At 42.3% G+C, this 72,089-nt stretch overlaps 2 protein-coding genes across 2 annotated transcripts; both read right to left on the bottom strand.

The window, feature by feature from the left end:
• Positions 1-23,029: 23,029 nt before the first annotated feature.
• LOC308380344 (uncharacterized protein) lies at positions 23,030-27,727 on the bottom strand. The gene is made up of 6 exons (XM_080857649.1): positions 27,588-27,727; positions 27,334-27,397; positions 25,906-26,250; positions 25,348-25,584; positions 24,651-24,747; positions 23,030-24,009 (listed from the first exon to the last, which is right to left on the bottom strand). The coding sequence occupies exons 2-6, from the start codon at positions 27,386-27,388 to the stop codon at positions 23,949-23,951; spliced, it is 795 nt and encodes a 264-aa protein (XP_080713775.1). The 5' UTR covers positions 27,389-27,397; positions 27,588-27,727; the 3' UTR covers positions 23,030-23,948.
• Positions 27,728-41,771: 14,044 nt separating this feature from the next.
• On the bottom strand, positions 41,772-45,290 carry LOC308380267 (uncharacterized protein). Its single transcript, XM_080857550.1, has 6 exons — positions 45,161-45,290; positions 43,865-43,940; positions 43,437-43,769; positions 42,722-42,952; positions 42,432-42,531; positions 41,772-42,333 (listed from the first exon to the last, which is right to left on the bottom strand). Exons 2-6 carry the CDS (start codon positions 43,932-43,934, stop codon positions 42,270-42,272), a joined length of 798 nt encoding a protein of 265 aa, XP_080713676.1. The 5' UTR covers positions 43,935-43,940; positions 45,161-45,290; the 3' UTR covers positions 41,772-42,269.
• Between the last annotated feature and the right edge of the window lie 26,799 nt (positions 45,291-72,089).

Here is a 72,089-nt window from a genome sequence, read left to right as displayed (position 1 = left end):
TCCCGTCTTTGTTCGTTCAATAATAAAGGGAATGTGTGAGGGGGGGTAGAAAGACCGCGAAAGACAGCAACAGGAGCTGTTTGGTCCGGTGCGGGGCGGGATTAAACCGCCACTCAGCGGGAGAACAAGGAAACCTAACCCAAACAAACATCCAAAGAGCGTGTGCTGATTAACTTGTTTTTACACCACCTCTTATGGAGAGCTGGATCTCTGAGGCGGATTAGGAGTCTTGTCACTGAAGTCGCTGGTTGACCTGAAACCCCTCCAGATCGGATCTCTTCCTGTGTCACCTGTTTATTTTTGAGACATGAAAGATAGAAATCTTGAAAGTTTGGATGAATGTTACTGACCTTTTTTAGAAGCCTTCACAGAGTCTCCTCAGTACCCCCCCTCCCCTCCTCTCTCCTCCTCTCCCCCTCCTCTCCCCTCCTCTCCCCTTCAGAAGCAAACTGTTGGCCAGGGACTCTTCCTGTCATTTCAGTGGTTGGCAAAGCAGGTCCACAGACGGTCATTGGAGGGGGCTAGTTTGGATAGGTGGGGGGTGGTCATGTGATCAGCAGTGCAGCCTTTGTGTCTGCAGCACCCTGCCTCTGTCTGAAAGTGTGCATGGGTGGCTGTCTGAGTGAGACAGCCTCCAGACATTACACCACCTCCTTCTCCTCCTCCTCCTCCTCTTCTTCCCACCCCACCCCACACACTCCCCACGAGCTTCAGACAGTTGCCCACCCCAGACACATCTCACTATAAGCCTGGTTGTATGGGGATTAGGTGACTGAATGTTTAAACACCACAGAAGCCTCACTAATGCTCTGCAGTGCTCTGTTAACAGCATCTTCCCAGTGAAGTCATTGAAAGCAGATCAGGTGCCCTGCGTTCTTATCAGGCACTGGCTTTTATTGTGCTTTTGGACCATACATTTAATTAAAAAAAACATTTAGTACTAGACTGGATCTGAACACTACTTTAGACACCACTGAATTGATCGTAAAGACAACCATAGGGCCTTAGAGGTTTGACAGGTCTAGGTCCGTTTTCTTAAAAGTTATACCCTATTGCTTCTGATTGTTTTGTTTGTTTGTTTTTGCCAGTTGCTATTAACTTTTAACATCTCATGCTGCCTTTAGACTGAATCCATCTGGTCATCAAAATCATGGCACCTGATTTCAAAATGGTGTATATGCAGTCTTTAAGGTCCTGCAGAGTGGCTGTGTGTGTGCGCGAGTAAATGCCTGCACAGGTGTGTGTGTGTGTGCCGTCGTGCTTTCCGCACATGCACACTGTCATTAGTTTGGCGACGGTAGGCTCTGACACGCGGCCAGGGGACGCAGTGTGCTTCCGGAACGTTCTCTTCTCCGGCTGACGCAAACAGCAGGCATATGGCCGCCGCTGCCGCCAACTCCAAAGACAGCAGGCTCTCATGTCCGGGCGCGCCATGCAGCAGCCTCTCGCATAAGAGCAGACAAGGGAGACGAGTGTCGCTGGGAGACTGATGTGGGGTTGGACAATAACAATGGATGGAAACACCACCCGGTCAGCAGGACCAGGGGGCACAGAAGGGACTATTTTGGTGCTCTTTGCTGACTTTGATTTTTGGTCATGATGTCATTTTCTACTTCTAAACCAAGCTGTTGAATATGCATCCTCCTGGAAGTGCTGATCAGATAGTTGTTGGTGTTTTTTGGTCTCATAGGCACTCATGTTCATAGTTTTGTGTTTTTACAGTGTCTGCCACGGCCTTCTACAAAGCACAGCCAGTGATCCAGTTCATGTGTGAGGTTCTGGACATCCACAACATCGACGAGCAGCCTCGTCCCCTCACAGACTCGCACAGGGTCAAATTCACCAAAGAAATCAAGGGTGAGTTAAGCGTGTGTGTGAGTGTGTGTGTGTGTGTGTGTGTGTGTGTGTGTGTGTGTGTGTGTGTGTGTGTGTGTGTGTGTGTGTGTGTGTGTGTGTGTATCTGTCATTGGTATGGGCATGTTTTTAAGAGATGACGTGGTAAGTCTGTGTGTGTGTGCATGTGCATTACTGTTGTTGTTATGAGCGTGTGTTCTTATGTGATTACGTGATCGGTGGGTGTGTTAACTCGTGTTTATGTTCGTGTGTGTGTGTCTGTTGTCCCTGTCCAGGTCTTAAGGTTGAGGTGACCCACTGTGGAACCATGCGGAGGAAGTACCGTGTGTGTAACGTAACCCGCCGGCCGGCCAGCCACCAGACGTGAGTCAGCCAGGGCCCTCGGGACGTGTGTGTGTGTGTGTGTGTGTGTGTGTGTGTGGGGAAAGAGAGTGAGTGCGTGTGTGTGTGTTTGTTCTGGATGTGTTTGGATGATTCATAGCCCTACCTCTTACCTTTTGCTTTGGAGCAGAATCATTATATGTTATTGATGGTGGGTATTGATTGATATGTTATTGATGACTCTGCTCTCCTCCCTATGACTCTGCTCTACCACATTCGATTGTCAGTGGGATTGCTCAGTCACACAGTTATTGCAAAGTTTTTAGATTTAATTTTTATCATTATCTAGTTTTTTATTTAAGTATCCTTTTGAGTTTGATTTATATTTATCTTAATTATTCCACCAGTGCTCCTAGTGATTTGGAGATATCGACACCACTCCAACTTTGACATGTCCGTCCTGATCCTGCTATGGCATGCTCCCTTTGTTATTGTTATTCATCATCCCTCTTTCTTCCTTTTGAAAAGAATGGTGATGACGATACTCCCTCTGCCAGTTGTAGGCTACAGTAGGTAGACCGATGGTAGTTGCCATCGCTGGCTACCAAAGATTATAGAACCAGGCATTAAGTTGACATATACGGCAGATTTTCCGGTGTATGATGTATTGTGGCGCTACGGTACTGGTGGTACAGTGGGTAGCATCGCTGCCGCCTAAGCCGTAGACCTGGGTTTGATTCCCAACCAAAGCAGGATGATTTGGACAAAAGCGTCTGCCAAATACCTGACCGTTACCTTTTTAATCGGACGGATTGTTTATGTTACGGTGTGAGCAGGAACCATCCAAACATACTACTGCTTGTCTGCCAAAGACACCACCACCAATTCTGAGTCATTAGCTGATGTTTTTGCTTGTGTTGATTCAAAGTGACAAGGTGACTTAATACCTAGCATAACTAAGTTAGCCACTCAACTAGCTCCAGCCAACAGCTATCGAGGTAGAATAACTTGGCCGATAGCAAAATGGGACACTTACACTCCGCTATTTCATTTCAAACCCGTCATGTCGACACAATAACAACTCTGAGTAATTCAAACTACAGTAATGAGTGAGGAAATTTGGACTCAAATTGTGTCTGAAAGGGTGGTTAGGGTTATTTAGGCCTCCCTAAAGTCTCCCAGAGTTTGACTTTACAAGTGAGCGAGATGTGTTGACAGCTATTTTGTCTGCTTTCTATAATGGTTTCAATGACATTGCATTATAAAAACTGGTTGGAGTTTGACCTGCAAGTGTACAGAAAAGACTCAGCGTCTCCTCAGCGTCTCCTCACATCGGTGCACACGTGTCGTCTGCAGGTTTCCCCTCCAGCTGGAGAATGGCCAGACGGTGGAGCGCACCGTGGCCCAGTACTTCAGAGAGAAGTACAACCTGCAGCTCAAGTACCCTCACCTGCCCTGCCTGCAGGTGGGACAGGAGCAGAAGCACACCTACCTGCCCCTGGAGGTGAGACACCCACACCCACACCCACACTCTCCAAAGGAGCTGGGTTTGAAATTGATTTTGGTTTAGATCTGTGGTTCTCAATTCTGCTGGAGTCCCACTGGTATTAGTGCTCTTGATTAGCTGAATCAGGTCTGGTGAACTAGCGCTAATGTAAACTGTTACAAATGACTTACCCATGAGTTGAACCAGGGACCTATTGAAAACATGCAGAGCAGAGCGACCCCTGGAGTTGGATTGGGAACCCCCTAATTTAGTGATCGGAGTTCACTTAGACTAGGTTTTTGGGTGTTGGTCAGAGTGGGTTTATGTTTACTTAGGATGATCTCAGCAAAGCGGAACCTCGAGCCATTAAAGGTGACGCGTGACAACATAAACTTGCCAGCGAGCTGATTGACCATGGTGATTTCAGTGTGGAATGTTCCATTTTCTAAGGGTTCTGTTCTTCTGCCTTCACAGGTTTGTAACATAGTAGCAGGCCAGCGCTGCATCAAGAAGCTGACGGATAATCAGACCTCCACCATGATCAAAGCCACGGCGCGCTCCGCACCAGACAGACAGGAGGAGATCAGCAGGCTGGTGAGGGCTGACACCTAGTGTTTGGAGGCTACATGACACCCTGTATTCACTTTAGCTTGAAAATTAGATTCTGCTATGGCACCATGCAAACATGCTTAACACTATAAATGTGTTAAATTACCGTAAATGTATTTACGTTTTGAGCTTCATTCTGGTAAGAGTCTGCTTTTACATAGACAGTGTTATGGGGTTTGCTGGGGCTTTTTTGGTCTGGGAATGGACTAGGAAAATTATGTTAAACATGAAAGAAAAAATGTTTTATGTCCTGTATGATTTTAAACCAGTTTGATAAAAATGTAATAAAAACAGTTCTTAAATAGTGAAGTGGACATTATAGCTGTCACATCCAGTTAGAAGAGAAGCAGCCAGACTGTCCTGCTGTTCTGTCAGTCTAGCCCAGATAACCTTCTCCACTGGAGCGTAATCTACTCCCAGGATCACCGGTGTCTGACTGATATCGAAAACAAATGTGTTTACTTGTCGTGTGTAATTTATTTATTTACCTTCTGAGTTGATTGCTCAGTCTCAGTGCTAAATAAAGCAGCATCCCGGTGTGAGTGTAGGTGTGACGGGGGTGGAACCATAGACATGTCTATGGGTGGAACAGCCTGAAGAACAGCAATGAGGCGTGACAAGGCAGCAGCACACTTATTCTGGAAAAAGATCTTCTAAAAATATATAGAGAAAGTTTTGCCTGTGGTTGTTCAAGTGCGTGGGAGGAAACAGACTGATGTACACAAGAGTACGAAAAGCTTTTTTTGTTGCCCTCCATACTTGTGTGGTTCATTGATGGGTCACAGTGATGGCTGTATTACGCACATTTTGTGTTTTTTTTTTTTTTTTTTTAGAGCCGCAAGGTGTGTAGACCTATTCAGTGTAGTGGTGATGCTTAAATGGTGCCATCACAAGTGTTGTGGTCATGGTAACCAACTGCCATCAGGAGTCTTAGTCCGGACGCTTCAAAATGATCTGCCATGCGTCATCATCTGAATCTCTTTGCTCCTCTGCCACAGGTCCGCAGTGCGAACTACGAGGCGGATCCGTTTGTGCAAGAGTTCCAGTTTAAGGTCCGGGACGAGATGGCCCACGTGACGGGCCGCGTGCTACCAGCCCCCATGCTGCAATATGGCGGCAGGGTGAGCTCCGAGCCCTTTATGGTACCTCCACCTTAAATCACACCTCACCACAGCTCCACCTTAAATCACATCTCACCACAGCTCCACCTTAAATCACATCTCACCACAGCTCCACCTTAAATCACACACACACATCTCACCACAGCGCCACCTTCAGTCACACACACATCTCACCACAGCTCCACCTTCAGTCACACACACATCTCACCACAGCTCCACCTTCAGTCACACACACATCTCACCACAGCTCCACCTTCAGTCACACACACATCTCACCACAGCTCCACCTTAAATCACAGCTCCACCTTGTCACACACACACATCCCACTTCAGCTCCACCTCAGACACCTCACCTCCTCACCTTGACCTTGACGTGTAGTCACTTCCCCTGAGTTTAATCCACACCACACTTCCACCAGAAATCAACAAAGTATTATTTGACCTCATCTGCCTTTTAAATCATTATATTCTTACCACTGCTTCGAAGCAATAAACCACACATCTCAAATGTCTATAGTTGTCTGCCAATTAGCGTCACACACATATAGACTTTCTATTTTAGATCGACATCTCACCAGTCATACACATCTTACCTGACTTACCTACGGTTCATTCTGTCACCTGCAGGCTGATGTTATAGTGTGCAGCCTCATTAATGCTGCACCGATTCTGATCATAGGAGGGGATTCTTACTATTATTCTTTATTAACGGGTTATAGATCATGTTTTGTTGGAGAGCTATGATGTAAACTGTTTAGAAATGGTATGTTAAGAGAAAGTGAAGGCTTAAATAAAATTATCAAAGCAACTATCATTTTTTTTTGAAAATTGTGAATGCATGTGTCTTTGCGAGTGTGTCTTAGTGGGAGTGTATGTTTGTGAGCTTGTGTTTGTGAGCGTGTGTGTATGTGTGTATGTGTGTATGTGTGTCTGTGTGTCTGTGTGTGTCTGTGTGTGTGTGTGCACGTCTGTGTGCACACACCCAGTGCAGCAGATAACCGGTGTGTTGTTTCTGCAGAACCGTACAGTGGCCACGCCCAGCCACGGCGTGTGGGACATGAGGGGGAAGCAGTTCCACACTGGAGTGGAGATCAAGATGTGGGCCATCGCCTGCTTCGCCACCCAGAGGCAGTGCCGGGAGGAGATCCTCAAGTAAGCATATATGCACCCACATATACATACCACACATACGTATACATACATACCCAATCAGCAAGGAGAGGGATTTGAGGAGATCATAAGATTGTTACAAACAGATGCGTGTATTTGAACGATTTCATACTTTAGTTACTCTTGCTCATAACTGCCCTGTTTCTATTCTATGGTATTTGTGAGGGTACCTCCCTGTGTTGTTAACGCCACCCTGACCCCTCACCCCTCACCTCTCACCCCTCACCACTCTCTCTCCTCTCAGGGGATTCACGGACCAGCTGCGCAAGATCTCTAAGGATGCTGGGATGCCCATCCAGGGCCAGCCGTGCTTCTGCAAGTACGCGCAGGGAGCCGACAGCGTGGAGCCCATGTTCAGACACCTGAAGAACACCTACTCTGGCCTGCAGCTCATCATCGTCATCCTGCCCGGCAAGACCCCAGTCTACGGTAGGAGGGAGCTAACATTTTGAGTGGCACATATTTTATATACAGTATGTTATATTGCAATATCTGATTGACATCATGACAGAGATGCTTTCCTTTTGCAAATTCACTTGTGATGATATATATACTTATGTCTGTTTTTCTTCTTATTTTCTCTCTCACTCACTCTCTCTCTCTTTCGTCACTCTCTTTTTTTCTTTCTTTTTTCTTTCTTTCTTTCTTTCTCTCATCCCCCCAGCTGAGGTGAAGCGGGTTGGAGACACCCTCTTAGGAATGGCCACTCAGTGTGTGCAGGTGAAGAACGTGGTGAAGACGTCTCCTCAGACCCTCTCCAACCTCTGCCTCAAGATCAACGTCAAGCTGGGCGGCATCAACAACATCCTTGTCCCACACCAACGGTGAGCCTGAGCCCCCCCTCCTGCTCTCTGATGTGACCTTTGCCCTCCTGCTCTCTGATGTGACCTTTGCCCTCCTGCTCTATGATGTGACCTTTGCCCTCCTGCTCTCTGATGTGACCTTTTCCCTCCTGCTCTATGATGTGACATTTGCCCTCCTGCTCTATGATGTGACCTTTGCCCTCCTGCTCTATGATGTGACCTTTGCCCTCCTGCTCTATGATGTGACCTTTGCACTCCTGCTCTCTGATGTGACCTTTGCACTCCTGCTCTCTGATGTGACCTTTGCACTCCTGCCCTCCTGATGTGACCTTTGCCCTCCTGCTCTATGATGTGACCTTTGCACTCCTGCTCTCTGATGTGACCTTTGCCTTTCTTCCGGTATATTTGTCCTTATGTGCAACAATCTGTATATTTGTGTTTGAATGGGGGGCTCTTCTCTCCATAGGCCGTCAGTGTTCCAGCAGCCTGTCATCTTCCTGGGGGCCGACGTCACACACCCACCAGCTGGGGACGGGAAGAAGCCTTCTATTGCAGCGGTAAACGCTTAACACATTCACACCTTTTAAAAACCAAAAAAAAATTATGTGACATTTATACCTATGTACTCTGCATTTCCTGTTTTTGGATCATTACTGATTAAGGAAAGCATAGTAATTATGAGCAGTGTTGCTGAGTACATAAGTACTGACCTAAAGGTTTCTCTCCCCACTTTGTTGATCTCCCATGTTCCGTCCACCTCTCCTATTTTCACTCTCTCTGTTTCTCTCTCTCTGTCTCTCTTTCTCTCTCTCTCTCTCTTTCTCTCTGTGTGTGTCTCTCTCTCTCTCTGTCCTTCTGTAGGTGGTGGGCAGTATGGACGCCCACCCCAGCAGGTACTGTGCCACGGTGCGGGTGCAGAGGCCCAGACAGGAGGTGATCCAGGATCTGGCTTCCATGGTGCGTGAGCTGCTCATCCAGTTCTACAAGTCCACGCGCTACAAGCCCACCCGCATCATCTTCTACAGGGACGGAGTGTCAGAGGGGCAATTCAGACAGGTCAGACCCTGCGGGCCTACACACACACCACACACACACACACACACACACACACACACACACACACACACACTTGTTTGCTTTTCTCTCTCTCTCTCCCCGTCTCTGACACACACACACACTCTTTACCAAACTGTACCAAACAAGGTATATATTACACACATCCTGTGTCTGTTAAAACTGTACATTTTGTCATATAAATACATGTTCTGATTTTGTTTTAGACACACACACATACACACACACACACACACACACACACACTCTCTGTAGCTCACATTCTGGTTTGTGTGTTGAAGGTGCTTTATTACGAGCTACTTGCCATCCGAGAGGCCTGTATCGCTCTGGAGAAGGAGTACCAGCCTGGCATCACCTACATCGTGGTGCAGAAACGCCACCACACACGCCTCTTCTGCGCCGACCGCAACGAGAGGGTGAGGCGTAACCTCATCTCGAAGGCAGTTTCTGCCATGAAGTTTCTTTTGTTTAGCGTGGCTTTATAGTTCACTCATGTCAGTGGATCCTTCAGACGTTCAGATGGGTTTCTCTGACTCTGTGCCAGATCATGGTCCATCATTATCTCCCCCCCCCTCCCCCCATCCCTTCTTTTTTTAACTCTAGGTTGGGCGAAGTGGAAACATTCCTGCTGGCACAACAGTAGATACAGACATCACGCACCCCTATGAGTTTGACTTTTACCTCTGCAGTCATGCGGGAATACAGGTACCACACACACACACACACACACACACACACACTTCAAGACCCTGTAATTGCTTGCTTTCATGCTTACGTTTGAGCACAAACACTCATCCCCTGCTGTGGAGCTGCAGTGATTGACTGCCTTCCTGTATGAAATGGGTTTGGGGAAATCCTCATTTAGCTGGTAATAGTCATTCTAGACAATGACTGATTTCCAGTGGCTCTATACCTCACCGTCATGGGCTTTTATTCAATGTTTTTAAGCAAATGTCACTGACAGAAATGCTGCTTATTATCCTGTGGAACCAGACTAAACCAGTTGAGCCCGTTATCTGTTATAAGCTGGCCAGGAGGGTGCCTTGCGCTTTGACTAAAGATGCAGCTTGTAGTTGTGTTGTTGTTGTTGACAAAAACCAAACTGCTGAATTGTAGGGGGGAAAACGTAATAAATCGTTACAAGAGATGAAGCTTTTGTTTTATGCTTTTTGTTTTTATATTTATGTTTTTATGTAATGTTTCATTTTTTAATAAATATATAAGGTCATTATGCTGTAGAGATTAAAATAGATGGCTCATGTCTGTTATATCACAGCTTATCTTGGTTTTGATTGGTCCACTACCATATCCACGTGCTTCATCTGTTTGGCACAGTCCATGTTTACTGTGATGGCTAATCTAATGGTTTTGATTGGCTACAGGGCACGAGCCGCCCCTCCCACTACCACGTCTTGTGGGACGACAACTGCTTCACCGCGGACGAGTTCCAGCTGCTCACCTACCAGCTGTGCCACACCTACGTGCGCTGCACCCGCTCCGTCTCCATCCCCGCGCCAGCCTACTACGCCCACCTGGTGGCCTTCCGTGCCCGCTACCACCTGGTGGACAAGGAGCACGACAGGTGAGCTCAAGAGCGCACGACCCCTGCAACCACAACCACACCCTCTGATGAATTAAAAACCACCATCTGAAATCTGACGCCAAGACAAATGACGTTTACACAATCTATTATTTAAACTCATAATTATGTCATGGCCACAGTGGTAAATGTCTAAAACATTTAGCAGATGCGTTTCTCCAGAGTAACTTGTGGTATATACAGTACCAGTCAAGAGTTTGGACACCTTCTCATTTTTTGAGAAGTTTTTTTCTTTACTTCCATTATTTTGCTACATGGTAGATGACACTTTTTTTGTTCAGTTCATCATATGCGTTCTTTCGTAGTTTAAATGTCTTCAGTATTAATCTACAATGTAGAAAATAATAAAAGTAAAGAAAACACAAATTAAAGGTGTGTCCAAACTTTTGACTTACTGTATTTTGACGTACTGTATATAGAAATACATTTATGTGTGGTCCCTGGGTATAAAACCCATTCTCCTGGTGGGCTTAGCACCTTGCTCTAAGAGTTCAAGTACAGAAACACTTTTTTTACAGAGGGTTCTGTTTTTAAATCGGTATTGATTGATTGTGTCTGGATTGATTGACTATTGATTGACTATTTATTTATTCTGGACTCTCCACTTATCACTATTGTATATACAGGTGCATCTCAATAAATTAGAATATCATCAAAAAGTTGATTTATTTCAGTAATTCTATTCAAAAAGTGAAACTCATTTTTTATATAGGTTTATTACACACAGACTGATATATTTCAAGTGATTATTTCTTTTAAATTTGATGATTATAACCGACAGCTAATGAAAACCCCAAATTCAGTATCTCAGAAAATTAGAATATTACTGAAGACCAATAGAAAAAAGGATTTTTAACACAGAAATGTTGGACTAGTGAAAAGTATGAACATGTACAGCACTCAATACTTGGTCTGGGCTCCCTTTGCATGAATTACTGCAGCAATGCGGCGTCGCATGAAGGCAATCAGTCTGTGGCACTACTGAGGTGTTATGGAAGACCAGGTTGCTCTGATAGTGGCCTTCAGCTCTTCTGCGTTGTTGGGTCTATTGTCTCGCATCTTCCTTTTCACAATACCCTATAGAATCTATGGGTTTTAGGTCAGGCGAGTTTGCTGGCCAATCAAGCACAGGGATACCATGGTCCTTAAACCAGGTACTGGGACCTTTGGAAGTGGGTGCAGGCGCCAAGTCCTGATGGAAAATGAAATCCGCATCTCCATAGGATGGTCAGCAGAGGGAAGCATGAAATGCTCTAAAACAGACGGCTGTGCTGACCTTGGACCTGAGAAAACACAATGGACTAACACCAGCAAATGACATGGCACCCCAAACCATCATTCACTGTGGAAACTTTACACTGGACCTCAAGCAACTTGGATCCTGTGCCTCTCCTCTCTTCCTCCAGACTCTGGGACCTTGATTTCCAAATGAAATGCAAAATTTACTTTCATCTGAAAAGAGAACTTTGGACCACTGACCAACTGTGCAGTCCTTTTTGTCCATAGCCCAGGTGAGACGCCTCTGACGTCTCCGGTTCAAGAGTGGCTTGACACAGGAATGCGACAGTTGAAGCCCATGTCCTGGATACGTCTGTGTGTGTAGGCTCTTGAAGCACTGACTCCAGCTGCAGTCCACTCCTTGTGAATCTCCCTTGAATGGGCTTTGTTTCACAATCCTCTCAAGGCTGCGGTTATCCCTGTTGCTTGTGCACCTTTTTCTACCACATTTTTACCTTCCATTCAACTTCCCATTAATGTGCTTAGATACAGCACTCTGTGAACAGCCAGCTTCTTTAGCAATGACCTTTTGTGTCTTACCCTCCTTGTGCAGGGTGTCAATGATCGTCTTCTGGACAACTGTCAAGTCAGCAGTCTTCCCCATGATTGTGTAGCCTACTGAACTAGACTGAGAGACCATTTAAAGGTTCAGGAAGCCTTTGCCGGTGCTTTGAGTTAATTAGATGATTAGAGTGTGACACCATGAGTCTTCAATATTGAACTTTTTCACAATATTCTAATTTTCTGAGATACTGAATTTGGGGTTTTCATTAGCTGTCGGTTATAATCATCAAATTTAAAGGAAATAATCACTTGAAATATATCAGTCTGTGTGTAATGAACCTATATAAAAAAATGAGTTTCACTTTTTGAATAGAATTACTGAAATAAATCAACTTTTTGATGATATTCTAATTTATTGAGATGCACCTGTATACTCCTTTATATACTTTTTTAGACTTCTTGGACTGTTGTCCATTGCACTGTTGTATTGTTTTGTGTTGTGATGTATATTTTGTGTAACTTGTGTACGCACACTGAGAGCCACTGCACCAAGACAAATTCCTTGTTCGGCAAACTTACTTGGCCAATAAAACCTGATTCTGATTCAGACTAGCACACTTTACCTCATAAGCGTCCGTCTGACTGACCTCCCCTCCTCCTCTTCTCCCCTCCAGTGCTGAGGGCAGCCATGTGTCGGGGCAGAGTAACGGACGGGACCCCCAGGCTCTGGCCAAGGCCGTGCAGATCCACCACGACACCCTGAGGACCATGTACTTTGCCTGAGCAAGTGCACTAGCACATACAGTACATACATGCATACATGCATACATAAATACATACATCCGTGTTCACGTTCATACATGCGTGTATACATACCACATTTGGAACACGCGCTACTTCAGACACACCACAACACACATTTTTTTCATAGACATCCCTGCACAAGCACACACACACACACACACACACCATACCAATTTGTGCATCCCAAAGGGTCCAATTCAAGAGCCAACCGATGGAGCCACCACTGTCTGGAAGTGAAGAAACAGAGAGACAGAAAGGAGAAGAAAAGACACACACGTGTGTGTGTGTGTGTGTGTGTGTGTCTGTGTGTATATATTTGTGTGTGTGAGAAGAGAACGATTGAGTAGGCCAGTGGTGAAGAGCCCCTCCCCAACCCCCCCCCACCATGTTCAGGCCTAAAACTACAGATCCCACTTAAAAGAAGAACAGAACTATATGCAATATCAAACCAGCCAACTGCTTTTATGACCATCTCCTCCCTCCATCCCTCCTTTCTCCTCTTATTTCCTTCCCACGGAAACACGTCTCCATCCCGCCCCACGAGGGGAAGTGTGTTTGCTGTGAAACGCCACTCCCTGCTCTTCTGTTTTCTAAGTGTCTTCATTCTGATGTCCCTTTGTCATGCCTCTTGTCTTACCTCAACTTTTGTCCACTGCAATTTGTTTTATCTGCTCTTTCCAAATGCAGTTTAGGGGAATTGATAAAAATAACGAAGGGTTAACACTTGGTGGTGTTGGATAGTTGGAGAGACTGTTTCTCTGATTGTGTGAATGCAGACAAGAGATTGTGTGTGTGTGTACATTTCTGCTTACTATAGTATTCAGTAACACTTTGTCCCTTCTCCTCTTTGTATGTAGCCAATGGTGACTTAACAAAGTGTTACTGTGTCAATTATGATGAACCAATTATGTGTCGAAAGAAAAATCAAAGTGTCCATAGAAAGCTCAATGCCACTTACTGACACAATATTACAGCTCCTAACATGGTGGTACCCATTTTTAAATGTAACCTCATCAAACTGAATGATTTCAAGCTTGGGCAGCCTGCGCCTTAGTAGAACCATCAGAAAGCTTTCATGTACAACACTGCAAAGACATCCTGTTCTAACGGTCTTTTCCCGTTTCTTTCTGAGTGATACAATTTTTTTTTTTCAACAATGTTTATTTAATTTTTAATTTTTCCCCCAACAGTAGCTTTTCTTTCCTCTAATTTTCTCAACGATTGTCTGTCATTTTTTTTTTGTTCAAACTATGGTGTGTCAGTGGCAAGATCATTTTTTTGGTCTGATCGATCATGTTGTTGCTATGTTTTAGGGCAATAATGCATTGGCAGAAAATGACCTCTTCCTGACTGGAAGGTTTAGTGCACGGAGCACTCATGGAGTGAGGGAAAGTGTAGCAGATATGTGAGCTGATTGTTTGGGTGGAATATTCTAGAAAACAGAAATGAGAGTTTTAATTGAAAGGGAATGTTAAACCTTACACTTTTTAATTATGGCTGAATTTGGCCCAAGGTATGTCTTGAAATTACAAATCTTTAATGATATAGAAGGAGCAGGATGGTTTTAAGAGATTGCTACCGTGCATGATTGGTATTGGGGTAGGGGTGTATTATTAAGTGCCTGGTTTTGGATACGATGGAATTTTTTGGGATGTTGGTTAGAGGGTATGAAGAGGTCTTGTGCAAACACAAATCGAAGCCTAGAAGTGTCAGTGCGCACATTTGAGAGACAGTTGAGACTGTGGCAATGATCATGTATGTATTTGTTATACCCGTTTTTGGAATTGATAACCTTGAATCAGCACTGATGCAGCAACCATTGGTTCTTTTTAAGGAGGCGTCTATAGTTCTGATGAAGCAACCATTGGTTCTTTTTAAGGAGGCGTCTATAGTTCTGATGAAGCAACCATTGGTTCTTTTTAAGGAGGCGTCTATAGTTCTGATGAAGCAACCATTGGTTCTTTTTAAGAACGTCTATAGTTCTGATGAAGCAACCATTGGTTCTTTTTAAGGAGGCGTCTATAGTTCTGATGAAGCAACCATTGGTTCTTTTTAAGGAGGCGTCTATAGTTCTGATGAAGCAACCATTGGTTCTTTTTAAACAGGCGTCTTTTTAAGGAGGCGTCTGTAGTTCTTGTTTGCAGTCACTTTTACCCATTGAGATGCTCTTAAGTCTGTCAGCCTCGTCGTCTCAACTGGGTCCTTGATCTCTCGTTGATTGCCAGCTGTATTTTAAACCTAGACAGGCATCCAGGAGACTGAGGAGAGCCTGGAGTTGGGTGAGAGGCCTCTAATATTCCTCAGGCAGTCCAGCTCAGCTGCTCCCTGTGTCTGACTTTACCATTGATTTCTAGTGTTTCTCAGTGCTCTGCATATCACATATTTTAGTTACTATCATTTTTTGTATTATTATTATTTAAAGCAAACAGGATTGAGCTGCTAATTGAGAAACATAAAGCTTCAGGGGGTCAAAAGTCTTTGACCCCGCGACCAGTCAGCCTAAATAAAATGTGATCGCGCCGTGAAGCTCTTGCAGTTCAGTGCTTTGGGCACTTGTTTTCACTTGTTGGTCAGTAGAGGGCAGTGTGGAGACTTACTTGAAGATGGGGCAGCACTATGGGTGACCATTTTAAGTTTTTTTCACCATACACGGTTATATTGTACAGTGAGTGCCTTGCTCTCTTGTGCCACGCCCCTGCCGAAGAAAAAGGCAAACCCAGTCTGGGGGGCAAAGAAGAATGACAATAAACTGCACTAATCGCCGTACATTGCAAATGTGTGTCGATCTGGACACAAGTCTGGTGCTATGAAGTGTAGCCTTGGCGCTACACCTTTACAAGAATAAGGCTGGAGTCTATTGAGGGGGGAGGTGCTGTCTACATCTTTGATCTCTCTCAACGTCACCTTTCCTCCTGTATACTGTCTGACAATAGGGGATGACATTAAAGATAATGCTGTGTATGCTGAGGCAGTTTCCAGTGGGCAAAGGTACGCATTTGACAGAATTATTTCTCTACAAAGTGGCCATTTCTCGTTGATAGTGAATGTGTAGCTACAGTGAAATTGCACAAGTGGAATTTTATTTCTTTTCAGAGTCTACTTGATGTTTTTTGCGGTGTTTCCTGGTACTCTTAATTTGGAAAGCCAACGTATTGATCATCATCCATTTTTTTTTTTTCCCCGCATGTTTTTGAGTCACAATATTTAGAATTATTAAAGTATGCAATGTACACTACTTTTTTTTTGCCAGTTAAATTCTTGGAAAGTAAGTATATAGAGGTCTAAGGTCTATTTAGTATGAAGTAACTGATTATGTTGAAGTCTTTAATGGATGTTGCAATAGACTGAGATTGACACGGTTGTCAAAGCATTGATTTAGGCTTTTAGTGTGCGTTCGGGAGCGTACAGAGACAGGAGTTGTGTCGTGTTGTGTTGTGTTGTGTGGATAGAGGACTGTTCAGACTGTAAGCATTTGGGGCTGTCTGTCACAGGCCACCCCTTCATCTCTCTCAATGTCCATTCTGTCTTGGCCAATAGGGAAGGACACGCCTCTCCTGTGGAGGATTGGGGGTCTTTGTTATGACATGAGTTTGCATCGTTGGCACTCTGCACAGAAATAAAGTATAAATACAATAAATGACCGGCATAACTAGCCACATGAAGCATAAGATTAAGTGTGATCCTTTAAAAAAAGCTGTTGTTCGTAACAACAAAAAGATAAAGTTGCTTCGAGCTGATTGCTAAAGCTGTGTGTTTTTCGGCTACTTTTGTCTAGTTTTCTAAAATGGGAGACATGATTTAACTTGGTAACTTTTAAGGGTCAGAGTCTAATGGTCACTTTAAGCCATCGCTACAAGCCAGATACAGGCTAGTTTAACATTGGGTTGTCTTATTGGGCAGTAAAATAAGCCAGTGAATACAAATATGGGTGTTTTGGAGATGGTTGTACTGGAACCACTATCTGCCTTGTTTTGTAGTAATGCCCTTTGGCCAAATCAACGCAAGAGATGGATCCTTGTGTTTCTCCAACAGTGGCTCCACACTGTGTTTTAACTGTAACTTCCAGGGGTGGGGGGGGTGGGTGGTGTTCTGTCAGCTAGCACGTCCACTTCATGCGACGACACTGTGTTTGTGTTTCTGAGTGAAACAATAGTGAACTTGCTGCCAAGTGAAACTTATTGGCTGTTTGTCTGTGTTAGTATACTCTACAACCTCCATCCTTAAACGGTAGCTCAAACTCAGCTAACTTTGGCCAAAACAGCGCTAACCATAGCCTGTGTTGTAGTGGAACGCTTCTGATGACTGGTTTTAAAGTAAAGAAAGTGTGTGTGTGTGTGTGTGTGTGTGTGTGTGTGTGTGTGTGTGTGTGTGGCGGTCTGTGACTGGGTGGAAGTCTTACTGTTTAATCTGTATAAAGATTGTCTCTCACTTAGTTTAAGTCAGGGAAAGAATGAGTCACATTTATGTATGTATGTATGTATGTATGAATGAATGCATCTCTTTAGTGGTTGTTTATCTTCTTGAGCTGTTTTTAAGTGTTGTTATGCAGATGAAGCTAAAGAATTACGTTGTTGTTTTTTTTGGCATTGAAAGAACAAAGAGTATGTAGCCAGTTTAAAACAGGCTCGTTCCCAACTCCTGTAATCCTTTGTTTTGTGCAAAGAAAGTCGAGTGAATTGTGTTCACAGAAAGTGCCTTTCTTAATGATGGTGCTGAATAATACTATACGAGAAATTTAGAAGAGGTATTTATCCAATGTTGACATTGCACTGCAAGGATTAATTAACAGGTGTAGAGTTACACAACTACCCTCAAACCCTTTTATACCCAGAGGGGGAACATTGTACCATTCTCTCTCCCTCCCTCTCTGTCTCCCACTCTCTATATACTGTATATATTAATATATTTAGACTTTTACCATGAGAATAAATGCCAAGTATATTACCACGCGGTTGATCTCTTCATTGTAGTCCGATAAGAGTCTGGACCGATACTTGTGTTGACACGCAGTGGGCAAGGCGGGCGTAGTGGGCAGGCGTGTGTCACCTCTTGGGCTCGCAGAGGGTGAAGCCTAGCACAGCACTTTATAGACTGCCGACCACACAGGAGACTAAGCCACAGCACTTTTGCCTTCAACTCTCTCAATATATACCCCACAAGCCCCTTAGTCCCCTCAATATATACCCCACAAGTCCCTCAGACCCCTCAATATATATACCCCACAAGTCCCTCAGACCCCAGCATTCAGACAGACCCTCAGTCTGAGAAAAAAATTACTTTAGACAGCTGACAGTGAGAGGGAAGAAAGAGAAAAATATTAACAAAACAAAAAAAAAACCTGAAAGTGTTGCACCTAAGCCGGGAATCGTGTCGCGAGCTCTGTTCGATGTTGCTCGTCACTTGACATATGCTGAGCCTCTCGCGGTGTCCATGGGAACCTACTCTGCCTTCATGTTCTTTAGCATTGTTCGTTTGTTTTTTCGTTTCGTTTTTGTCTCCCCCCCCAACGGTTCCTCATGACTTGTGCAATGCCACCACATGCGTACCCTGAGAATCGGAGCAGTATGCGGGGAAGGTGCATAATACAAGAGCGCAACCCCCCCCCCCCTCATAGCCTGTTTTGAGTCACATAGCTGCCTGTTGGTCCAGGAGAACATACCTCAATGAGAGCTCTCCAAAAACGCCGCACCTCACGTACCTTGGTATGCTGCAAAAAAAAGAAAAGAGAAAAAAAAATGAAAAAAAAAATTATACTAAAAATGAGACAAACTGCAAATACTGCTTTGATTATTATATAGTGCTTGATTGCCTGACGACAATATCCTTGTTATTTTAGAGTAAGAAGTATAATTGTTAAGCTATTCTTTTTTGTCTTAACACTTATCTGACCTTTTATTGTTGTTCATTGAGCCAACATTTTATTTTTGTTGTCCTATTTAAATGTGTGGTATTTTTTCTTTCCTTTTTTAATATATTATGAAATATACATATGGGAAATATTTTATGGTGTATTTATTAAGATTGGATATGAGTAGCTGGAGCCTCCATATAAGCAGACAGCATTATGGGGACACGTCAGGCTGCTGTCACTCAAACTGGTTGTCTAGGTCACAGACCCTGAGCCTCCCCTAATCTGAACACAAGCACAACACCATGATGGGGTGGGTAGCAAACAGGAAACAGTGAGAGGGCGGAAAACGGTTGTGGAAACAGATGGAGGTGGTGTAGGCACAAGGAGCCAAACACCTGGCCCAGTATACCAAAATATTGTGTTTTCTGTGACTGTCAACTGGTCAACTTCTAGCCAATACCCATCTGTTTGTCCTACATATCCCACAATTCCATCTTCCTTCCTCTACTGCTGCCAGAGAGATCTGCACACCCCACATGTTGCATTTCATCTCTTTTAGGGTAAGGAGAACCACACTGAATTCATCTTTTTATATTTTTATTTTAACAAATCTAAACAACCGTCCCTCTCACCCAGAGCTGCTGAGAATGTCAGCCGTATGCATCTGCCTGGTCTGGGTGAGAGAGAGGGGTGTTTGGAAGCACCAAGGATGGGGAGGTGGCACAGAAATGGGAGGGAGGAGCCTGTGGTCGTTTTGATCATCTTTTGTAGGTTCATGTTTTGTTTTTTCCCTGTGCCAGTGCTGTGTTTATTTTGTTTGTTGTCAGACTTTTTAATTTTTTCCTCCCAATGGTAGTTGAAGTCTGTATAAATCTGTGAGGGTCCCATTCTGATGTACAAGTTTCAGCCTTAAATGTGTTTTCTTGTTTTGCCGGGATCCTGACTATGTCTTTTCAAGCCCTTACATTGGTGCAGTAAAGCAAACGTATGCCCACCCTCCCGAATGCCATTTCACACCCCCACCCCTCCTGAAACCACTAGCTAGTTAGCCGAGCCGGACCTATGTATGTGCTTTGTCTAAAGTGATCTGTGTTATGGGCTAACTTTGTGACCAGGGGAAAGCTATTCTACATTTCTGTGCTTGACCGTTTCTGTACCTGTATCTTTCATACCACCCATGTTGTTGTCAGTATTCATTCTGCTGGTTGTGTTCTTCTGTTTGAGCCTTTTGATGTTTTTTATTTTTGTTCATGTCACACCATCACTTAATTAGCTAAGAGGCATGAAGCTCCAGTGGGAGTCTTGGGTCTTGATTCTCAAAAACCAAACAGATCTTTACTGTCCAATAAAAAAATGTGTCCACTTTATGTAGACGTTTACATGTAAGCCCTGTTTACTAAAGCTACTGATCATAGCATTCCAGCCGAAAGGGTTCTGAACCAAATCTTGCGCGTGTGTGATTTTTATTATTATCTTTTTTTTTTTTTTTTTTCATTACTCATTTCCTGGTGACATCGGTGTTGACAGTGGTTGAGCAAGACCCCTGCCATCTTATTTCGTGCTCCTCCAGGACTCCATGCAGGGACCCACATTTAGACGTAGCCAATAACAAAGACGAGGTCGTTCTCTCTTCATGTGTCATATGAGGCCACACAGAGGTGCTAAAGCACAGTTACAGAGGCCCAGTTGAACATGGGGCGGGTGGGGGGGGACAGGAGTGAGCAGAGAAATATCTTTTTCACTTGGAGCTTTGTGCCTCAGTCTCAAGTTTCCCTTCCTCTGTGTTACTTTTAATTTTATTTGTTTGTTTGTTTGTTTATTACTTTCTCTTTGTAGAGTTAATGGCCTTTATAGTGTTGCTTTGCTTCAGTTTGAAGTGTATATTTCACTAATACCTGCAATAAAAAGCTTTGCTTTTCAAACATAAATCTAATGTCTGGACACATCTGTGATTTTTGTTTTTGTGCAAGTCTTCAGCAGTTTGTACGGTAAAGCTTGAAACGTGTAGGAAAACACCTCCGGGAGGTCCTATTCCAATCATGCAAAGTTTTTCATTTTATTTTTTACACCGGTTGTGATTCCTGTTGATCTTGAAAAGGCATTATAAAAGTAAATAGTTCTATCAGGGAAATGGTAAAAATTAAAATAAAATGTTCACCTGAAATTTGCATGTCTTTCGAATATGTTTTAATATAGACGTAAAAGTGTTCTATGGCGGGGCTTGTGGTTGAGTTGAGTACCATTTATAGGACGGTACTGCCTTCAGTCACACACAGACACACACACACACACTTGATTTGTCTAAAATTAAATTGCTGTTTAGTGTAAAAGTGAAAATGCTTTGGCTTGCAGAAAGGAAGATATTTTTAAATATGATTAACCCTCGTCTTTGCATTGACCTCTTTACATTGACTATTGCTTCAACTGATGTTAAACTATGGATGGCAAGAGAGCCCAGTCTTATTGTGCAGCAACTCTGAACTTCATAGATGGGTTCCCTCAGATCGTGTGACAAAAACAAGTGTCTGCATCTCTGAGAAACTCCCCTCCTCTATTTGTCAATCATTGGTTGCAATTCAATATTTCACCAGAAGCTGGTGCACGTACGTTGTTCAATGTCAGAACTCAGAAGCACATGCTGTTGTTCTGGAGGGACTGCTGCTGTGGCACACACTGGGTAAACCCAACTCCTCTCACTCCTTCTCAGCACTGATACTGGACAGATTGGATTTTATCAGTTACTTTAACATCACAGTTATAAGTTTGGCAGGCACTTTGGGTGGCATTTATACAAGCAAATGGTAAAGAAGGGGAGAAGTGAACTGCTATAAATCCACATAGAGTATCAAAACACTCGCCGATAGCAGAAGCGGTGAAGGCCGTTTGGAAAATAAAGTTTGTCATAATATTCTATTTGTGGTGACTGCTGATGCATTCCGATTGAAAAAGTGACGCGAGTTCGTGTGTGCTCGGAGGGGATAATAATGTTATGACAGAGTTATGTCGTACGGGTGAACGGAAACTAGAGGCCAGGGTTGCAGGGGAAACACCTTTAACTGAAAATAATGTTGTCTGATCATTTGTAACATACAAATAGCACACTTGTTTTGCCATATGCTTTTAAGAATTGTCTTCATTCATTTATACTTCATTAGTTTTCACCATTTGTATAGATGTTATCAGTGCGTAACATGTATTTCATTGACCAAGTCATTTTCACCTGGAGAGCCTTCTAGTGTCATTAACTACTTCTGTATCGCCACTATAAATAGACTATGCCAAATAAATGATTTAAAATTACAGGAATTTGTAACATTCTGTTATTTTCTTAATATCCACGCCCAGTTAAACTAAATATGATAGTAGTCGCTGAGAGGCACCAGTGGGGCGCTGACCAAAATCCACAGATGGGCCCATGAATTCTGAAGATCTGACAGTTTGATGGATAAATTAGAGGGCTTACTTAGAACAGACAGGAACAATCCCTTTTGATATTTGTTAGTTAGTAAGTAGAACCATAATGGAGAAAGTTACACATGAAAATCATTTTCTTCAGAATATTATTATTTTTAGACGATAAGAGGTTTCCAGTCGCCAACTTGTCGAGAATGTGACGTGACATAGCCACTAGGTGCTGACACGTCTAATAATGGACTGAATTAGACCGCAGCAAACCTATTTGAACCACAGGAAATAACGACCTCAGATGATGAAAGCCTGTGCCTGGTTTATTGTGCGCTAATAAATGATTGCTGACTGACCATTTCCTGGCGCTATAGAAATATAGAATTTGGCAGTTTTCGCTTGAAGAACTCCTTGATACAAACTTGTTATATCTCACACTGCCAGCCAACGATAAAGATCCGTCTTACAATCACCAAAGGGAAAAGACAAATATGGCTCTGTGCCGAGGATATTCATGGCTGTTTAATGTATAGTAATCAGTAAGCCTAGCTATCTTAAGCTATGTGCTATCCTGAGGAAGTTGTTCTTAAACCACAGTTGCGGTGATTGCGAATATCCTGTGATGGGCGTCCCTTCTTACATTAGAGTCCACCCACAAACGTTTGCCTCGGGTTCACCCTGTTTCACCCCACTTTACAGGCCCTCTAAGTTCCCTAAACCACTTGAGACTATTGTTTATGAAAAGCCTCAGTGATCTCCATCTGTATAAACATGAACCTGTACAGCAGGACTGGCACGGAAGTGCAAGTAAGATGTTGAATGCAATGTGGATGTGTGCTTATACAGATATAGGCATGTGGTGGTGGCTATATTTCAGTAAACATTATAATAACAAAAATGACCTTTCAACAGAGGTATACATTATGAGGTCTACCTGTACATGTTCAGGGGATTGTAAAGGTTCGGAGGTCCACCACTCTCTGTAGATCTTAGTGGACCATCTACAAAGACACCCCCTCTTTACTGCCAAATCAGTCTTTCGGTTAATTTGATTTATTTCAGGTAGGTGAAGAAATCCCTGCCTTGTATTACACAAATGACTGAGTGCAGACGCACAGTAGATTCTACATCCTTTATTGGAATCCGTCCCTTTACACGCAACATGCTGGTTTGGTGAAGCAACCATGTGTCACAAGCCATAATGGTTTTTTTTGTGGTCATTTTGACAGAGGCAAGCCTTGAATACAAACCTACATGAACATTTCTTCACCACTAATGACTGCAGGAGTATGTTGTAAGCACTAGGTCTCCTCACTCTGACCGATCATGTTTTGACTTTTCTACAAGGCATCATGGGTGAGGCTCAACAGCTGGCCCATCAGCAACAACAGACCTCATCTCAAACAAGTTCATGTGTGTTTTTGCCAATGCAAACGGTTAACTTGTCCACCTTCATCAATACATGGGTCAATGTTTAAAATGAACATATCTTCCCCCGAGCCTCTCACAATACCACTGTCGCCATACCAAACCCACTATATAAAAAAATATAATGCTGTACAATACTGACCAAAAAGCAACCCTATGCTTATCTGTTTTACAAGTGCAGGAAATGAATGCAAGACTTATTTTACTTTCCAGTGTTAAATTACTATATGTCTTGAACATTTAGCAGTGATTACTACAAAAACTGATTCTTTTCACAGTTGTGATGTTGAACAACATTGACATAACTGTTAGCACATTCAGTAATACTGACATAATCATTGTCTAAAACAAAACAACAGATGTTGTGATAAATAAGCTGCTAATAATATCACCCAAAAGAATGGAGAAGTCTTGATATATGTTCACTCCTTTGCCAGAGAACTTCACACTGCTGCCAAGCAATCCGCTCCAGACTGATCCATGTTGGGTGTGTATGTTTTCTGCAGCAGTCTGAGGTCACCGTGCAGACCCAAACAGGAAACCCCCTTCCTGAGGATTCTGGGTGTCTGAACGGGATTTCTGAGGACACACACGCGCGCGTGCGCATGCACGCACGCACAGGCGAGTGCACCAGATGTCCTCACAAGGGGCCATCGTAGGCTTCCAGCCTTTCTCCTCTGGTTCTGTAGATTTGCCGTCTCCTGAGCAGAAGGGCCATGGAACAGATGAACACTTAGAATGTACTATTATTTCTGGATTGTATGTTTCTGACTGGAAATCACTACAAAGTATAAGTCTACAGATTCTGAGCACGTTTATCCCAAGTCCTGCTTCCAAACGATATAAGAAAGTTACAAACTGTAAGTGCAGAATTATTATATAAATCACTTTGATCATAGTCCTGACAATATAACACTAAGTGCCTGCTATCTGATGCTATGCATTTGAGACCACTAAAATTGAAAATGTTAAACGCAATGTAGACATCAACTCCTTTAAACACATGCCTCTGTTCCAGGGCTGAGTGAACAGTCTAATGTTGGCAAGAGGCATTGTGTTTGAGTGAAGGCCTAATGTTGGCATGTGGTATTGTGTTTGAGTGTAGGCCTAATGTTGGCATGTGGTATTGTGTTTGAGTGTAGGCCTAATGTTGGCATGTGGTATTGTGTTTGAGTGAAGGCCTAATGTTGGCATGAGGCATTGTGTTTGAGTGAAGGCCTAATGTTGGCATGTGGTATTGTGTTTGAGTGTAGGCCTAATGTTGGCATGTGGTATTGTGTTTGAGTGTAGGCCTAATGTTGGCATGAGGCATTGTGTTTGAGTGTAGGCCTAATGTGCTTACCTCCACAGCAGGAAGAGCAGTGCCCCTGAGCTGATGAGTAAAAGGAAGAGGCAGACTACCGCCACAGTCCCACCGACCCCCTTCCTCTCGCAGGGTTCTAACACATAACACACACAGCCCACAGGACAATGAGTCATGGTGTCGTGACACAACGATTAAAAACACATGGCGAAAGGGTAGTTTTTGTTATCCAAATGTATTCATACGTGTCTGGGACCGACATTTGCAGTGGCCAAATCATAAACATTAAAAATCTATTGCAGTGTGCATATTTCAGAATGTTTAAACAGACTGCTAGTTAGATGGCAATCCCTCATTTATTTTACTTAATTTCTTTAATCCGGTACAACCCTTCACTTTAATAACAAGCTGACTGACATCGTCTTAACACTGTACCACAAAATAAGACTTCATTTGTATTCATTATTTTACCAACACATTTTTATGCTGGTATGAAAAGGTAAAACCTTTTTTTTTTTTTTTTTAATGTCACTCACTCGCGAATATAAGGTTAAATGTTCAGTCAAAATGCAATCTTAATTTTTTTCTTCTAATTTTCAGTTACCGGTCAGACTGAATCCACATATACTAAGATACTTAACAGACTGCTAAATAAAATGTGAAGAGAAACACGGAGACTAACTTTAAGACAATCCTATCTGCCTAAAAGATCTGCTCCGCTGTAGAGATTCTTTACCGGAGGTGTAAGAGGCAGAGGAGTAGCCCAGCTTGTTCCTGACCACGCAGGTGAACTGGCCACAGAAGGGTGACGTGATGTAGAGGGTGGAGTTGTCATCAGAGAGCTTCCCCAGCGAGCCGTCCGCCCTGGCGTTCTCGTGCAGCCAGCTGAAGACAGGATCGGTGCCCCAGGCCTCCTTGCAGTGGAGCGAGGTGTGAGACACGTTCACCATCACGGACACGTGGTGCACCGGCACTGGAGATAGGGGAGCACAGAGGGTGAGACAGGTAGTGGAGCACAGAGGGAATGGTGAGACAGGTAGTGACTACAGGAGAAACACTTCATACAGGACAGTGTCCCGCACCAAAAGTGACCACGTTTTTTTTGTTGGGGTGTAGGATAGGCTCATCTACAGCACAAGACACCACTGAGAACAAGTGACGGTTGGAGCAAATATGTGGCAAACGGAACAATTTGCCACAGTATCCAGTATTATATCCAGTATTAATATTTTGTATCATTTTTGAGATGAGATGGTAAATGGTACATTTGGCACTATTCTAATCAATATCTTACAGTACTCATCAACGACATGCTGAGCAGAGGCTACTTGTCCCAGGTGGTCGGTCACATTGATGGCGTAGACCCCACTGTCGCCGGATCCGAAGTTGGTGATCTTCAGCACCGCTCCCTGCTCCTCCATGGTCACCCGGCCGCTCGACGACTGCTCCGGGTACTCCGCCACCTTAGTCCTCGTCGGATGTTTGCCGTTGGTCGGCACGTGCTCCCAAATCACCGTGGGAACCACCTCTTTGGTTCTGATGTCAATCTCGGTGCGCAGAATGAGGGTGTCGCCCTGGACCACGTACAGTGGCTTGGGGCTCAGGAAGTGGACCGACACTGACTGGCAAAGGGGGGACACTACACACAAGCAGCGGAACAAAAGTGAAAAGTCATATCTTACAAATAACTACACACTGTAACAGGGACACACACAATAAGCCACCAGCGGACAACAACAAAAAAGATCAGATAATAGCCGGACGAAATGAACCACAACTGAGGGTGGATTGTTGTTGAAGGAACCACACATCTGTTTCTAAAATGAGACTCACAACACAAGGCAACACAACAAGTGAAGAAGGTATAAAAAAAAGATGAACTTGAAAAGTGTCTTTTTCATTTTACAAGCTTAGAATTTCAACCGCAAACCATCTGCCTGAGAGAAGTCTAAAACTCACAGGATAGGAGCAGTTATAGGTTTGGTCACATGTAAATATTCCTTGTTTATTTATCTTTTGCTTTGCTATAGTATGCCCACTTGTGAAGTGGAAAGTCACTGACATGAAGACACAGCATCTGTTCAAATGCAAATGTCAAATGCTGGAGTGTGTCCTCTCGGTAGCAAAATAACAAGATAGGACAGGCAGGACATGATATCAAAACATTCTTCTAGCACTGCATGTTTCTCGTCCTTGATAGCGGAGCTGCCAAGGACCTTAAGCCACCTCTTATTGTTTGGTTCACCTCAAGTGACCACTGCTTCACACAATGCAAACATAAACAGACATGCACATTCACACTGCTAACAATGTCTGCGGTCTGGGCTACAGTGTTCCTGCGGTGAGTGCGACAAGCTTATTCGTTACTTTGTGTCCAGAAAACCTGGCAGAAATCCTGCCACCCATATGTAACCACATGAACTTCAAACACATGCTGGTGATATCAGGTTAAAACCATAGCAATTATGTATGTCTGTGTCCAATTTCTACTTTTCTAACACTAGCAACAAAGGTCAGTGGACAAAATAAACCATGTACTTTTTCAAACAAAGAAATGATGACTAGCATGAGTCATACCAACTTAGGTAGGTGCTCAAAGGTTATTCTACTATTTGAACCCAAATTCACTTCAACACATTTCCTGAGTTCAAAAGACAGTACAAAGAAGTTGGAAGTTAAGGTTAAAGAGAGAGGAAGAGAAAGAAGAAGAAAAAAAACTCACGCAAGCCCAGCATTAGGAAGCAAGTCCAGAGAGGTGATTGTGTCTTCAGTTCCATTTTATAAGCCTGGGAGGGAAAGAGAAGAGCACACAGATCGAGCACAGCAGTCCAACACAAACTTCACTGAAACCCATCAGCTGTGGTACAGCTGGAAAAAATATTTATCTTTGGATCATCATGCATATATTGTTACTGGACATTTCAGTAACAACACACAATATGCTGTCTGAGTGTGGGCTGTGTGGGAATAACCTACCTTTCTGTTGAGGCATACCAATGCTGCTGTGTGATTTTCAAAGAGGAGTTTGTCTCACACACACTCCACTAGCAAGGAGTGGCTAGACGATCCACCCGGGGCACAAGGGGCGGTCATAAAAACCTTACAATACCATTAGCAAACTTGTCAGGCTCGCCCTTTAAACACAGCAGAAGTCAGGCCGTGAATGAAAACGCCTCGGAAACCCTCCGGTACAGATAGGTCAGTGAGGTGAATGAGCAGCCAGCGAGTAAGAGTGTCTGTGCAGCCCAGATGGCTGCTTCAGCAAACACTTCCTGCCTGTCAGGTCCACAAGGCGTCACCTGACCAACTTCCTCCTGGTATTCTGTTCGGCGAGGGGCTCTGGTAAGCTGTGTCTACTTAAGGTAACCCGATCTCTCTGTGTTCAATTCACAAATCCACGTGTACTCTGTGGCACAAAAATGGTCTTCATGCTGGTTCCAAGAATGGCACATAGCTACTGCTTTATTATTGTTTACACATATATGCAGTGTTTTCTACATGCGAGACAAAGTTAACAGTAGCTAGAACAGTGTAACAATACAGAAAGTGAAAGCACATTCTGCGCATAAACAATATCTTAATGTTTTCTCAGGAGAATAGCATGCTGTAAGCACAAAACACTTTCTTTTCTTTGCATTTTCTGTGAAAGTCCTAAAAAAGCAACTTCTCGTACTGACAACCATCATAATGCACATTTCAAACAATCTACTTGTGTAACTAGAGAATAGTCATTGTTGAGCATGCCCCTTTAGAAATTCCCCACCAGTCCCACATTCAAACATAATTCAAACCAGTGGGGAAGTTGGAACTTTGCATAAACCATTAACAATGCTTCTATAAATAATACAACAATGTAAATCAAATTTCCAATTGATAACTTAACATTCACTCTAATAATTAGCGAACTATAATAAAATACAATTAAAATTATTGGCAAGTAGTCGCCTAACACTGTAAATAGAGTATGTTTTTTCAGTATACTTTGTTGGCGTGCTGAAATTCAGACAATCAGAAGCTCAACTCTTCTGCTTTGCATAAACCATAAACAATGCTTCTATAAATAATAAAAAAAAAATATATAAATCAAATTTGCAATTGATAACTTAACATTCACTCTAGTAATTACAGAACTATAATAAAATACAACTAAATGTATTGGCAATGAGTCACCTAACACTGTAAATACTAGAGTATGTTTTTTTCAGTATACTTTGTTGGCGTGCTGAAATTCAGACACTCAGAAGCTCAACTTCTTCTGCTTCCTAAGAAAATAGAAAGGTTAAACATTACTTTAGGACAACAAAATGAATGTCAAGGAAACATTGATATTAAGCTGTGGAGACTTACATCAAAACATAACATGACAGCACTGAAATCACCAGAATAATCATTGCCTCAATGGTCATGGCTATAGCAACATCATTTGAGCAGCTTGGGCACTCGGTACACTCTGGATAGGAATAAGTGTTGAAGGGAGAAATGTGTCAAATATAATTATTATTATTGTTGACAAATATTACTGAGGTCAAAACATCCAAGCACCTTTTACCTGGTATGATGGAAGGTATGAAATGTATGATATGTATATAATTAAATATATTATACAATGATGTGATCTGGGATTTTCAAGAAAAAGTTATTTTTTTGTTAAACCTGGTATGATGAATTGAGCCACACTGGTTCCCAGGCTGCTGTTGCTAATGCAGGTGTAGTTATGGCCCTTCATTCCCTGCAGGTGGAGTTTGCTTCCTCCGTCAGACATATTGGCCGTCTGATTGGTCAGCTCCACGCCGTCTACCAGCCATGTGAATACAGGACTGTCCCACTGAGCTTCCTCACGAGACACATCACACAGGAGAACAACAGAGGCCTCTGGAGGCTTCTCTGAGGAAACAGGTAGAGTGAAAATATACACCAGTCAAGGGATAACTAACCTGTAGAAAAATATCTAAACTTTGTAACAGGTTTGATAACTATTGACGAATAATGGGTCATACCCACCAGCCTTTAGCACAATTTTCATATCATGTTTCTGTGTCCCATAGCTGTCTGTGACTGAAACAGTGTAATTGCCGTAGTCAGACTCCTGAATATCAGAGAGCTGTATCCATGCACCCTCTCTTTCCAAGGTTACTCTGGGGTTAAAGATTCTCCCTGGATATTCAGCCAGTCTCAGTGATCCTGTCCAATTGTTCCTCTCCCAAGTCACCAGGACAACCTTCACATCTGGACTCTTGTCTAGGATGGCCTCAAGAACCAGAGTTTGACCCAAAGCCACATACAGTGACCCTGTGGTAAGGAAACTTACTGCCAAATCATTGGTCATTGGTGAACTGTAGGTCTGGAGTGCTGTAGAGGAAGGATACTGAATTGATTTTTCAATATGTAAGAATTCTGGGTTTCTTAAAATTGAGTTACGGTGATATTGAGTAGTCTTGTGTGATAATAGGACTTACTGTTTACTAATGAAAAGAAAATGGCAATCCACATTTGAGCAAGTAGGTTCATCTGAAATAGGCCTGATTGTGGTTTGTTGAAAGCCTGTACGTAGACAAAACATAACCTCCGAATTTACAACAACAAAGCCCCCGTAGTCTACACCAACCTTTTTCGTATACATAGGCCTACTTGATGATTAAACTGTTTTTTAGACATTATACAAAATAAGACATTAACAACAATAACTAATAGTAAAACAAAACGATGTACTGTAATACAAGTTTGTGGAAGCACATGGTACCATATGTCAGGCATGAAATGGAAAACTACTACTGCTACTACTATTTATGTCAGCCATGAAATGGAAAACTACTACTGTGTTTTGGTAGTTTAGTTGCGACCATTTTCACTAACTACTTTGTTCTGGTGGCAGTATCTGAAATTGCCGGTGCTGAGACAATTCGGGGAGACTACAAACATCGAAACACTGCGCAGCGTGTCGCATGGTGAAAGCCATACATAATTTGGCCTCACGGATACAACGTACCTGGTTTGAATGATAATTTACTTTGGGTATCGTAGGCCAGGGGTCCCCAACCTTTTTTGCACCACGGACCGGTTTAATGAGGCAATTGTTTTCACGGACCGGCTTCAAGGTGTAATTTTTCACCACTTGTAAATCATGTCATCCATTCATATTGATGTGAATCAATCAATTGCACCCGTGAGGCGAGTTTGATAGAATGGAGTCTATAACGTGAAGTGGCGTTAACTTGCGACCAACACCATTGTATTACGAATGTTAAGTGCATGAAAAATACAACTCACCATAACGCTAAAATCAGTTCTTGGTCTCCCTGTGCCGAAGCAGTTTTGAAGGCTTCATTGGCTTATTTGCTAGCTTGTCGCCAAATATTATACAGAGCAGACTTGTTGCGTGAGAATCACCTGTTGCGATAAACCCGTATTTTAAGTATGACTCCTAGATTGTCTGTTAAAAGAAGCTTTATGTTTTGTAGGCCGTAGGCTCCTTAGTGGGCCTTTTCAAAAAAGCTCTCCAAAGATTTTAGTTTTGTACTCATTTTCGCTAGTTTTTGAGTGACGTATCACTTGAACGAGACTAAGCGTCTTGACGTGACAAGAGGCACAGGCGAATCATACGTCCTAGAAAATCCGGTAATTTTTCAAAATAAAACACCTCTCAGACGCTAATAATGAATGAGCGGAATGAATGCAATGAATATAGCGGAAATTATATAAATTATTTATTCTTTCTGTGCGGCCCGGTAACAAATGCCTCACGGACCGGTACCGGGCCGCGGCCCGGTGGTTGGGGATCACTGTCGTAGGCTACCTAGGCTACTTGTTTGCCAGTGTCTGGCAAAGGAACCCGTAAACATTTAGGTACAAGTATCGAATAATACATTACCAACAGCGAACTGTACGGGTGAATCAACTAAAAAGAAGGGTGTTGAGTTTGTTTTTATATTCTTGAGTTTCTACAGGCCTATATCTTTACCGAAATAATCCCAAAGGAAACATACGGCGTTTAGCAGGGACATGCACAGGGGGGCGGGCATTGAGGTCGCCCGAGCATCTGCCTGTCCTCCCTCCTCGTCGACCCCAGCTGCCCATCCAAAAGGAAAAAAAAGTTTAAAAAATTATCACTGCTTTGACGAAGTAAGAAAAGGCGAATTTTAAGATGTGAATTTTTAAAAATCAATAACAAACGAACAATTATTATCAAGTTATATGAAATGAATTAAAATCTTCATAAATTCAAGCGCAGTTTGACACTTTAGCCTAAATAATAAGGCAAATGGCTTGCCTGCCAGAAAACCAGCCCGTTATCTCATGCAAATGTTTTGTGAAGGAAAACTAAGCTACATGTCTCCTGATGGTTTGTTTTTAACATTTTCGTGGGAGTAATATGCATCACATGAATTATTTCATTCAAAATGGTTAAATGCCTAAATCATATCACTGTTTTGGGGGTTGTTAAGTGTAAGTGTAGAGTGCGGTAGAAGCTAGAATGCCTACGGAAAAGAGAAGGATTCAGGAGAGAAGCAGCTAAATGAGACATCAAAGGGGAGCACATATTTGCAGAGTTGGTTGCAGAGAAGCAAACCAGCAGGTGAGACAGAGACATTGCATTATGATAAGGATGACAATGTGTAGGCTAATTAATTATGTAAAACGGGCTCATATTTTCAGACTCATATTTTAAGCCTACAAATGGCAATGCATTATTTTAGATCCCTTGTTTCCCATTTTTTTAATTATTATTAAAATTTGACTAGACAGGTGTGTCTCTGTACGTATAAGACTATATCCTTCTATATAAAAAGTGTGTTCCCTTCATACAAGGTGAACAGGAATGTATACAGAAATATCCGGAGAAAATAGGCCTAGACAGTTTCAAGTTCAGATGCCACCTTCCTTATTTTGCCCTTCCTTCAGAGGCCTTGCCTCTTCGTTTTATGAACGGTACTACGGCAAACCAGCTCTCTTTTACAGGCTTTAAGGTGAACAGCGCTTTTACATATAACCTTTACCGTTCCCTAAACGAACACCAGCCTACGTATTTCCGCCTGAATTGATTTCAAGCTCATAATCAGTCTGGCCCAACCCCACCTAACATCGTTTCCAGCATAGACATCATATACCTATATGATGTCTATGGTTTCCAGGCTTCGCCTTACAACCGCACCAATCAGCGGACAGTTCAGAGCTGTGACGCAAAACTCGCCTTGCCGAGGTGCATGTAGTACAGCGGAGTTTGTAGTTGACCAGCATTGTCTCAACTCTCGAGAACATCAGAAAATGAAAAGGAGAACAAGAGGATTGTCTTGTAAGTTTTATGTTTGGAAATGACGTCGTAGCTCTTCTCCCAACTGGCTTTGGGAAGAGTTTAATCTACCAGATGGCCCCGTTAGTAATGGAGAGACGGGAGACCGAATGCTTACCAAACGTTGCTGACTGGTTAAGGGAACTCCAATGATTTTAAACCTCAAGCTAAGCACCCGCCCATCTTGGAAACGAAAATGCATGGGGTTTGGCTAGCCTGGCCTTTACCAGACTGTGACTCCATTTCATTCCGTCAGTCAGTCTGGGCCAACCCAATGCATTTTGGTTTCCAAGATGGGCGGGTGCTTATCTTGAGGTTTAAAATCATTGGAGTTCCCTTAACCAATCAGCAACGTTTAGTAAGCATTCGGTAGATTAAACTCTTCCCAAAGCCAGTTGGGAGAAGAGCTACGACGTCCTTTCTCATCATAAAACTTACAAGACAATCCTCTTGTTCTCCTTTTAATTGTCTGATGTTCTCGAGAAATGAGACAACTTCTCCGATAGCTTTTCGTGTCTCTTCCTCCGTAACCATTTTTGCTATACTGTTAAGCTACAAACTCGGCTGGACTACATGCAACTCGGCAAGGCGAGTTTTGCGTCACAGCTCTGAACTGTTCGGTGATTGGTCCGGCAAAATTTTGAGTTCTGGAAACGATTGTCAATGGGGCTGGGCCAGACTTAGCCTGGATACCAGCCTGAACTCCGCCCACAAAATGTTTGTTCTGGGAGATTCAGTCTGGAATCGAGTTAGTTGGGAGAGATTTAACGTTTCAAAAAGGTTGAAATGCAATCTAAACCAATCAAATTGTAAGGGCGGGCTTTATACGTTGATGGACAGATATAGATAGAATATACCGGAATATACATCGAACAAAGATGGCGCCGTCTCGGGAGCTTAGTGGGACATATTTTATATGATTTAAGCTATCTACACGACTTTTTTATGTCTACATTGACTCGGTTAGTTGTGTATACGCAAAACGAGTGTTGCCGAGGATTTTAGGTCCTAACTAAAGCACTCTAGACCATTATTGATCGGTTATGCTAACGCGTTGGCCAAAATAATCGTTGAAACTAATGGTAGCTTCTAGCCTTGAGTGCTAATTAAGTAACGTGAGCAGGCATTTCTCAGCAGATATTGACAGCGCATTCATTTTGAAAGAGTAACAGAGAAACGCGATCAAGGCATTTGTCGATTGAAAAGATGTTTTTGCCGTCCTTCCTACGGGAGCAGGTAAAAGTTTAATCTGTCAGATGGTAATACTACGTTGCGCTGATTGGTTCTAGGTATCCAATTCAGCGAAGAGGAATTTTCTTTCCTGGTTCGTTGAAACACGCCCCATAATCACAGCCCAATTGTCCGATCTCAGACTCATATTCTGACTAGAATTATGAGTATGACATCGTCAGGCTAGGCCAGACTGAGTATGAGCTTGAAATTAATTCAGGCGGAAATACGTAGGCTGGTGTCACCAGGCTAGGGTTTGGCCAGACTGACTGACGGAAAGAAATGGAGTCACTAGGCTGGTAATGGCCAGGCTAGGCCTACCCTTCCTTCTTTACCAAATGACAGGAAGGTGAACAGTGCTCATAACCATTAGCGCCCACTAGCCCTTCTTTTGGCAACAGGCTTTCTTTGCTTATTATCCTTTACCGTTCCAAAAACTAACGGTACCCTTCCTTCTTTACCAAATGACAGGAAGGTGAACAGGAATATAACATTTAGCCTTGAGCGCTCCAACACATGAAAACTACAGACAGGAGTCTCTCTAACTCTAGCAATTCATTCAACACACGGGGCATACAGGAAAAAGTCCTTCCAAAACTGTTTGTTCTCCTTTCCACCCCGCAGCAAACATGCAAAAAGTTAGTCTCAACCCCACTTGAAGACAAGTATACGCAAAACCGAAACAAACAAGAACCACATACTAGCGTGCACTTACAATAAACAAGAAATATACTCACAAACAGTCAGAGTCCACCCCTTATAGTCCAATTCAATTCCTTCACTCTGGCGGTTGAAAACTGGAAGCGTTGATCCCCGAAACCATGATTTTCTAACAGTACAATGGCTACTAAACTCAAAAAAAGAGCCTATTTTTTTCCCCGCTAGCGAGCAGGAGATGATCGTGTATGAGGAATTCAAGACCATAATCATGGCAAAATCTGAAACCGCCACCGCTGCGAGGGCTAGACAAGAAGCATGGCAAAATGCGTAAGTGTTGGGAAAAATGTATAGGCGAATCTGTGTATGGGCAGTGAGTATGTATGTATGTATGTATGTATGTATGTATTATTCAGTCAGAAATTCAATGAATTGAAGCAGTGAAAATAAATTGTGTGTGATTCTCTCTATTCTTATCATGAGTCCACCTTAATCATTTTCTACAATAATGATATGCTATGGTGTACTAATAACACTGTCATATAATTATGAGTGCTTTCAACCCCCATGCAGTTGCAACCCAGCCATTAAGAGGACATGGGAGCAAGTAAAAACTAAGCACAAAAAAAAATATTCAGAATGGTGAGTCAATACAATATGTAGCATGGTAACGTATTGAACAGCTCGCTAGTGTCATCCTCTTAAATTATTCTTGAACATGTTCCTCTATTTAGAATCAGATTTTTTTGTATTCCCAAGTATACTCTCATATACAGGACATTGACTTGGTGATTTCGGAGCATGGAACATCGACAACAATATATATGTACAAGTAAATAGAATAAAAATAAGGGTAATAGTAAAAATACAAATAATCAAAACAAGTATCACAGTATTAGCAAACTAAAGTGCTAACTGCAATGCATTGTATGTGGGGGACCCTGAGTCAGTGTGTGTGTGTGTGGGGGGGGGGGGGGGGGGGCGCTTTGGGGTCCCAGAGTCAGTGTGGTGCAGGGGGCTTGTTTGTGAGAAACTGGAGTGGAACAGGTCTGGGAGGGACGGCAGGTCGCAGCCGATGGCCTTCTCGGCTGACCGAATGATCTGCTGCAGTCTGCCTTGGTCCTTGGCAGTGGAGGCGGCAAACCAGACGGTGATTAATGGGGTGGGGATGGACTCGATGATGGCTGAGGATGGACTATTAATGGGTTACTTAAAAGCAAAGAGGGTGGCAAATTATATACCCATTAACCATATAAATGAAGCATGCAAACAAAAGGAGAAAAACATGAAATGAGTCCAACATTACCCAAAGTCATCTGAACAAGGCCTGGTGCTGGCTCTGCATAGGGGGTAAGGCATTGCAGGCATAACCCCTGACTCCAATATGTACAATGTTGGATCACCTCTTCGTAAAATAAGCAATATCTGAATGACATGAGATTCCCTATACCTTGCTCAAAGCTGTGGCACAGTGTAGACTCTCAAGAATATTCTGGAGTCTTGGACGGAGCCAGGCCACTTGGCCTAAACATTTGTTATGAGGCAGGTGGAGTGACAGATCATCTAAGATGAATTGCGGTCAAGTCATGGGTATTGTACAGTACATTGGTAGTCTACAGCAGGCAAATGTAAGGTCCATGACCCCTATCGTCAAAGACATATGATTGATTTTTGATAGCAATGTAATTTGAGGAAAATGATGTCATAAGTACCTGCACATTAATGCTGTGAAAGCCTTTTCAATTGACACAATCTGCCTCGTTCAGGCCAGAGGGCGATTTGATGGGGATCTGCGTGCAGTCCACTGTGCCTATGACATTGGGAAACTCTGCATAACGATAAGCTCCATAATGAATAGTGATAGGAATGCATTTTCATTAAATGGTGAAATATTGAATAACTAAATAACCTGCAATTCCATAAAAGTCCTCTTTGATTGCCTTTACTCGTACATGGCCAGGGAATGTAACTGAATGCATCTATACGTTTCTTAAGCGCCAGATAAACTACAAAGTACACTTTGTGTGGATGAATACACTGGATGTGTGTCTGTGGTGATTTTTCCAAACTTGCTATGTGGAACCGAAAAGCCTGATTCATATAATCTTATCCTGAAAATTATCCGGCTAACTCAGTTAGCCAGGTACGAGAAAACGGGTTCCAGGATTAAAGCACATGGACAACCAAAGTAAACACAAAACACATGGTGACACCAAACACAGGTATAGAGTAATTTGGCGGCCTCTAGAGGCCAACAAATTTCCCAACTAGTGACACAGCTACGTGTAAAGGTTCAATCAAGGGCAGGACTGAACCCTCTGTACCTTCCTTGAGTGTCATGGAACTCTCTTCGTATCCGTAGCACCACGCAGGAGGACAGTACAACTCAGATTCTCCGTCCCAGGAAGCCAGTTTACAAAGTATGCCAAATACCTGTAAGGACTGAGCAGAGAATACATACTGTATTTAGAGAACCATAAATGGTGACGCACATTTAAAAGTGTGTGCATCCTTTTTCTCTGGTATGGCTACTGATTTCTTTCTTTTTTGTATTTATTACCTATATTTATTACCTATAGACAAACAGCTCTCACCAGCCGTTACATTGAATAACTATGTTTGGGATGTAACATGTTAACAATTGACACATGTAAGGTGACCAGTAAACAAAGTATGACAGAGGTAAGAGTAATTTATTGTATTTTATTCCTTAGTCACTTTTATATTACAGAAATGACTGACATCTCATGCATAAAACTGTTCTGCTGTATTGCCCTTAGATGTAAAGGCCCACAGTCAGCTCTGTAGATGTTGAATGCATTGGGTGGTGTGAACACATCCAAGCACACAGGTTTGAGGTCAGGATGATCAACCATGCATATCATCAATCATCTTCAATCTTATATAGTACCCAAAGTCACTTTACAGAGTCCAGAGTCCAGAAGTCATACACAGTCATACCAGTGGTGGTGAGCCACGTCAGTAGCACAGCTGCCCTGGGGCAGACTGACAGAAGCGTGGCTGCCAATCAGCACCTACCCTCCGACCACCACCAACATTCATACTGGTTGGTTCTGAAGCTGCATAGTCTTGTAACCCTGAAAATATAAAAGGGTAAGTGACATGGAATACAGAACAGATAATCACTGCATTATTACAATGTCATTCCGAAATAATTCATTCTACCTGTGGTATCTCCCTGCAGCAGACGTTCTTGGCCATTTTTCCCCAAAAAATACACCTGTATCAGAAAAGAGATTCAAAAAGTGACAACATTGCAGGTGGAGTTTATTTGAATGCTGTGTTACTATTAAAGGCAGGTCAGCAAATGCAACATTTTAATGAGGACACAATGTTTAAACGCTGCAATAATTGGAGGTAAACATACATTACAACAATGTCGTACACCCCCTGCTTGGCCCATTACCGTTGTCAGATAACATTGCTGACTGTGACCCAACCTAAACGCTACAGCTTGAGTTTTACTGGTGTACTTAGTAGGCGTAAGTTAATGACGTTGGCATTACTTGCAGTTACTTAAATACCAGAAACCTAGCTCTCCATGACCAGTAACTTACATAAACACACTGTAGCCTATTTACATACTCACTAGTATTGTGTTTTCCTCAACACAGCCAGCAAGAAAGAATGACCGTAGCCAATGTACAAACATACAAAAATAAAGTGTCATAAAGTTGACTAACCATTCAGAAACATCCTGTTGAAGCCTAAATTCTGGAAATTGTTCGGGAGCATCTTCTTGTTTAGTATGAGTACAGTATGAATGTATGAGTACAGTATTGATCCTTGGGGTATTTTGACCAAAGTATGTCACATACATTTCATTAAGACCTTAAGGAAACATGTCAACTTGTGGAAAAATGGGCATCTGGTGACTCCTTTAAGCATGTCTTTCAAAATGTGTCATATAAATCTGTCACTATGTGAAATATTGACTAGATAAAATGTAATTTGACAGGTAATGTAACCTCATTTGTGGCAGAGGTGCGCATATAATTGTCAAACGTATTGAATTATTTTTGTATATGTTTTAATTTGTTTGCTGTCCATATCACAATAGGTGCGTTTCCATCCCATGTCTAAATGCGCATTATCTCTATGCGAATATTTAATCCTGGTTGGAAACGCGTGCGATGCGCATTAACTTCCCCAATGCGCATAGAAATTCGATTCACCAGAGGGAGGTGGATTAACTAGTTATTCGAATTTAGTTAATGCGCTTAACTTAGATGGAAACAGTTTTTCGAGCGATTCGCGTCTTTTGTGTATTTGTTTATGTTCGGAGTTGGACTGTAGACTACGTCCTGTTGCAGTGAGAGACAACCGTGCTGCTGTCTGCCCCGAATGTGATGTTCCTCTACTACTGCTTCTCAAACTGCCAGCTAATACACCACACCTCATGCAGCATGCACTTGCTGTTATATACTATAATATATCAATGGTTTCTGTTTGTTGTTTCCCATCATTACAGTTTATTGTAGGCTAACTGATTAACTTGAATTACGTGCAAACTACGTGGACATGTTATCTCCCCAGACGTACTTCTTTGTTGTTGTTGTAAATTATTGTTTTTTTTTGTTTTTTTGTTTTGTCATCACCTGCGGTTGTTTCGGTCTGCAATCTCTTGCGCCTAGCCCAGGTATGGTAACTTAATATATTTCTTAGCTTGTACTCGGATGGCAAAGCATACTGCATATAAACATCTATGTACAGTGGTCTTGCTGACGGCGAACGTTTCGCCCACAACACGGTATTCCGCGCATGTTGCAAGTTTGTAAAGCGCAATTGCAATGGGCTTGTGGGTGGGGACAGGCTTTCTGCAGCAAATACTTTCAGGCAACACAGCAGGGCCTATCCGTTTCGACCCACAGCTGGTCAGTGAAGTGGGCCTTCACCAAATTAAAAAAAATCCCTAGACCATGCTTGTTCCCAGATGTGGACGTCTGCGGGGTACGGAACTCGCTGCTATGCGAGTTTGTAAAACATGTTAAAACCTTCTACGCCTTCTCCTTCTAGCAACTATTAAGGCAAACAACTCAAATGCTACAGCATTAAAAGTCCCGACGGCAGAGAGGAGGGCGTCCATTCTAGCGTACACAAAACTCTTCCTCCAAATTAGACTAAAGACTCCGGTGAATGGAAACGGTCGCTCAATGCGCATTTGTTTTATGCGAATCACCGTGAATGCGAATCGCTAATGCGAACGAGCTGAATGGAAACGCACCTTATAGACTTGGACAACGGAGATGTGAGTGGCGCGTTTCGCAAATACTGTAGGCACTGCGTCGTCACATGGCGTCGCGCAAGTGTGATTGGCTAGGTAGACGGCACACGCCGTTGACTTCCTTTTTTTTGTTATCGGCGTTGAACGCTGTATTTTTTTTATGGAGGGGATAGAAGAAAGTTTAGCAGAGCTAGTGAGAAAATAGCCCCACCTGTACAATGCCCTAATCATACAAAGTCACGCTTACGTCAGTACGTTGGGTGTGACTTGACCGCTAAGCGGAGGAGATGGTTTTATGCATAAAGGCAGCAACATGGGCAACGGCGACGCTCTTTATTTGTCGGCGACCAGCTGAGCGACACTTTCCAATAAGTATAAGCTAAATTAAGCTTCACACGAAACTGAAACAATTGTAGGTTCTTGGGATTTTACTTTGAATTTGTTTCGTCTCCCATCCAGAAATCGTGACCAGAGGCGACTACAGCGACTAGTAAATAACTTAGACTGTACTCTATGTGAACGGTATTACCTGGGATCAGGGATGACATGGCATATATGGTACCAATATGACTAGGTTTTGTTAAATTGCAGGCTAATAGACACTGCTTGAGGCTAAACAAGCTAACGTTAGCTCACCTGTTTACTTCAAATCAAAGACATTTTGCCGAGCATAAAATTACAAACTAATAAAGTCAATTCTTCCAAGTTCAAGATTTGGTAAGACATCCGTTGTGAAAAATGTTTCAACCGTTCTTTTCATCCTATCCACTGGCAAGCGCCATGTTTTGTCCATACGGAAAGAGATCTACGCAAAGGTCCTCCGTGACAACTGTACAAATACATTGAACATATAATACTCAAACGATCAGTGCGGAATCTAATTCCTTTGCAGTAGTGCACAAGCTATAGTTCCGGTTCTGCTTTAATAAATAACGGTATGGGATGTGCGCCTACCTTTACGGTGCTCTGGTAAAAAATTGTGACATCATGAATGGCGTCCGCCCGCAACCTACACTAGACAAAACATTGTTATCTGCAGTCCCGTAGCAAGTTTCATTAATGCATCCTAATTGTATGTATACCTACATTAGAAATACACCTATTAAGCAATCCTATTGACCTATCACCTCATTATATTGTGACACAAACGGTCTTGCATTCCCCTCCTGGATGTGTGATGGTGGTGCCTTAATGATATGTAATCGTTGTCCACTTTCCATCCCCTGCACTATAGATAAAATAGGCCTAGAATATTGGCACTGGCATAATTGCACACTGCTCCTTGAAATAGGCACAGTAGAGAGCAGAGGTGGAAGAAGGACACAAACTCCATCCTTAAGTAAAAGTGCAAGTACACATTGATGCCCACTCATCTACTCCACTACAAGTAGAGGTACCAGTTACAATTTTGTATTTTGTATTGTATTGTATTAAGTAGGCTACGAACGTTAAAATGTGCTGTAAAGTACAAGTAGGCTACTCAACTAAAAAAAAACATCAAAACAAATCTGTGTAAGACAAACAGATATTGAGCTGTTGACGGCAGTAAGGGCCTCATAAATAAAACGTTTGCATGTATTTTAAATGTTCAGGCCTTGCTCAATTTATGGACATTCGTTTAATTCTATTTTTAAAAAGTGCCCTTTAGTTGCAACAAAAGGCTTATTTTGAGGGGCTATAACACCTCTCATAAATGCAGCTCAAATGTCTTAACAGCAAATAAATTACCTGCACAAAGAAATGACATGCACAGTGTTTCACATAATAATAGACATAAAATAAACATAAAAAACTTGGTGCATACAATAAAATACATTGAACATAAAAACAGGGATGGAGTGCATAAAGATTTAAGATAAAAAATAGAATACATAAAAAAAAAAAAATCACTCTTCTGTGAATCCTACCTGTGCGATAACCGTGCAATAAAAAAGCCACACAATAATATAAATAATAAAATACAAATATAATAAAATCAGACTTGAAGATGATATGTACATGTAAGTACAATAAGTATGTCAATTCATTCAAGTGCTGTGGTACATCACAAACGTCCTTATGGGGTACTCCACACAGGATGATGTGACGGGTGCAGGTACTCCACAGGATGATGTCATGGCTGCAGGTACTCCACAGGATGATGTCACGGCTGCCGGTTCACCACAGGATGAAGGCACGGCTGCAGGTACACCAGAGGATGATGTCACGGCTGTAGTGGCTGGTGTTTGAGGTGTATCAGCTACTGAGATATTGAATTATTTCTATCACTTGGTGGAGTGTATCTGAGCAGCCTGTTCCGTCTCCTAAAATAAATCAAATAAGATGTGATAAATGTGAACAGAGAGATTGCTGTACTGTGTAATTTGTGTCAGAATATTATCATTCTTATATTCTCACTTACAAAAGCAAAAATATCCCTATTACAGCCAGCACAATGACCAATGACACAATGACAGTGGGAATTGCACAGCTTCGGCATCCATCTGGACTCTCTGTGGAATCTAGGAATTGGAAAGGAAAACTTAAAGATTACAAAACTTATACACTGATGTTATCTGAGATTCTAAAGACAATGTTTTTTTTGTTTTTTTAAACCTGGTATGATGAAATGTATGATATGTATATGAGGACATCTTATACACTGATGTGATGTGAGATTCTCAAGACAAGTTTGTTTTATTTATGTTAAACCTGGGATGATGAATTGAGCCACGCTGGTTCCCAGGCTGCTGTTGCTAATGCAGGTGTAGTTGTGGCCCTTCATTCCCTGCAGGTGGAGTTTGCTTCCTCCGTCAGACATATTGGCCGTCTGATTGGTCAGCTCCACACCGTCTGCCAGCCATGTCAATACAGGACTGTCCCACTGAGCTTCGTCACGAGACACATCACACAGGAGAACAACAGTGGCCTCTGAAGGCTTCTCTGAGGGAGGGAAACAGGTATGAATAAGAGACATAGAACAAGTATAACCACCTGGATATTTTGCCTTTAGCTATTTTAAACCAGGAACACAGCAGAAGCTTTTAAAACAATACTGTGTATAGAGAAGGTTTTTTTATGACACTAGTCATGCAAATGATTGAGGTCCTTTATCCAAAGTCGTTTCCTTAAAGTTAGTTACTGGACTTTGCCTCAGGGTGTTAGGGTTGCAGCTAGGAGTGTCAGTGTGTTGCTTCTTGAAATACATGGTTACGTTGAACTATCAGGACCATAATAGAAGAAACCAGTTATATGACTTAAAATAAAACCAAAGGGCATTTGAAATGCCAGCCTTTGTGTTTGATGATTATGAATGTAAAATATGCTACCAAACTTGTTTCTCAAATGTACTGTATGTAAGCTGCTTCTATTTTAAGTACCACCCTTTTCACAGCCAAAAGTGTGACATAGAGAGAATCCAGTGTACCATGTTTTCTAACATCTTTTTCATCAGATGTCTGTATCCCATCTTGGTTTGTGACTGTGATGGTATAACGCCCGAAGTCAGACTCCTGAACACCAGCGATTCTCAAAGTAGTTCCCTCCCTCTCCATACTGATTTTGGGATCCTGGGTTTTCCCGGGAAAGGTTGCCAGTCTCCTAGCCCCTTTGTCACTACTGCATTCCCACGTCACCATGAAGATGTTCTCCTCAACATTCTTCTCAATTGAAGCGTCCAGTACAAGATCCCTGCCCAGTGCAACATAGATTGGCTTTGGAATTTTGAAGTGTACCGATAAGCCCTGGACCAACTGCACACCTGTGGAGAACATGTCAAGGGAATAAGCCTGGTGGCTACTGGTCATTTCTTACAGTTGTATTATTAAAATATCAAAAGACAAAAATTAGACTTACACAGAGCCAGGATAAAACCAGTCATCCATTTCAGATTCATCCTCGGCTTGAAAGCACAACTGTCATTCATGTGTCTCTGTGACGAGTGTAAAATAAAATAAAATGTAATTAATCAAACTAAAACATTCCTTCATATATTAAAGAAGGTAACCCTTTGACTGGCACTCTGAAATCCCAAATATTCAAGAAACATAAATAAAAAGACATGGCGAACAAAGATCAACAAGAAAAAGGCTTCATAGAAGTTGCTCGCTCTTCCTTCTAGCATCTATAGTTAGTAAGTGAGCTTGCTCTCCCAGTTTGTACTCACAAAGAGAGTTGCCATGGTCACTAACTATTCAAAGTTTTTTTCTAAGACGTCACTGACGTCACTGACGCACACACGCTATACATTTGAATTGGTAGGTTGGGGAGGTATATCTACCTAGATACTAATATTGCATACGTGACAAAAGAGAAAAAAAACATTTAGTTTTCTCTTTTATCCCTATATAGCCTACAGCCTATATGTGTGTGTTGGTTCCCCAAGTGTGCTTTGGCAGAACTGGTTCTTATGGACATGTCAAGAAAGCAAGTCTGTTTGAACTTAATTGAAGAGAGAGAGAGAGAGAGAGAAAGGCATCTGCAGAAAGGCATCTGCAGTACAGACAGCTGTGATACCCCACCGTCCAGGTTGTCTTACAGTTGACCGGTAGGTTAAACTCACTTCAGAGGGTTGACAGAGGAATGCAGTGTGGTGAATATGGTTTAGCGAAGGAGATGAGAAACATTTGTAGTTGAGGTAATCTACGTCAAATGGAATATCACAAGATGTCAACATTCAAAGCAGCACATGCAGACTTTCACTCCAGCATCTTTATTCTTATATTGCATCTTTATTTGCTTCCAATAAACTCAAATAACAAAATTCTTTTCAATTTGAAACATCAAGAGAACTTCAATAATGTAGCTAGTTTGGAGTTGCCGTGTAACTGGTCTCCACCCCTGAGCTTTGGTGGGCCCCTCCCATCTCCGTGCCGTTGCCTGTTTAAGAAATCAGGTGTGGCTTCCTGGGGGGAGGTTGCAGGTGAAACAGGAAGTGGGAGAGATGTGTTAACAAACAGGAGTGTATCTGACTGCTGTGTCCATGAAAATGAAGACTGAAGCTCATCTGTGAGTACATTTATCTGTAATGCTTAGCAGACAGTGAGAATTAGGCTTTTAGCTGTGAGTTAGAAGTGAGGCAGTGCGTGAGTAACGTTAAACAAACCAGCTTTTTGTCTATCTGTGTATCAAAGCTCAGCTGCGTTTACTCACCCTGTCAGCTTAACATAGACCTGTCCAAATTAGCCCTCCAGATTTAGAGTAATGTTCAGTGTTAATCAGTATTCTTTTTACTGTGCTGTTCTGTTGTCTCCGCTCAGTTGACAGCGTTTCTCTCCTTTTAGCCTAAACTGGCTGAAATGACCACACCAGCAGCTGTGGCTATTATTCTCACTGGTAAGCCCCTAGCCCCCATTTCCTTTTTCCTGTCAGGATAAGGAGTTCCGTCCCCACGCTCCCAAACACTACATTGGTTCACTTTATATAATTAGAATGATAGGAAACCATTTTGAAAGGAAAACTAGTTAGCTTGCATTCCGTCTGGTAAGACCTGTTGTGGACATGCCCAGTTCTTATCTGCTTCAGTAAAAAGGCGTTCGCAGATTTTATCTTTAAAAAAAGAAAGAAAAACACACACACACCAAGTTAAAACATTTATGGCTGGGTGAAAGTGAAAGACAATTTTCAGTTCAATGGACATTTTATGTTCACAAATTATTATATTTTTCAGTGTTATTTCCATTTCTAGTGTTATTTATGTGAATTTGGAATTGCTTTATATTAGTTTGATGCCATCTGTCCCAGATAAGGCAATATTGGAGAACTAAAATTTTTAATACATATTTTTTGCCTTTTTTCCACTATTTACTTGGTCTACCTAGAGCCCTGAAATCTTAAGCATCTTAATATCCTTGAGCAAGAAATGAACAGATAAGCTGGTCAATACCTGCTTTTTTCCATTAAATGTAAATTCATAGTTTGTCTCCCTCTCTTTCAGCCTTGCTGAAGTGTGTCCATTCTCAGGGGCTTGTTTCCATCGAGTTCGCCACTGCCCCTGTCCTGGCCACGTCTGGAGAGCCATCAGGGTTCTCGATCGTGACCGTGTCCGACATCTTGTCCGTGACATGGACAGCGCCAGATGGAGGGGCGATCGGAGTATGGACCTCTGCCGGGGCGGTGATCAATGGGGATTTCACGGGTCGGGTCAGCCTCACAGCCACTCGGCTCCAGATCATCTCAGCAGAGCTACGGGACGCAGGGAACTACAGTGTCAATGTGGCACCCAGTGACAGTACTGGCCTTAACCCAAACACACGCTCTGTGGAGCTGAAGGTGTTTGGTGAGGAATTTGTCTTTTTTCCGAATGTTGTCTCTAGTTCTTTCACTATGGGACTATTTACTTGTCTCCTACTACTATGACTACTTCCACTACTGCTACTACTAGTTGTTAAACAAACTAAGGTGTAATCCGCAACATGTGATTCAAAATAGAATTTGAATCCAGACATTAACTTCTTACGTTTTACACCTTATCCAGTGTGTCTGAAAAAGCCCAATCCTGGACCATCCTGCCATAAATTCTACAAATAAAAAAAAGTAAAAAATAAATAAAACAGAAAAAAAAACATTACAGATACTTTTGACGAAAGTCTAATCATCAAAGAACATTCCACCAACCCAGAGGGCTTCCTGTGGGTCTGGGTCCATGTCCCACACCATATCAGTTTACGCATCTCTGATAACTCTGATCACACTGGCCTGGTCTGACTTATATCTCAGAGCTGTGCCCACTGAGAATATTATCTGGAGAGTCTCAATGCCTTATGGAGACCTGAGGATTCACTTACCACAAGAAATACTCTGAATTATTGTCAGTTAAACTGTTCTCATATTATTTGCTTCTTTGCCCCCCCCCCCCCCCCCCATTGTAGTTGCTGTGGCTGGGGTGAGTCTCAGTGTGGTTCCGTCTGTGGCGGTGGAGGGACGGAACGTGACCATGCGCTGCACCAGTTCCGCCGGCACTCAGACCAGTGTGGCCTGGGGGAGGGGGAACGTGGCCCTGATCTCCGGCGACCGCATCACCATCTCAGGGGGCACCCTGGTGATTAACCCGTCCAGGAGGGACGACTCCGGAGAGTACAGCTGCACCATTAGCAACCCTGTCAGCGTTGAGACGGCGAGGACCAGTCTTACAGTTTACTGTGAGTAAAATACAGATCGAGGCACTGTGTTTGAGAGATTTCAACCCCAGGTCAGACTGCAAGACAGTCAAACATTTTACCAAAATCGACCAGGCTGGGAAGCTTAAGCATCTCGGAACTTTATGGGACAGTAGAATGCATTAGAGTGTTAAATACAGCAGAAGAGAATTAATTAATCTGATTCCATTACATTATTAAATGACTTCCAGTATTACCAAGCAGTATATAAGCTGGTGGCACAGTAATGGTTATGGCACACGAGGAGTTAAATGAATGGTTAATGAGTGAGCAGTTTATCACACAGCAAACGGGAAGCTTAAATGTTATCAGTCAAACTCCAAACTGAACCTGAATGTACGTTAGGTGAAAACCAAATGGAAAAGTACAACTGTACATGATAACAATTGAAAAAACTGGTTGGATGCCGGTTAATTCAAATAAACCCAACCAAACTCTTTGTAAGAGCACTGATGAAGGAAGGTGCCTGCCAGTGAAATGTTCACAAAGGCAGGTTTGGTAGTTGCTGTAGCCTGCTGCTCAGGATGTATGGTTGGCCAGTCATGTTGTGGTGTTAAGCACTTGAGGGCTAGAGACTGTCACCAGCCAGTTGTGTGTTGTTTTTGTATCATGCTGCTCAGGATCTATAGTTAGAAAGTTGTTATATTGGTTCTGTTAGGTTGTTGGGTATGATTACGTGCATGAGGCAGTGAGAGGTTTGGCCACTGTGGGGAGTCCCCAACCAATAGCACAAGGAATTTAACATCTTTTCCTGTTTATCACTTGATTTTCCTGCCTAGACTTCCCAGTGAGTGCTGTGAATAGGGCAGCCTACAGCAAGGGAAAGACCATGTGATAGCTATGAAACACAGCTGACAGGAGGGAATAGACCCCACTGGGTTAGCAACCTGTAGCTATCTGTCACGGTCTAAGGAGGCAGTAGTCAAGAACACTGTGCCAAGAGTAAAAAATGGGGCAGAAGTGGAATCCACAAAAAGCGGTTCAACATGCACAAAGCACATTACAGCAGACTTCCAGATTATTCAACATATACAATATATTCACTTATTTATACACCAGATTGTGTTCTTTATGGGAATTGATATGACATGTTTTGTCCCACAATAGATGTTTTTATTATTATTTTAAATGTGACATTTTCATTCTGGAGCCATCATTACCAACCCGTTTCTGCCAGATTAAATCACCTATGGCCTTGAGACTGCTAATCCCCATACAAGTTTCTTTTACAGCAAGAAGACAAATATTAGTTGGATAATTTGAATACTTTTTGAGCAGTGCCTCAGTCACAATATGTGTGTTGTTGTTCATTTTTATTTTAAGGTGCCGTATTTGACAATTTGACATCCTATGTCCCTACAAAAATCCCTATTGACCTTGTAGACCAGCTGTCCCAATAAGCAAAATGATAGGTACTGTATATACAACATTACTAAGTAGCTTTATGAAACCCATAAACTTGCTCTATTAATTAAGCGAAAATGGTAAAAGTGGTTAACTTAATAAATAAACCCCCCATGGCTCTAACATTAGGGCTTTCTCCATCATATTGATTCATCCTACGGCAGAAAAAAAAATAAAGAAATCTTCTTGAATTGATATTGAATGGCCCATAAAGTTACACTCTAGTTAGTCGGTCATTTATTAGACACTGAAATACCCATAACTGAGCTTGCATGATGCAACAACATGTGATATGGTGTTGATGGCCTTCCCTTCCTTTGCTTGATCTGTGTAGTTGGTCCAGACACCCCAACACTGGCTAAGGAGTCCGCTGAATGCGTGGGAGGTGGGGACGCTGTGGTGGGACAGGCCTTGCCAATCACCTGCACAACAGAGTCTCTGCCCCCGGCCGTGTTCTCATGGCAACACGATGGCCAAGCCGTCTCCTCCAGCCAATCAGGCACGGGCTCGCTCAGTCTGCAGATCTCTTCCTCTGATCAGAGCGGCCGGTACGTCTGTGTGGCGCAGAACTCCATCACCGGGGGCTCATCACAGCAGGAGACAGAGGTGTCTGTAGTTGGTGAGTTGTTGTCAGTGGTGATGGACGGACACTTTTAACCCTCCTGAAGTTAGTGATGTCGGGGAAAAATTAGATCAGTGATGTCTTGATGTCTTGAGTCTTGATTACAATCTTCTCACAACATTATCATACCAACATTATAATAGTGTTGAAATAAATCTCAGTGGCTTTTGCTTCCAAAAAATCCACTGGCAAAAATAAAACTACAGTTTGAAAATGAATATTGCCTGTCACTTGGTATAATAACAATACACCTGACGTTGATTAATCTAAACGCCTTGCCTTTGAACAGAGTACTTTCTTTACACCTGATGAAAGTTACTACTGCATTTTATTCAAACTAATTCAAAGTTCAATTCCTTCATTTCATTCTGCAGTCTAGTCTCTCCGTGCCTCCTTATGCTTCCTGTTTCCTGCTCTTTCAGACACATGCCTGAGCGGTGGAGCTGTGGCAGGAATCGTCATCGCCTGTCTCCTAGTTATCGTCATCATCATCGTGATCATTATAGTGTTGCTACGCCAAAGAAACAGTACGTTCCCTCACCCTCTTTCATGTGTAGCAGCTTAACAGCGATTTTTCTTTGTGTTTGTTTTAGTAGAGGTTGCACATTGCATGACTGTTCTCTTTAAATAATAAAAAAAAATAAAATAAAAATAAAAAACTCGGTCTTGGTAATGCTAGAACCTCACACTCTGTATCAGGTAAACAAAGGCAACAACAGTGAAGGATATAACTTCAAGCGCATGGTTTTGGGGTTTTGGTTTTATTTGGGTAGCTCCAGACAGTTTCACTACATGTCAGCCACCTTGTTTCTGTTTCTGTTCTCCCACAGTGGATAGGAGGCTACAGGATGCCATTAGTCTCCAGAAGACAAGCCAAGACCCTGTGGTAAGATTTAAACTGCTCTGACCTGCATGTTCCCGACCTCTGACCTGGTCAGACCTTGTCTGACCTAAATGTTCCATAGCTCAGTTAAATTCCCTCTCCACTGACATTTTGCCTCATTTGTGTGTTCATATCAGTGCGTGTGTATTGCTCTTTTTCTCTTTTCCTCTTCCTCCCTCTTTGCTCTTCTATCATCCCCCTCTCCCTCCTGTTCCACGTTTCATCCCATATCTCCTGAAACTTCCCTGCTTCCTACATTTCCTCTGGGCTGCGCTCCCAAGCAAACTCCCTTCCTCTGCTCATCAGGGGGCATATTCCAGAAAGCAGGTTTGACAAACTCTGAGCTCTGAACTCTGAACTCTGAACCCTGAACTCTGACCTGATGAACCCCTTGGTTTCCAGTTCCAGGACTTTTGTGCATTCACATAGAGGATCCGTCATCCCAAACCAAGTAGTGGGGAGTGGAAATGAGTTCTCCTCCATCAGGGTTCCTGAGCGAGTCAGCATGTGCAACAGGTTTTTTGTATCTGTGAGGAACCTTAACTCTACCTCTCACTTGTTTATTTGGCCGCATGGCTGTTTATGTTCATTAATGAGTAATTAACAACATATCATTGAAACTGATCTGAGCAGCAACAGCACTGAAACACTGAACATTGAAAAGAAGTAGATCTACATAATACGTATGGTTGTGCATATTTAAGCAATTAGGTTCGAGAGGCAGTACTGTATCGTCAATAATGTACTGTTCGAGGGTGTTGTTAGGCCCGACGTGTAGCTCGGTGGCTACGGCCGAACACCACCCGTGGGATTATCCCTTACCTACCCCCTTTCATTTTTAACCCCTATATTAGGGATTTAAGCCATTTTTAAGTACCTGGCCAGTGACTTAAAAATGGCTTAAATCCCTAATAGCAAAAACAATGAAGTTTATGGCGGCACAAACCAGCACAAACGAACGGCAATACTTGTATTATTTTTCAAAAGTCGATACTTTGAATGTAGTCTATTAATTTAACATTTAATCACACTATGAGATTCTTTTGAATGAAAAGTGGGTTAAAAATTAAAATAATTATTATTTATTATTATTACTATCTTTTAATATTACAGTTGAAAAATTGGTGAAATATTATTAAACAAAATTTATTTTTTGTTTATCAAGAAATTAGGGTAAATCTATTCAGGGTTTCAAAATCCTCTCCCAACATCACGCTATGCAAATTAATTTGGCTTCAACATTGACGGGTAAACAAGGAAAGGACACCCCATGTCCAATAGCTGCTCAGCAGGAGGGAGGAGATGGGGGGGAGACTCAGGGTCTGTTACAGAACACCTGCCAGCGAGCAGGTTAGGTTCACAGTCAGTTACTGTTTGTAACCGTGGTAACCGTTGAGTTACCTCTCTTTCTAGAATGGAAAACCCAGAATTTCTCTCAGTTCATGGTTACTCAAAGAGTTTTAACAAAACCCGCTTTCTGAAATACCCTCCTGGGATATGCATACAGTTTCTTGTTTTCCTCAAAGGTCTTATTTCTTAGTTCACACAGGCTCTGACCTGGAAGTTTAGACTCTTTATTTTTTGAAGCATCTTGAAACCAAGTTTCCACCATTTGAAAACTCTACATATAAAATGTTACATTTATGCGTGAATCCCTGAATTAGACTTTCCTTTTGCAAGATTACTTTTGGAAGTAACTATAATTATATTTTGATGCCTTTGATCTCTTACAGACTCTTCCACCTCCAGCCAATAATCGAGCAGAATCCATGCAAGACCCACCACTACACAACCTCAACACTCGCCAGTCAACTTACCATCAGCCAAACATCCCCAATGGCCACACTAATAACCTGCAACAGAATGGACTTAACAACCGGAACATAAACAACTCAATTCAACAAAATGGCCACCTCAGTAATGGCACACCACAACGCAATGGAAACCCAACCACCAATGGGTACACAATTGGCAATGGCAACGGCTATAGTGGTCACCAGAATGACAGTTCGTTTCCAAACTCTGGCCAACAGAATCCAAACATTGTCATACAGACAGGCCAAACTCAGCCTGGTGTTTCGCAGCCTACGGTTCATGTCAACCTGAACACCCTGCGAAGGACTGACCAGCAGACTGCCAATACACAGCCTCAAACTGTCAATGTCAACCTGAACACATACCCACCACCTTCCACAGGCCGCCAGGATGTCAACACCCTCAGCGCCCCCCAAGTCAACACACTACCCCACGATAACATGAACACTTTGGCAAGGTACAATCAGAATACCCATCAGGGCAGTCCCATACAGACGGGTTACTCATATGTCAATCCTGCGTTTCAGCCGGACGTGACTGAAACCAGAGTCCCCCCACAGTACAGTCATACAGCTCAGAGATCTGTTGGGAATGACCCACATGTCCACAGTGACTTTGTTCAGGCACGTCAGTCACATCCAACTGATGTGACCCATGCTGGCCACCGTAGTGCCAGCAGACAGCCCTCAACTGATGACAATCTCAGGCATCCTGACCAAGCCCAGACTCGGTCAAGGACTAGGAACAGTGCCCATCCCAGTGATCCCCCTGACTCTCGTGATCCAGTGGAATATGACGCGAGGCGCCACCAGAGACCTTGGGACACGATACGGGGAACCCCTGCGTACCCCAACAACCAGGCCAATCCATCAGGGACATCCAGTAGCAGCAGCAGCACTGGTTCCCACTCCTCTGAAAGGCAACCAGGGCCCTCTCAAGCAGCTCCATCAAGAGGACCAGGGTCCTCTCAAGCAGCTCCATCAAGAGGACCAGGGTCCTCTCAAGCAGCTCCATCAAGAGGACCAGGGCCCTCTCAAGCAGCTCCATCAAGAGGACCGCCTACGCAGACATCCAGACCAGCTGGGAGCGCGTCCAGAGCACGAGAGCCAGATCGAGATCGAGAGCGAGAGGCCAGGAGAGCGAACGGCCGGAGGGAGGATCACAGCCCTGCCTTCATGGATCCCAACGCTCAGAGGCAGAGAGCCCAGCAGGCCCCTAGCAGCTCTCAGCCTCATGTTGGCAGGCAGCAGGCCCAGTCTCTGCAGAGACCAGCTGTGTCCCAGAGCCAAAACCCTGCAGCTCACGCTTACCCAAGCCAAATGGCCACCACAACCACACGCTCAGCTGCAGTGCAGATGCCAACCGTGCCCCAACACTCGGCTGCTCAGCCCCAGGGCAACCCCCGGAGCTCTCAGCCTCCTCCGCATGTAGCACACGTAAGCCAGGTTGACCGGTCCCCACACACACAGTCCCACACGCTTGCCCAGAGCAGGCCAGAGCAGAGACAGACTGCTCCACAGGGGACCAGCCCTCAGGCACCCAGAGCTGGTCAGAACCCCAGTTCCCTCACACAGGCCACTCTTCAGCATCAAACCCGCCAGGCCCACCAGACCCACATCCCCTCTGCCAGTCGGAACCAACAGCCCCAGGCAGCGCTTCAGGGGCCCATGCCCCAGGCACGTCCACAGCCCCGCGCCACCCAGCCGGCCCAGCCCCCCCCTGCCACTCAAAAGACCAACGATGCAGGCCGTCGACCCCCGACCCCACCTCCGGTGCTCCAGCCGCTGCAGTTCCAGACGATGCACAGGGATCGTCCGCAGCGGCAGAGGCAGCCGCAGCAGCAGCAGCAGGCCAGGATGGCCGCTATGGCTCGGCCTGGCGCAGTCCCAGTGATCAGACACTCAGTGCACGTGCCACCGGGGCACAGACCACCAGGTGCCACACACAGACCTCAGTGGCATGTGCCCACCAACCCTCACAGACACCCGGGAGATGCCCACCTGCATGCCAACCTGCAGAGGCACGCCATCGCACACAGGCCACCTCCTGCACACATGAGACAAGTGAGTGAATGACTGTTTCATTTGAATGCCCTTTGAATACTGTGCACTGATAATTATAGCTATTCAGAAGAGAACATTGAAAGCCTTCATGTTTCAACGTACAGATTAAATGAAGAGTGAAATGAAATGTAGATAAAGCATGACTAGTATTGTTTGTACTATATCCTGTAAATAAGACGAGAAAGAGAGCTGACAGCTGCAGTACTATGAATAGTTTGTAAGTGCATACTTTTAGAAAGCAAATCAACATATGGACATGGTATTTTTGTGTAGTGTAGTTTTACTAGATTCCTCAGTTCACCTGCTATTCATTTCAAGTGCCTCTCCATCTTGTCATAAGATGCTCTCCTAATGGCATGTTTATCCTCTTTCCCATACCAGGTTCACAGGGGCAGGCCAAGGGAATGACAATGATCTCTGTAATGACTGCAGTACCAAGAACAATTCCTTTAAAGTACCAGAGGAGGGCGCTACATGGACTACAGTAAATTCTGAATTATCTCAGGACTCAGGATTAATTCTGTCATGGTCCTTCTCAGGTGTAGGGGTTCCGTGTCATCAATTCTCAAGCCGGTTGACCAAGTTTGTGATAAAGGACACCCGGACGATGACTAAGAGAAAGCCAGCTAATGAAGGATGTGTGATTTCCTTGGAAGTTATGAAGTGTCTCAATGAAGTGATGTAAATACAACTGAAGCACTTTTGTTGTGACTTTGAAAACATGAGAAATAAAAATAATATATGAAATGGTGAACAGACTTTTTTCAGTCTGGTGAGGTCAATTTAGTTTTTTACATATTTGTTTATATTTTGTCATATGGAAGAACATTTATAAAGTATACTTTATGTATTTTATAGAAGGAAATACTATGTTCTTAATATATTATTACATTTATCTAATCTGGTGATACTACGTATTGGTACTGTTAATAAAGGTTGTCTGGTTGGACAATGTGTATATTAATTATCATGATCATTGACATTATTTTGGGTTTTGCCTTAACTTACTTAGACTAGCAAATGATAGAGTGAGACAAGTGAACAAGACATGGGAAAAATCAGCTTGGGTGTTGTGCTTGTATAATGTCCATAGCCAAAGGAAAAGGAGGTATTTGAAATTGGTTTATAAAAAGAGAAACCTCTATTTTTAAAGCCTTCCATTTCTTCACTCTAGCCTGTCGTAGCAGAGAGGTGGGAGCTCTGCTTCCTGACGCTGTGTTTTTAAAACTTTTCTGGTAGCAGGGCAAATGACAGACAGGTTTATCTGTTTTTCCAGTCATCTCTCTGAGTCATATGTCACGTGTATTTAAGGAGACACACCTTTTCACAAGTGATTTCTTCCTCATACTGTTGCTATCTTGTATTATCAAGTCTACATCCTTGTCCAAGAAATGAATATATATTCTTGTGTTAACTTGAATGAGCATTTCTGTCTTCAAGTTGCCTTTAAACCTTCTCAATAACAGTCTGTCTCAGGGACAAGTACTAAGGTTACTCAATAAATTGTTGAAATTTGCTACTCTGTTAATTCAAAAAGGTCAACTTAAGGGTTGTTTTGAATAGTGGTCTTGATTTTGGGCTAGGGGTTTTACTCTTCATACTATGCAAATTAGTATGAGTGATGAAGTCTGTTATTCTAATCCATTGAAGCTTTAGTGAAGTTTAGCAAATGGCTCCTAATGGCTCCTCTGACCGTCTATTCTGTGTGTGCACCAGCCAATCAACAGAGGTGTGATTTGATTGGCTGTTAAGGTCAAATGTCAACCGTCTTTCGCCAGAATCGCAAACTCTCAGTTTTTCTCGATTGCTTCAGCACGAATTTTAATTTTTTTTTAAAACACTACACACAATTAGCACAACCACACACAGAATAAGCAAAACATCTCAGATCCTTTAAAAAATTAAACACTCTTGTAAAAACTATACAGTTATTTATCAAAACCATATTTTGTTACCGTATAAAACACACGTTACATATGACTTAATCCTGTCTGTACCAGTTACACAATGCTGTTGCAAACCTAAAACACTTTTAGCAATTCTACTTCTCAGTGATTAGAGTAGTGTTATTGAAGTTCACAGAGAAAGTGCAAGTATACAATAAATTCACCAAACACTACACAGCCAATGCTGCAGACTGAAAATATAATGTATTTATCTCCATATACCCATCAGTGAATCAGTGAACATATCAACATGGAGAATCACAACAAAACATGTCCCTGGTCCCAGTACAGGTTACAATTACAGCCAAAAAGAGAGAAAAAAATGGATCTGAAAAAAAAACTGAAAACAGGTGTTTCATTTGGACCTGATGTATTTTTAGGATGCGTGCCAGTGTTGATTTAGAGACCTGATGGACTTCATTGAAAAGGGCATGGTCACCAATAATGTTGGCTTGAATTTCTCTGAGCCTGATAGCATTATTGGCCAAAACCATGTTTATGATCTCTCTCTCTTGGTCTTGCGTGAATATGGGCCCCCTTCCTCCTTCCAAGTTAATTTCATAAATTTGGTCATCTTCTTCTTTGAGCAAGTTTTCCTCCTGTTTCAGGTCTTCCTCTTCCTCTACCTCCACCTCAACATCTGGCATGGCCTCCGCCTCTTCCTCCTTCTCCTCCTTCTCCTCCTCTGTGGATTCCCCCTCTCACCCTCACTCTTCTTCTCCTGACTCTTTCCATTTTGGTTGAAGACAGGTGAACTCATCTGCTGCATATCTATAGTGCATAAACCTGTTTGGTGTGTCTACAATTAAGCAATCATGTGTTTGCTCACTTTATGGCTGTGTTTAACCAATGGCTCATAGGTGTGGTAATTTGTCAGGGCTTTGGAATTGACATCTTGATATACTTCTGTGTCTAATGTATACAAGTGTGTTTAGTGTTTCGCAAATCCCTGTGTGTATTGTTTTGTAAAAAGTGTGAGCTGACATAGTGTTTATAGTGGTGCAAATCTGTGTAAGGTTTTGATAATTGTGTAATACTTTTGATTTTAGTGTTTTTTCATTCGTAAAAAACTGTCAACCTAAAATTATTATTTGTTATGGTGGCCATTAGTTTCTGTATGAATGTTCACTCTTAACCGTGTCTTGTGGAGATATTTAGGCTTGGTAAGTAATTGAAAATTACAAGAAAACAATGGAAACAATGGAAGTATCATAATCATTGAACAATGAATGACTGGCCTTGACTAAAAAAATAAAACCTTTGAAATTTTGAGGGCATCCTTTAATGAGTTTGATTAAAATTAAGTGTTAGGTATATAACAACTAATTGAATTACTTATTTGACAAGAATCTCAGACTTGAGCGCCACACGTGCCTCAAATTGTAGACCTTCCAGCTGAACCTGTTGAACAAATGAACAAGAAGGCAGTCATGCAGATCATTGTCACACATTGCCTGTCGTTCTTCACAACTGTCGGCTGTATATACGGAACGTTGTTTAACACTTTGATAATCTTCACAAGGCGATAAGGGAACCTATAACTTTATGTTTTCTCTTCATCTTTGGTAAGTTCATTTCTTTTTTACAGGACCAGCTTTTACATTCAGTCCACTTGAACTTTAATGATTTTGTAGCTTTGGGGAAGTTGTCTTTTTTTGTCCATATATTTGTATTCGATTCATAGGATGTGTATATATTGTGTATCCGTGCACATTATGACATGAGTCTGGAGCTGACTACAGACTACAAACTAAATCATCACTGATTAAAAAAGTTAAACTAAACTGAATAATAGAACATAACATTGAAACACTTGTATTGAAATTAACTTTATGCACTGAAAAGTTTTTCATTCTGATGTGCTTTTTCAATAACAATCTTTTCTTTGTTTATTTATGTTTCTTCATTGCGGGATTTTTTTTCACGCTGCTAGTCTTTTTCGATGTCAGTGCTTTTCAATGTCAACAATGTTTCTGTTGGCGTGCAAGTAGTAGGGTTTTAATATGAGGGGCAAGAAATACATAGTTTTGCCTAGTAATGTTATATGAATCTTTGTTCAGATCTTCCACATGATGTCTTGCTGAGCTGCTGGATAGAACGCACACTCTGTGTGCTGACAGCTTATTTAATTTATGACTCAGTAGGTATGTGTGCACTCTTACTGGCCATTCTGAAAGGTTCTCAGAGAGGATCCCTGGGCAAGATTATCAAGTCATGTCAAATCAGACTGACATGTTGTGGTGTCATCCATAACCTGCACAACCTATAAACTGCTCTCATTCAAGGTCTCATCAAGACCCTGTGGTGACGTGGGTCTCTGATACCCCACATCACATGTGTCATTTTCAGTGTCATTTGAGATTCATTTTTAGATGTTTTTTTTTTCAGTAAACATATAAATCATTTATGTTGGGTTCTCTAGTGGTTGGGAACATTTGCTGATTTGGTCGTTGCAATCAGAGCTCCCTCAGAGGAGTTTTGCCAGAGGCTGGTCATAATTGGCTTTCAGATTGGTTCCTAGAGGCCATACCTGAACATTTTGAGAGAAGGAGCTAAGTGTTTAAAAAGTAGGGGAAGGAAGGTTCCTCTAAAAATAACTTATTGTGTGTCTCTGTGTGTTATAAAGTGTGTCTGTGTCTGAGTGTTTGCATATAGGAGAGAGACCATGAGCTCTATGTATCAATTTGATTCGCCAGACTCTATATTCTTGACATAGACTTCAGTGTGATGTCTCGGTTGCTACGCTGCTGTTCATGCCCGAGGCCCAAGGCCTGTAGGAGCTAATGCTGAACGGTGGCAAAGCACAGGCAACCCTGATGCTTAACATACAGCACCTGCTCACCACCCTGATGTCCGACATAGCAACTGCAACACAACACACAAGAAGAGGTTCTGGGTTCTAGCATCTGTATGAGATGCTGGGATTTGTACTGTCAGTAAAACCGAGATATGTAAAAATCTTGTCAAGGTGTATCTTGAGGTGTATCTGTTGTTGGCCCCGGTTGTGGTATGTGTCCTAACCCATCATGAGTATGGAGGGGGTCGGGTCTGGGATGCTAGACACCATGGTTGAGCCTGGCGGTTCTGTGAGCCAAATTCAAAAAACACTGATCAAGGAAGGTGAACACTCTGATGTTCTTTTGATTTTTTTGCTATTGCAAATTTAAAGTGCACACTGTGTTTCTGTAGCTAATTTGTTTTAATACTTTTGCTTAATAATGTGTTGTTTTCACCCTTTAGACATCACCAGATACGATGCCAGAATTGTACTCCACTTAAGGCTTTACCTTATAATATTAGAAAGCCCATAACAAGCTTATGTTAGCTTACGCCAGATAGAAGAGTAAAGGGAATTTAGCATACAATCATACATAAAGTATAAGTATAAATGCGATTTAGTTTTTTTCAACCTTCACAACCTAAGTGTTAACTATTTGTGTTTACAGCCTTCTTTGTTGGGGATGACGTTCCACAAACACACTTTCGTTTTTGCTGTTTATCTGGCCAGTAAGACTAATCACCTCTATGACCTCTTCCATCTTTTGTCTTTAGTGTGGTCTTAAATTAACTGAACTAGCTTAACTTTCCTGTCTCAGAGATGTTTAAAAACCACCATATAACTACGAGGCATGTTCATGTTGCCATGGTTTTAGATGAGACAGTTTTTAACAGGTTAGTGTCCTACCAATTAAATAGACGGATTGACCAGAAAATCACCTCTCATGTTTGGTAATGTCTCTCAAAAGTGCAATCTGTATTAAAAAAAAACTACATTGACAAAATGCTTTGAGACTGACAATAATTGTTTTGAAGGCAAGAGAAAATGTTGTTTTCAAAGTGTTCCTCTCCAGTCCATTACTGTTGCATGACTCTTTCCCTTTCCATTTAGTAAATCATCATTATAGTAGACTCTGCTATGACAACCTGCACAATGCACCTTTAAAGACTGTTAATTGTTAATTGTATCTTTATAGCTCAGGTACACAAACTCTATGTATGTACCTGTAAATGTGTCAACTGTACCCACAAAGCACTCTTTCCTACTTCATGACACGTATACCCTCTGTCCACAGCTGTTTTGGGTAGACTCAAGAGCCATCCACTGCTTGGTCAGATCCCTGAAGTAGACCCGCTGGTGGTACTTTCCGGTGACGATGCCATCCTGTCAGTGCCAGGGACGCTGGGCATCTTCTCTGTGACATGGCAGGCACCTGATGGGGTAATATTAGGACTGTGGGCACGTGGTCAAAATGGCGGACCATCAGGGGGGGCCTATAGACATGTACCTCAATACAGTGGTCGAGTGAACATCACAAACACACAACTCCAGATTGCCACAGTTAAGCCTGATGATGCTGGAAACTACACCCTTACCATGGTTACCAATAGTACCAGTGGTATAACCATCAGGTCTGTCTCGGTGGAACTAAAAGTGTATGGTGAGTCCTGGTTTTCTATGGTTAGATATGGTTAGGGACTACTAGCATCTTGTATCTATGGCACAGAATACACAAATGGGTGGATGCCTATTTGGAAGGATATGATATCATTTTCAATTGTAGTCAAGCCAAGGTAATTTTTTTGCAAGTTGGTGCAATAGGGTCTCACGAAAATAACAAAGCACATTGTTTTGAAAAAAGGTTTCTGTGTGTCTCAAAACAAGATGTTGAGTGATCTGATCTATTTACAGAAGACACTTCACAGAACCGCTCCATATCTGAGATACTGGAAGCAGCAAACTCAGGCTTAGGTGAGTCTTCCTTTCTCAGCAGTAGTAATGAATACCACATGAACACAGACATCTCATCCTCAGACACTTTTCAACAAAAGCAAAACATTCTGTATGAAATGTTCTTATTACCTGATGCAGTGACACAGATTTTCTCAAATGACATTACTTGATATAATATCACATTGTTTCCTATAATCATATTATGATGAAGATCATTTTTTTCCTCAGACGACATTTCCGAGGCCCCAGCGGATCAGAGGAATGCCGACCCTTGTACGGCACGTGGCTGTGCATGGGAGAAATCTCCAGATGGAAATGTCTATGTGCCCTATGTCCTAGGCAATGAATACTGTAAGTGATAGCTGAAACAGCCAATTTGTGCTATATCTACTGGTGATGAGGCATGACAAACTTTCCTTTTTAAGCAAATTACTTTATATCCTATGTTCTTCTATTGTCCAACAGAACATGTACCTTTCATGCTCCTGTTTCTTCCTCTATGGATGACCTACACTACAGTGTCACATGACCCATTTTTTGTTTCCTGTTTGAACTGCAGCATCAGGTGAGAGGAGGCTCATTGAGAGCGCCATGGGTTCGATTCAGTCTTCCACCTGCATACGCTTCAGACGTCGCCAATCTGAACGAGACTACTTGGGCATATATTCAAGAAACGGGTATGGTAATGAATCAAAGACTTTCAGACACACCTTCAGATACACGAATCACCACAGGAATACAAATTCCAGTAGTAATATTTCACTGAATTACTTCACTGCAGTTTATTTAGCACATTAGCCATTTCATAACGCACTGAATGATACATTTTTGATAATTTTGTTAGAAATTCTCTTTGTGTTGTGTTACAGTTGTAGCTCCTTTATTGGACGGCGAGGTGGGGAGCAGCCGGTCTCCCTTCAACGCGGGGGGTGCATCGTCCTCAGCGTCGTCCAGCACGAGTTCCTCCACGCCCTGGGTTTCAATCATGAACATACACGAAGTGACCGAGACAATCACGTCAGAGTCCTTCTCCAGAATGTACAGACAGGTAAATCAAATAGATCCTCACAGCTCACTCACTCCTTCAAGTATGCAAACACACACACATGCACACACACGCACACACACACACACACACACACACACACTCACACTCACACTCACAAACACACACACTTACACACACAAAAAGCAGCCACACGTGTTTTGGTTAAACTACTTCGTCTTGATTTCTCCTTTTAGGCAAAGAGAACAACTTTGCAAAAGTGGAAACTCTAAACCAGAACACTCCGTATGACTACAGTTCTATTATGCATTACACCAGGTTAGTAACATACAGAATCATACACCTGTCTGGCTGTCCAACTATGTGCCATTTTCTGATGCTCAACGGTGGTTAAGTTCAGCATGAATTCAATTAATTCTCTGATAACCAAACTATAACTTAGTAAAACTACATCACACTTGAAGGAACAAGGAAGTTATTTTGAGGTGTGGGAATTCAAAGAAGTTATGTCAGCGACAGCTGTGATCACCTCAACCTGTTTCCTTGAAACTGCTAAGAAGCTGACGCACGGGAGTTTCTCTGAAGAAAAGTATTGGTGTGTCGTTTGGAAGCAGTGAACATGACCTGGACCATAACATTAACACAGCCTTTCATTTGACGTAGTTACTGACGTTTTAATCGGTACAGTTCAAACAACTGTAATTCTATTCAAATCTTTACAAATGATATTTAAAAAAAAAATCTTTTTTGAATACTAGGCAAGATCTTACCATCACATGAAGCCTTCCATCTTCAGAAGTGGTCATGGCATTTTGTACCAGATCAAAATAATACCACAGTACCAAATTATAAATGTGAACAGTTTTAAAACATTGATGAATATTCAGAATAGATATAAGCTGAAAATATTTTTGTGTGTTTCAGAACAACTTTTTCCAAGAACGGAGAGCCAACCGTGGTGCCCATCCCCGATGCCAGCGTTCCCATTGGGACAGCGTCCAGAATGAGCAGGAATGACATCACCCGAATCAACAGGCTTTACAAGTGCAGTGAGTTTTATTCCTATCATCAATCCGAAGCGGGAAATAGCTCACAGTATCACTTCCTGTTTTTCACACAAACTTAACTTATCAGAGAGAACAAATTGTGTTATAGAACCCATGGTCCACAATTTCATGAATTACTTTTGACAGTCATCATTTGCTCAGTCAGTGTAATTGATACCGTGGCAAAGTTAATTATTATATACATAGCATCCTAATTTTCTACAGGGATCTTTAAGAATCCATGCCCAGATTGGTAAGCAGTTGTAAGTTGCTTAGTCAACAGTGTCTCAACTGTGGCAGTCAAGGGATACGACGAACATAGCAAATTATGGCTTTGAAAATCCAGTCCCAAAACATCGATATGTCGAACACATTTAAAACTAGAAACTAAAGTATATCCAACATTGTATCAAGATCCGCTTTGAAAATCAACAGGTGAGAGAGATGAGACAGATGTTCTGTCTGTGAGGCTGACCATCCAGTCCACCGCCATCGAGGGGGAAAGCGTGATTCTGCAGTGCAGTGAGGCAGGAGGAGCCCAGGGCGACGTCACCTGGAGGAAGGACGGCGCGGTGCTCACCCAGGGTCCCCGCATCACCGTGGTCGAGGGGCTGCTGGGGATCAGCCCGCTCCAGCAAGGAGACGCAGGGGACTACAGCTGCACTCTGGCCACCGAGGCCACCGCGAAGACCGCCACAGCCACACTCACGGTGAACTGTAAGTCACACTCACGGTGTACTTAAAGTCACAGCCACAGTTGCGGTGTACTGTAAGCCACACTCACGGGGTACTGTAAGTCACAACCACACTCACGGTGTACTGAAAGTCACAACCACACTCACAGTGTACTGTAAGTCACCCTCACGGGGTACTGTAAGTCACAACCACACTCACGGTGTACTGAAAGTCACAACCACACTCACAGTGTACTGTAAGTCACCCTCACGGGGTACTTTAAGTCACAACCACACTTCCTGTGTACTGTAAGTCACAGCACATTCACGGGGTACTGTAAGTCACAGCACACTCACGGGGTACTGTAAGTCACAAAAATAAAATCAAGAAATACATTTAGAAAATAAGAAAACAACTCAATGTAGGGGCTGCCTTGCTTTAGACCAAAAATCCCATAATTCCATGCTCAGCCTCACAGGTAATCTCCACCCATCTTCACACCTTAGATCTCTCTCTCGCTCATCTCAATCTGAACACACACCTCGACAATGAGGTTTCAGTGCTAGTTGGGTAGACCTTGCTGGGTTAAAGTCCTAGCAGGGACTAGCCAGCTGGAGATCCTTAGTCTCTCACCCACACTCACGCATCCAGTGCCCACCTCCAACCCTAGTTGGCGCCAAACACAGACACTTACGCGCGCTACCCTCTTATATGCACACTCTCTTCAGTGCACAGCTGCACACGATCACACGGACTTACATACACACGCTTCACACACACATACACACGCTACAGACACGCACACACATACATACACACACTACACACACGCATGCTCTATCCAGGCATGCCCAAGAGCTAAGGGGGCCCTGAAGGGGTTAACAGGTGAATCTATTTCTAGATGTGCTGTTGGCTTTAATTCACCATACCTGCGCTGTAAATCCGGTGTAGGTTCAGGTAAATGTATCTCTCGTCAACGCGTTACGCAGTGTTGAGCAATCAGCGGCTGTACTGCAAATCCTGTTGAGGTGCAGGTGATCGTACTGTAGTACAACGAGAGTTTCCGCTAGTTTTAGTATTGTATTAAAAAAAATATTGAACGCCAAAATAAATGGTTATTAATTCTGATCTGATAACCCTGTCACATATGTCGTATTGTTCAATGTAGCTGATAACAGTTGATTGACATGTATGTTTAACCATTAGGGAGCCGTATGTTGATAGGCTTCGGGCCAATGGGATGAGGGAGTGAATGTGGGGTGCGGGGGTCAGATACGGGTTGAACATCTGATTAAACATGTCAACCTTAGTACACAGTCTGTCTCACACGCATAATTAACGAACTTGACAACCTACATCTCCAATCAAAAAATACACACAAACTGTACCTTCATGCTATGGCACACTATGTCACCCCTCACTTAAGACATAAGTTAGGCATAAATGCATTCATCCGGTCCCAATGACTTTAAGCTTCTTGCACCAGTGTGCATAACCCCTCTCACTCACTGCTCTCTTCCATTTCTCTCAGATAAATGTCTCACCTTGGGCGGTTTGATAGGGATTGTGATTGCCTGTTTCATCGTCCTTGGGGCTCTCTGTATTTCCATCTGGCTGCTGGTTACAAAGAGAAGGTATTTTTATTTATATTTTTTACATTTTTGGATACACGTATTTAAATGAGAGATGCCCTGAGGTCTAAGACTGTCCTGAGAATTCTCTCTATTTTTCAGATATTAGACAAAATGTACCGGCATACGGCGTCAATTTCAGGAACCCAAACTTCATGGTGAGAAGCTGACTTTTACTGGAATATGAATGACAACATGTCTGCTTCTAACTGCCAAGACAAAAGCATTGTGTCTTTTTCATGTTGTCTCCCTGTGTTTTTCTCTCAGCCCTCTGGTAATAGTCAGGTCCAGGGTATCTTGAGGGCTCTGTCGTCTGATGAAAGGGAATCAACCCAGTGACCCAGACCTACTCTGCAAAGCACCTTGAGACTGTTTGATCGTTTTCTTGTTAAATAAATAAAATTGTATTGAATTATTCTTACTGACATCTCTATACATGTAATACCTGTGTGGATTATTCTTCTTTACCGTTATGTAATTAAAACACTTAAGCCTAATTTATACTTCTGCATCCCTCTCCGTCCTCGAAAAAAAATGGGCGGGCGGGGGCAGGCGGTTGATTCAGAAAAAATCGAACGTACTGGTCGGGCTTACATACTACTCCGACGGCTATGCGTCCTAAAGCCTATTCAACCTATTCAACGCCAGACCGCTGGGTGGGGTAACTACTGTTTGTCGAGCCCGTAGCTACCACATAACCTCTTTAATGGAAGTCATTGATTGTTTATCCTCCCAACTGTCACTGACATGACACGGATGCAGCTTCAAGACCTGTCGGGCAGGTGCAGTCACATGGGACTTGGAGACATGTAGCACAGTCAATCCTAACATGTCTAATGCTATATATTCACTTGAGTAGGCAAATGTATCTCCATCGTGGTGGTCATTTTTTTGTGAAAAACATTGCGATTTATAACAAAACGATATGCTTATCTTACATACAATACAGAAACTATTATAAAACGATCCAATAAAATGAATACGTTCTTATTTTCTTTGGTATTTTTGTCACATTCATACTGCCATGATCGCTGGGTAACCTTTGAATAACTACAACGCTATGACAATGCACTCATTGGCCACGAGACGGTTGCCCTTGTCAAAAAGTGGTAACGTGAATGTGTCACTATGAAACAAAGCATGCACACTTCGAACAAAATTACCCCCCAAACTCTGAGGACAGGGCCAGAAAAATAAACCCACGGTATTCATCATACATCATGCAGTGTTATAGTTGTATCAGACACACAGCAAGAACATGCATACCTCAACGTACAGTTGTGGGACTGCGATTTCAACCATGAATATGTTGAAAAACACATACATTAGCACACTTACTAATGATCATCTGCCAGGCTCTCACACACGAAAAGTTGATTCCAAAACTCTCGAATTTAAGACAGAGTGGACTGACAAGTAGGCTATGCATTTGTGCTGCTTGTGGGCAGGACAAAACCGATGTGTTTAATCTGCAACGAGACGGTTGCCCTTGTCAAAAGTGTTAGCGTGAAACGTCACTATAACAGAAATACCCGTAGAACTATGAAGTAAGGGGCAGAAAATTAAACCCACTGCAGTCTTCATACCAATCCACATGCAGTGTTATAGTTATATCAGAAACACAACAAGAGAATGCATACACATGCCAATAAACATTATTCTGATTCTGATACCTTAACATACAGTTGTGAGACTGCCTTTTCAACCATGAATATGATGAAAAACACATACAGGAGCACACTCACTTATTATCCTCTGCCTGGACACCTTTAATGCCCAATTTTCAAGAAGACGATCTTAGAGAAATCGTTGTGTGTGTGGTAGTCGTTTATTGTATAAATTCCTCCTCCCTGGAATCCTCACAACAGCGAATGATGGCAACTAACAGACAATGGTTGATGGTGGAGCTGCTGGACTAGTTATAAGCAGAGGACGTGCTTGTAGCGATTTGAGCGACAACTACAACAACAACAGAACAGGAGACAGGTGGTACGTACGTTTACTAGATTTTCCGCTAAATCAAGCGTTAGCGTATTCACAATAACTCTCAAAAGTGTGCTGCTAATAAGTACAACGTTGTCGTGCCGATTATGCTCTCACACGCCACCCTCATTGAGGCAAAAGTAATGTTTGACTCAAATGTCTTTCACTGCCGTTTTATGTAAAGTCAGTCATTCTAAATAGGTTCTACACATACATGAAATATTTCCTATTTAATAGATGCAAAGTAATTATGCTGCCAGCATTACTCCGTAGCAAATTACGTTAGATGTCAGTTGAAGCTGGTTGGAGAAGGCACTTTCAACACAGAGCCACCAGCCAAGAGACCAACAGTGGTCGGGAGAAATGTACTTTTCGAGGGTTTATATAAAATACGGTAGCCTAATGCTGCATGCTGTGCAGCTTTGTAGTTTACCAAAGTCGTAGTAAAACATTTTGACAGAAAACAGGAAATGTGAGGTCCTGACATGTGTGATTCCGGAAATGATGTTGTTTGGAAATGATGTCGTAAACTGGCCAATCACAGCCAAGGGGGTCTCCGACTCTCTCCGTCTCTTTAAGAAAAGTTAGAAAAAAGCGTTTGTCTCCGACCAGCTCTCCGACGGCTCTCCGACGGGTCGGATGGGCGGCAACACCTGGGTGAAGGTGTTACCAAGGCGTGCCAAGGCGTGCCAAAGTGTCCCTCTACGACCAAATCGGAGAGAATCGTAGAAGTGTAAAAATGCCTTTACACTACATTATCTTCATGATCTCTTTTTACCATAGATCAATATTTCTAATTGGAAAAGGTTTCTTGAGGTTCATGAGGTTTCTCTCATTTACCATCTCAGTAGTAATCCCTCTGCATGAAGACCATATTGGACTGCAGCAGACAGAGAGAAGCAAATATAAATATGTCACACAAGGTTTATATATAGAAAGAAGTTAGCTTTCTCTGACGCCAAAACACTTTGCCAGCAGGGATAACCATGTGGTGGGTCTCATACGTCCATGGCCATCTTACTATGCTTTTTGCAACGTAATTCCTCAGCAAAAAGTCACTTGGGCGTAATATGCAATAAACCAATCAGAGCGTCATCTCACATTCCCTTTAAGAGCGAGGAGCGCATATTGCAAATCGGCTTGTTATCGTAATGGCGGAATTACCGGGAGGAAGACCGTGAGGCCTCCAGAACGTGTGTTACCAGAAACAATCACGGCAATATTTTCCCATGTTTGTTTGGAGAAATGGTTCTACTTTTCATTTCTCGTTTGTATTTTTTCAGTTCCTTGCATTCGTTTTTTGGTGGGAACATATTTGAAATAAAAATCACAAAAACATACTTTCCGATGTTTTGGGTTCACCCTCACTGAATCATTAGGCTATGTATGCATGGTAATAATATTGCACCCATCGGCACATGCAGTTCAACCTCACGTCTTCTAAAGTCCTCTAATCTATCCTCATTTATGTCATTGACACATCCATGATTCATGGCAATGTTGTGTAAAACACTGGGGGGGCACGTATGTGAATATGGGTGCAGTCTATAGCGCCAAGGACGCCAGGGAACCCATATATCTGTACCCGATTCAGCACCCTCTGCGGCAGATGCACCCCCTCGAGGGAGCGCGCACCACTCGCTTGATCGGAAAGGAAAGCAGTTCGCCTAAACAAACGCAGGGAAAAATACTATACTACGATTTCATTATTTTTGAAAGAGATGGAAGAGAAGAACACAAGTGATTACAGTCTTTAGAACTGTTCTAAAGAGTACAAACAACCGATGTTTTTCTTCCAAAAACCTCGGATAATAGCGAACGCAAAAGAACACCTTTTTGTTCTGTGGAAATATATAGCCTACCCCAGCCATGACTACAAAATGAATTAACTTAATTTTCCTTTGAGCAAGTTGAATGTATTTGACACGGCGTTTCACAAGACTAAATATCGAGGGGGTGCATCTGCCGCGGAGGGTGCTGAATCGGGTACAACACTGCCATAACAATTAACCTGAATCATTTGGGTCAATGTGTACGCTACACTCTAAAAACAAATGCGTTGGCTCAACGCAGAAAATTAACGCAACCGTTTGCATCAATCTTTTTTGAGTTATGACAACTTCTAATGAAATTAAGTTCAACCAACAATCTAAATTGAGTTGGGGGAATTAGCTTTTCCTCTACAACCAAGGGAATTTTTAAGTACCACTAACTTAATAATTGTTAGCATAAACAAAAGTTTTTAAGTTGATAACTCAAAAAAATTAAGTTGTTCCAACAAGTTTTTCCACATTATTTAACAGGAGTTTTTAAGCGTTATGTACTTAATTACCATAATCAGGAACACAAGTTTTTAAATTTGCAACTGTTTAAAAATTAAGTTGCTCCAATTAGATTTTTTTTCAGTATTTTTTTTTTTCGCTTTTTCATGTTATTGTTCATGTAGCGTTTAAGAAATTATTTAATTCCAAGAACAAAATTGTTAAGCAATTAACTTTTTTCTATATTAAATTGCAGTTGAGTACTTGAACACTCAATATATAAATCTTGAAAAAACAACAACACAAATTTATTTGCAATATTGCCTTAAGTAAAGTAGTAAGCATACTCAGTTATGCCATCACAGCAAAGTTATAGGCCTTTATGTCTTTAAAACCACAGTGCCAAACGTGTAAAATGTGTGTTGTTAACTCCAGTTTAAAAATGATTTTACAACTCTCATTAGTGAAGGACCCACTTGCAGACATCACAGCTCAAGTTTCAAAGATTTTAATCAAACTCATAGGCAACGATGCAAAGGGAAAACGCAGTCTCGTGGTCAACAGGCAGGCATAGGTCAAAAATCCAAGAATCAAAACAGAGTTCATGGCAGAAGTATCCAAAAAAGGAATCCAACAGGCTCAGGTCAAGGAACAGGCAAACGTCAAAAACATATACAGCCAGGATGAACATGAACACATAACATGAACACAAAAACAAGACTCAAACAGCACAGTTACTAACAGAAAAAGGTGCACTTTTCAAAAAATGCTAAAATACATAGGCAACGATGCAAAGGGAAAAGACATGGCAGAGGTTGCCCATGACCATGACGTAACCTGTAATGTTTTAGCAACCCTGTTTTTGTAGAGGTTTCAAATGCACACATTTTGCAGCCCCAGACCATTTTGCCCAAGATATGGGCCAACGTATGCTAAACTAATGTATGTAGCATTTTAGACCATGAAAAATGCCAACTTTAGGTTGTATCACAATAGTAACCAAAATCGAAAATCATTTACAATGCAAAAAAAAAATAAACCCTCTGCCTCTACTACTTTAATCTCTATCACAGAAATATCAACAATCCAAAGGCTAGGCTACACTTGCTAACAGTTGATGGAATGTTGTAGCTAAACAAAGCTAATGCTAGTCATATTTAGCAGTGAATTTCGGCCATCCAAACCTTTAGTTTAGCATAGCAGTGGATAAGAATGATTAAGTAGAGTTTAACTGTAAATTAAATGAAACTTGCCTTGAAAATGTCCTTTATATTATACCACTTTGTAATAGAACTTTGCTCTGCCTACAAGTCTTCTAACACAGTCTTAACTGTCTGAAGTTGTCCAGGAATTTGAACTGGGTAGGGGAGGAGCAGAACTCCTGAACTCAAGGTGGAGAAAAATTAAGTTGTCAAGCGAATTACATTAAGTTACTACAACTTAAATTTAGTTTTAATTCAATGAATGCAGACATTTGAGTTTGAATTACAAATAATATTAAGTTGATGTAATTACCAACATTATTAAGTCAACACAACTCATTTAAATCATGTTTGCAACTTAAAAGGTTGATCTAAATCGATAAATTAGAATTTTTACCTTGAAACCATGCATTTAATTAAGTAGTGGTAAAAGGTCGCCTGAATTAGCCTACTTTTTAGAGTGTAGATGTATGCCTATTTTTTAAATATCTTGGATATGGATATCACAATGATTTCCTCATGTGGTAAATACTTTATTTTCCTTGTAATTATACAGTACTGTGCAAAAGTTTTAGGCAGGTGTGAAAAAATGCTGTAAACTAAGAATGCTTTCAAAAATGGAAGTGTTAACAGTTTATTTTCATCAATTCTTCATAAATTAACAAAATGCAGTGAAGGAACAGAAGAAAATTCTAAATGAAATCAATATTTGGTGTGACCACCCTTTGCCTTCAAAATAGCATCAATTCTTCCAGATACACTTGCGCAGTTTTTGAAGGAACACGGCTGGTAAATTGTTCCAAACATCTTGGAGAACTAGCCACAGATCTTCTGTGGATGTAGGCTTCCTAAAATTCTTCTGTCTCTTCATGTAAACCCAGACAGACTTGATGATGTAGAGATCAGGGCTCTGTGGGGGTCATACCATCACTTACAGGACTTTCTATTCTTCTTTAAGCTGAAGATAGTTGTTAATGACATTGGCTGTATGTTTGGGGTTATGTTCCTGCTGCAGAATACATTTGGTGCCAATCATACGCCTCCCTGATGGTATTGCATGATGGATTAGTATCTGCCTGTATTTCTCAGCATTGAGGACACCATTCATCCTGACCAAATCTCCAACTCCACTTGCAGAAATGCAGCCCCAAACCTGAAAGGAACGTCTACCATGCTTCACTGTTGCCTGCAGACTCTCATTATTGTACCTCTCTCCAGCCCTTCGGCGAACAAACTGCCTTCTTCTACAGCCAAATATTTGTAATTTTGACTCATCAGTCCAGAGCACCTTCTGCCATGTTTCTGCACCCCAGTTTCTATGTTTTCGTGCTTAGTTCAGTCACTTGGCCTTGTTTCCTTGTCGGGGTAGAGCTTTTTGGCTGCAACTCTTCCATGAAGACCACTTCTGGCCAGACTTCCCCGGACAGTAAATGTCTGTACCTGGGTACCACTGGTTTCTGCCAGTTCTGAGCTGATGCCACTGCTTGAAATCTTCCGATTTCGAAGGTAAATAAGCTTGATGTGTTTTTCATCAGCTGCATTAAGTTTCCTTGGCTGACCACTGCGTCTACGATCCTCAATGTCTTCATTAAAAGAGCTTGAACTGCACATTTTGAAACCCCTGTCTGCTTTGAAATCTTTGTCTGGGGGAGAC

The sequence above is a fragment of the Sprattus sprattus genome (assembly GCF_963457725.1).
Source record: "Sprattus sprattus genome assembly, chromosome: 19".
NCBI classification, from domain to species: Eukaryota; Metazoa; Chordata; class Actinopteri; order Clupeiformes; family Clupeidae; genus Sprattus; species Sprattus sprattus.
Note: the sequence above shows the minus strand (reverse complement) of the source record. Positions and strands in the feature narration are given on the sequence as shown.

Excerpts from the sequence above, each read along its gene's own strand:
- LOC308380344 (XM_080857649.1), bottom strand. The coding sequence starts at position 27,388 with ATGGAACTGAAGACACAATCACCTCTCTGGACTTGCTTCCTAATGCTG. Across the intron at positions 26,251-27,333 it reads CTTCCTAATGCTGGGCTTGC|TGTCCCCCCTTTGCCAGTCA; the intron begins GTGAGTTTTTTT and ends GCTTGTGTGTAG. Across the intron at positions 25,585-25,905 it reads GCATGTCGTTGATGAGTACT|TGCCGGTGCACCACGTGTCC; the intron begins GTAAGATATTGA and ends CCCTATCTCCAG.
- LOC308380267 (XM_080857550.1), bottom strand. The coding sequence starts at position 43,934 with ATGAATGACAGTTGTGCTTTCAAGCCGAGGATGAATCTGAAATGGATG. Across the intron at positions 42,953-43,436 it reads AAAAGATGTTAGAAAACATG|AGAAGCCTTCAGAGGCCACT; the intron begins GTACACTGGATT and ends TCCCTCCCTCAG. Across the intron at positions 42,334-42,431 it reads ATAGGGATATTTTTGCTTTT|GAGACGGAACAGGCTGCTCA; the intron begins GTAAGTGAGAAT and ends GATTTATTTTAG.